The sequence below is a fragment of the Arachis ipaensis genome, chromosome B3 (genome assembly GCF_059453495.1).
Source record: "Arachis ipaensis isolate K30076 ecotype BB chromosome B3, ASM5945349v1, whole genome shotgun sequence".
In the NCBI taxonomy this organism is placed as follows: domain Eukaryota; kingdom Viridiplantae; phylum Streptophyta; class Magnoliopsida; order Fabales; family Fabaceae; genus Arachis; species Arachis ipaensis.
The window spans coordinates 60,613,016-60,685,104 of NC_142438.1; the positions used below are offsets into that span (position 1 = coordinate 60,613,016).

At 40.7% G+C, this 72,089-nt stretch overlaps 3 non-coding genes across 3 annotated transcripts; all 3 read right to left on the reverse strand.

The window, feature by feature from the left end:
- Positions 1 to 23,171: 23,171 nt before the first annotated feature.
- Positions 23,172 to 23,275, reverse strand: LOC148570810 (small nucleolar RNA R71). The gene has a single exon (XR_015880492.1). It is a non-coding gene; the product is annotated as a small nucleolar RNA R71 (small nucleolar RNA).
- A 9,034-nt stretch (positions 23,276 to 32,309) lies between these two features.
- LOC148570811 (small nucleolar RNA R71) lies at positions 32,310 to 32,413 on the reverse strand. Its single transcript, XR_015880493.1, has one exon. It is a non-coding gene; the product is annotated as a small nucleolar RNA R71 (small nucleolar RNA).
- A 9,036-nt stretch (positions 32,414 to 41,449) lies between these two features.
- Positions 41,450 to 41,553, reverse strand: LOC148570812 (small nucleolar RNA R71). The gene has a single exon (XR_015880494.1). It is a non-coding gene; the product is annotated as a small nucleolar RNA R71 (small nucleolar RNA).
- Between the last annotated feature and the right edge of the window lie 30,536 nt (positions 41,554 to 72,089).

Below are 72,089 nucleotides of genomic sequence, written 5' to 3' on the forward strand. Positions count from 1 at the left end.
TAAGCACTTAACATAGAGAAAACGAAAAACAGAGAAAGTAAGAACAAGGAACGAGTCCACCTTAGTGATGATGGCATTTCCTTCTTGAGGCACCAATGATGTTCTTGAGCTCTTTTATGTCTCTTCCTTGCCTTTGTGGCTTGATTCCTAGTGATTTTTGGTATTTCTATCCTCAGTTGCTTCCAATAATTATGTGGAGGGAAGTGCATCCCCTGAGGTATCTCTTGATTTGCAGCCACATGTTCTACCACTGAGCTATAGATCCTTCACATAATTGTTTTACCACACCAAACTTAGAATGTTGCTCGCCCTCGAGCAAAAGAAGAGGGAATAGATGAAAAAGAAGATGTGGAAAGAAAAAACTAGGATTATGAGGAGGGAAGGTGGGGATCCTGTGGGGTCCACAGATCTTGAAATGATCCTGTAAGGTCCACAGATCTTGAGGTGTCAAGGCATTTACATCCCTGCACCAATTTGGGCATGCAAAATGCCCTTGCACACAACTCTGGGCGTTCAGCGCCAGGTTGGTGCCCATTTTGGGCGTTCAACGCCCATTTACTAGCCATTTCTGGCGTTGAACGCCAGAACCATGCTTGTTCTGGGCGTTCAGCGCCAGGATGTTGCCCATTTTGGGCGTTCAGCGCCAGAACCATGCTCTGTTCTGGCGTTGAACGCCAGACAGGTGCTTCCTCCAGGGTGTGATTTTTCTTCTACTGTTTTTTGATTCCGTTTTCAGTTTTTAATATTTATTTTGTGACTCCACATGATCATGAACCTAATAAAACATGAAAAACCATGAAAGTAAATAAAAATTGGGTTGCCTCCCAATAAGCGCTTCTTTAATGTCCTTAGCTAGACCTTGCTGAGCTTTTAATCTAGCTTCAGCCTTGAGCATTCTTGCTCAATGTTGCCTTCTAGATAGTGCTTGATTCTCTGTCCATTGACAATGAACTTCTTATCAGAATCAATATCTTGAAGCTCCACATAACCATATGGTGATACACTTGTAATCACGTATGGTCCCCTCCACCGGGATTTCAGTTTCCCGGGGAATAGCCTGAGTCTAGAGTTAAACAACAGAACCTTCTGTCCTGGTTCAAAGATTCTAGATGACAGCTTTCTGTCATGCCACATTTTTTATTTTTCTTTATATAGCTTGGCATTTTCGAAAGCTGTGAATCTGAACTCCTCTAGCTCATTTAGCTGGAGCAATCTTTTTTCTCCTGCTAATTTGGCATCAAAGTTTAGGAATCTGGTTGCCCAGTAGGCCTTATGTTCCAATTCCACGGGCAGGTGACATGCCTTACCATACACCAGTTGGTATGGAGAGGTCCCTATAGGGGTCTTGAATGCTGTTCTGTAAGCCCACAGAGCATCATCCAAGCTCCTTGCCCAATCCTTTCTACGGGTATTTACTGTCCGTTCCAGGATTCTCTTTAATTCTCTGTTAGAGACTTCAGCCTGCCCATTGGTTTGTGGATGATATGGAGTGGCCACCTTGTGGCGAATTCCATACCGAACCATGGCAGAGTAAAGCTGTTTATTGCAGAAGTGAGTGCCCCCATCACTGATTAGTACTCTAGGGACACCAAACTTGCTAAAAATATGTTTCTGGAGGAACTTCAGCACTGTTTTAGTATCATTGGTGGGTGTGGCAATAGCCTCAACCCATTTTGATACATAGTCAACTGCCACCAGAATATAAGTGTTTGAGTATGATGGTGGGAAAGGTCCCATGAAGTCAATTCCCCATACGTCAAACAACTCAATTTCCAAGATTCCTTGTTGAGGCATGGCGTAACCATGAGGCAGATTACCAGCTCTTTGGCAACTGTCACAATTACGTACAAACTCTCGGGAATCTTTATAGAGTGTGGGCCAATAGAAGCCACATTGGAGGACCTTGGTGGCTGTTCGCTCACCTCCGAAATGGCCTCCATATTGAGATCCGTGGCAATGCCACAGGATCCTTTGTGCTTCTTCTCTAGGCACACACCTACGGATAATTCCGTCTGCACATCTCTTAAAGAGATAAGGTTCATCCCACAAGTAGTACTTTGCATCAGTAATTAATTTCTTCTTTTGTGTCCTGTTGTACTCCTTGGGTATGAACCTTGCAGCTTTATAGTTTGCAATATCGGCAAACCATGGTGCTTCCTGAATGGCGAATAAATGCTCATCAGGAAACGTTTCAGAGATCTCAAGAGAAGGGAGGGGCGTCCCTTCCACTGGCTCTATCCGGGACAGATGATCAGCCACTTGGTTCTCTGTCCCTTTTCTGTCTCTTATTTCTATATCAAACTCTTGCAGAAGCAATACCCATCTGATGAGCCTGGGTTTTGAATCCTGCTTTGTGAGTAGATATTTAAGAGCAGCATGGTCAGTATACACAATCACTTTTGATCCTACTAAGTATGATCTGAACTTGTCAATGGCGTAAACCACTGCAAGTAGTTCTTTTTCTGTGGTTGTGTAATTTTTCTGGGCATCATTTAGAACGCGACTGGCATAATAAATGACATGCAGAAGCTTGTCATGCCTCTATCCCAATACTGCACCAATGGCATGATCACTGGCATCACACATTAGCTCAAATGGTAATGTCGAGTCTGGTGCAGAAATGACTGGTGCTGTGACCAGCTTAGCTTTCAGCGTTTCAAACGCTTGCAGGCACTTTGTGTCAAACACAAATGGCGTGTCAGCAGCTAGCAGATTGCTTAGAGGTTTTGCGATTTTTGAAAAATCCTTTATAAACCTCCTATAGAATCCTGCATGCCCCAAAAAGCTTCTGATTGCCTTAACATTGGCAGGTGGTGGTAATTTTTCAATTACCTCTATTTTTGCTTGATCCACCTCTATTCCCTTGTTTGAGATTTTATGCCCAAGAACAATTCCTTCAGTCACCATGAAGTGACACTTTTCCCAGTTTAAAACTAGGTTGGTCTCTTGGCATCTTTTCAGAACAAGTTTCAGGTGATCAAGACAGGAGCTGAATGAGTCTCCATATACTGAGAAGTCATCCATGAAGACTTCCAGAAATTTTTCCACCATGTCAGAGAAAATAGAGAGCATGCATCTCTGGAAGGTTGCAGGCGCATTACATAGCCCAAATGGCATCCTTCTATAAGCAAACACTCCAGATGGACATGTGAATGCTGTTTTCTCTTGATCCTGGGGATCCACTGCAATCTGGTTGTAGCCTGAGTAGCCATCCAGAAAGCAGTAATAATCATGACCTGCTAGTCTTTCTAGCATTTGGTCTATGAATGGTAAAGGAAAATGATCCTTTCTGGTGGCTGTATTGAGCCTTCTGTAGTCAATACACATGCGCCACCCTGTAACTGTTCTTGTAGGAACCAGTTCATTTTTTTCATTATGAATCACTGTCATGCCTCCCTTTTTTGGGACGACTTGAACAGGGCTCACCCAGGGGCTATCAGAAATAGGATAAATAATCCCAGCCTCTAGTAACTTGGTGACCTCTTTCTGCACCACTTCCTTCATGGCTGGATTTAGCCGCCTCTGTGGTTGAACCACTGGTTTGGCATTGTCCTCCAATAGGATTTTGTGCATGCATCTAGCTGGGCTTATGCCCTTAAGGTCACCTATGGACCACCCAAGAGCTGTCTTGTGTGTCCTTAGCACTTGAATAAGTACTTTCTCTTCCTGTGAATTTAAAGCAGAGCTTATGATCACTGGAAAAGTGTCACCTTCTCCCAGAAATGCATATTTCAAGGATGGTGGTAGTGGCTTGAGCTCGGGTTTAGGAGGTTTTTCCTCTTTCAGAAGAAAGTTCAGAGGCTCTTTCATGTCCTCTGAATCCTCCAAATCAGGCTGAACATCTTTAAAGATGTCTTCCAACTCTGATTCGAGACTCTCAGCCATGTTGATTTCTTCTACCAAAGAGTCAATGAGATCAACTTTCATGCAGTCTGTTGATGTGTCTGGATGCTGCATGGCTTTGACAGCGTTCAACTTAAACTCATCATCATTGACTCTCAGGGTTATTTCCCCCTGTTGGACGTCAATGAGGGATCGTCCAATTGCTAGGAAGGGTCTTCCTAGAACGAGAGTAGCACTCTTGTGCTCCTCCATTTCCAGCACAACAAAGTCAGTGGGAAAGGCGAATGGCCCAACTCTGACAATCATGTCCTCAATCACGCCTGATGGGTATTTAGTGGAACCATCAGCAAGTTGGAGACATATCCGGGTTGGTTTAACTTCTTCAGTTAAGCCAAGCTTCCTGATAGTGGATGCAGGTATCAGGTTGATGCTTGCCCCAAGATTGCAGAAAGCTGTCTTGGTGCAATCACCTTCTAATATGCATGGTATCAGAAAACTCCCAGGGTCTTTAAGCTTTTCAGGAAAGCTTTTCAGAATGACTGCACTGCATTCTTCAGTGAGGAGAACTCTTTCTGTTTCTCTCCACTCCTTTTTATGACTCAAGATCTCTTTCATGAACTTGGCATAAGAAGGTATTTGCTCAAGTGCCTCTGCAAATGGAATCTTTATTTCAAGAGTCCTTAGATAATCTGCGAAGCGAGCAAATTGCTTATCCTACTCCTCTTTCCGGAGTTTTTGAGGATAAGGTATCTTGGCTTTATATTCCTCAACCTTAGTGGTTAAAGAAGCCTTTTTAGAGGGGTTGTTATCAGCACTTGTGTGTATCTGATCCCTCACTGGCAATTGAGTGCCAGAGTCAGAGGCTGGAGTGACGTTAGACGCCAGCTTACTGTCTGTTCCTGGCGCCTGAACGCCAAAAATGTGCCCATTTTGGGCGTTCAACGCTGGATTCTGCCCCATTTGGGCGTTCAACGCCAGATTCTTGCCCATTTCTGGCGTTGAACGCCAATCCTGCCTTGTTTCTGGCGCTGAACGCCAGTTTTGGGCATGGTCTCGGCGTTCAGCACCAGCCTTCCACCCCTTTTCTGGCATTTTAGTGCCAGAATTATTTTTCCCTGGGCTCTAACTGTCCTCAGGTGAATCTTTGGTGGGTTGCTCATTTCTTGAATTTTTGATGCCTTGAGGTGGGGTATTTAATGTTTTCCCACTTCTTAATTGAACTGCTTGGCATTCTTCTGCTATTTGCCTTGATAGCTGCTGCTTTGTTTGCTTAAACTGTTCGTCCATATGTATATTAGCTATCCTTGTCTCTTGTAGCCTGTCCTTGAATTCAGCTAGCTGCTTTGTTAGAAAATCCAATTGCTGATTGAATTCAGCAGCTTGTTTTACAATACTGAATTCAGCAGTTACTGTTTTAACCTCTTCATTCATGGAAGGGTTGCTGCTTAGGTACAGATGCTGATTCCTGGCAACTGTATCAATGAGCTCTTGAGCCTCTTCAATTGTCTTTCTCATATGGATAGATCCACCAGCTGAGTAATCTAGAGACATCTGAGCTCCTTCTGCAAGCCCATAGTAGAAGATGTCTAACTGAACCCACTCTGAAAACATTTCAGAGGGGTATTTTCGTAGCATCTCTCTGTATCTCTCCCAGGCATCATAAAGAGATTCATTATCTCCTTGTTTAAAGCCTTGGATGTCCAGCCTTAGCTGTGTCATCCTTTTTGGAGGAAAATACTGATTCAGGAATTTTTCTGTCAGCTGTTTCCATGTTCTTATGCTGGCCTTAGGTTGGTTATTTACCCACCTCTTAGCTTGATCTTTTACAGAAAATGGAAACAGTAATAGTCTGTAGACATCCTGATCTATTTCCTTATCATGCACTGTGTCAGCAATTTGTAAAAATTGTGCCAGAAACTCTGTAGGTTCTTCCTGTGGGAGACCGAAATACTGACAACTTTGCTGCACCATGATAATGAGCTGAGGATTCAACTCAAAGCTACTAACTCCAATGGAGGGTATGCAGATGCTACTCCCATATGAAGCAGTAGAGGGGTTAGAATATGACCCCAGAGTCCTCCTGGACTGTTCATTTCCACTTATGTCCATGATGGATAAAGGGATATAACTTGGATTGATTTACCTTTTTATTTATTTTATTTTATTTATTTAATTTTTTTTTGAAAATAAAATAAAAATAAAAATAAATAAAAGTGGGTGAAGATTTTCGAAAAATTGAGGAGAGAGGAAATAGTTAGGAAGTTTTGAAAAAGATATGATTTTTGTTTTTTTAAAATGATTTTCGAAAAAAAATGCTTTAAAAATAGAGGGAAAAGATATTTTTGGATGTTTAAGGGAAAAGGGAGAAACAAAAAGATAGCACAGGATTTAAAATTTTTAGATCTAATACTCCTTATTTTTCGTAAATTTTTGGAGGGAAAACACCAAGGAACACCAAACTTAAAAATTTTTAAGATCAAGACACAAGAAAAACTCAAGAACACTAGGGAAGAACACCAAACTTAAAATTTTTTAGAAAACGAAAAGAAATTTTAGAAATTTTTTTTTTTTTTGAAAAATCAACAAGAAAACACCAAACTTAAAGTTTGGCACAGGATTTAATAAAAAAAATATTTTTGAAAAAGATTTTAAAAATATGATAGCCAATTACCATGAACATAAACACCACGTTCTAACTAATTGAGCTATAAATTTAAAGTGTTTTAACAAGGGATAAATAATAAAAGACTCTAACTAAAAAGAAAAATTTTTCCTAATCTAAGCAACAAAATAAACCGTTAGTTGTCCAAACACGAACAATCCCCGGCAACGGCGCCAAAAACTTGGTGCACGAATTGTGAATCACACTTTTCACAACGCGTACCACTAACCAGCAAGTGCACTGGGTCGTCCAAGTAATACCTCACGTGAGTAAGGGTCGAATCCCACGGAGATTGTTGGTTTGAAGCAATCTATGGTTATCTTGTAAATCTTAGTCAGGAAGTCAATTATGTTTATCAGTTGAATTGCGAATAACCAAGAGAGCATAAATTAAAGGTTACTTGTTGTGTAGTAATGGAGAATATGTTGGAGTTTTGGAGGTGCTTTATCTTCTGAATATCTGCTTTCCTCTGTCTTCTTGTTCACGCACGCACATCCTCCTATGGCAAGCTGTGTGTTGGTGGATCACCGTTGTCAATGGTTACCTTCCATCCTTCCAGTGAAAACTACGCTCACGCGCTCTGTCACAGCACGGCTAATCACCGGTTGGTTCTCGATCCGGTTGGAATAGGATTTACTATCCTTTTGCGTCTGTCACTAACGCCCAGCCTTCAGGAGTTTGAAGCTCGTCACAGTCATTCAATCGTTGAATCCTACTCGGAATACCACAGACAAGGTTTAGACTTTCCGGATTCTCATGAATGCCGCCATCAGTTCTAGCTTATACCACGGAGATTCTGATTAAGGAATCTAAGAGATACTCATTCAATCGGATATAGAACGGAGGTGGTTGTCAGGCACACGTTCGTGATTTGAGGAAGGTGATGGGTGTCACAGATCATCACCTCCATCACAGTTAAGCGCGAATGAACATCTTAGATAGGAACAAGCGTGTTTGAATGGAAAACAGAAATACTTGCATTAATTCATCGAGACACAGCAGAGCTCCTCACCCCCAACAATGGGGTTTAGAGACTCATGCCGTCAGAGAATACAAAGTTTAGATCTGAAATGTCATGAGATACAAAATAAGTCTCTAAAAGTTGTTTAAATACTAAACTAGTAGCCTAGGGTTACAAAATATGAGTAGACTATGATGGATGATGCAGAGATCTACTTCTGGGGCCCACATGGTGTGTGCTGGGCTGAGACTTAAGCAATTCACGTGTAGAGGCCATTTGTGGAGTTGAACGCCAGTTTTTATGCCAGTTTGGGCGTTCAACTCCAGCTTTTGATCCTTTTCTGGCGCTGGACGCCAGAATTGGGCAGAGAACTGGCGTTGAACGCCAGTTTACGTCATCTATCCTTGTGCAAAGTATGGACTATTATATATTGCTGGAAAGCCCTGGATGTCTACTTTCCAATGCAATTGGAAGCATGCCATTTCGAGTTCTGTAGCTCCAGAAAATCCACTTTGAGTGCAGGGAGGTCAGAATCCAACAGCATCAGCAGTCCTTTTTCAGCCTGAATCAGATTTTTGCTCAGCTCCTTAATTTCAGCCAGAAAAATACCTGAAATTACAGAAAAACACACAACTCATAGTAAAGTCCAGAAATATGAATTTTTCCTAAAAACTAATAAAAATAGACTAAAAACTAACTAAAACATACTCAAAACTATATGAAATTATCCCCAAAAAGCGTATAAAATATCCGCTCATCACTTTTCTCATTAACTTTGCAAGTTAGCTCCCATTCCACGTTAGAGGTCACATTAGTTAGATTAACGTGGCTGCTAACGTGGTTCTTCCTTGCTTCTTTTGTCCTGAAATCAAGCAATAAAGTGCATCAAAGTTCTAATCCAAGTCATGGGAAATGCAACATCCAATTTGTCATTAAATTCATGCAAAATCCTCATGAAATCATGTAAAGTGCACAATGTATGCTTGAATCAAGATGTAAGTGAATATCTACCCAAAAAGAGGTTATTTTCTAAGAAAATGCATGAAACTACCCTAAAAACAGTAAAGAAAAGGTCAGTGAAACTGGCCAAAATGCCCTGGCATCAATTACGTAGGAACCAGTCCTATATATGGCTTATTCTCTGTAGGTGAACTTCGGCCTACAGAAATAGCACTCCCGTAAGTGAACTTCAGCTTACAGGAATAGTCTAAACACAACACAACAACTTTCTGTAGGTGAACTTCGGCCTACAGAAATGGCACCCTTGTAAGTGAACTTTGGCTTACAAAAATGGTGCCCCCCTAAGTGAACTTTAGCTTACAGGAATCACAACTCACTGTAGGTGAACTTCGGCCTACAAGAGCAACACCCTGAGATACACAATTGATATTCACTATAGGTGAACTTTGGCCTACAGGAATAACAACTCACTGTAGGTGAACATGGGTCTACAGGACCTCTATGGCCAACAGAAAAGGAGCAGATGAATATACAATAGAATATCATGCCACAAGGCTTAACACTTTATTATATTACCCCTTTCTCTTTGTCTCTTTACTTTGCTCTGACTACTCTTTTCTTTTTGTCTCTTTACTCTACTATGGTTTTTCTGTTCCACATATGTATTTATAGCTTATGTAAATTTCAGTATGAATAGTTAGCCTGTCCTAAGTATAGGTTCATTAAGTCTATACTGAAACAGTTTAAATTTTCATATTATACCTAACCCTAGGAGCAACTCAAGAACTAACTATGTTCCTCCTAGTTCGTTCACTAATCTCTATTTGTTTCTATCATTAAAACTTTACAGACTTTTTCTTCACTTTTCTTCTCTTCTTTAACTTTTTATCTTTCATTTATCGTTGCCTCACTAATATGTTATTACCACTCCTTGAGTTTAAAGTTGTCTTTCTAAAGCTTTTATGAAAAACTATCTTTTTTGCGTTATTATATTATTTTTATTAAAATATTATTTTTAATTAAATATTATTATTTAATATTTTATTATTATTTATTATTTTATCATTAAATTTTTTAAATTTACCCCTTTTTAACTTTAACCTTTAAAATTTACTTTTTACCACCCGCAACTTTTAATATTTTTACTTTAACCACCCTAACTTTTGGAAATTACAAAATAACCCCCAAACACCAAAATATTTACTTCCTTGCCCTTTAATGGATCAAAAAGGTGTTCTACATTGTTCTTCACCACACTCAAAGTGTTCTTCGTGTTCTACGTAAATTCTTCAGATTCTTTCTCTATTTTTACCTGTTTTTCAATTTTTTCAGTAACCGACTGTTTCGAGGGTTACCTGAAACTGTAGGTCGATCTCGGACGAGATCTGCAGTGGTGGCTGGAGCTGATGTGTCCGACTTGTTGAACCTGGTGGTGCTGCTGATCTTTGATCACTAGAGGGTGGTGGTACCTGTAAGAGACTCCGATGCTTAAGTTAGCATGGGCTTTAAGCAGGTTTTTTGTAGAATCAGAGTATGAGTTATACCTGGGTGCTCCAGTGTATTTATAATGGTGTAGGCTGACCTTTCCAGATAAGGTAAGTTAGTTATCTTATCTTATCTTCTGAGTGAAGTCATCTTATCTTTAAGGGGAACCACCCTTATCTTTCTAGGCTTTAGTTGCCTTTAGATTGGGGTATGTTCCTTTATTTCGGCCTGCTTGGGCTCCTTGTAGCGTTCTGGCCAAACTCTTTGAGAGGAGGTCGGGTAATCCTGACCTGGAGAGGTCGGTCGACTTGTCTTCGATCAGCCCGGGTCATACAGCTCGACCCAGGGCATGAACAGTGCCCCTTCTTGAGTGCGGTCTTCCTTTTGGAGTCATGTCCTTTTTTTAGACTTCGATCCTTTTTGTTGAGAAGCCGAGCTCGAGCATCTTGATCTCGTTGTAGAGTTTCCATTTAGTGGCTTGAATGCAGAGCATATTTTTCACCCCTTTTAATTGCAACGTGGATTTTGCCTTTCCTTGGGAACGTGCGAGAGTAAAACCCATTAACTCCCTGGCCGTTTCTTTTGGTTCCCTCTTTTGTATCTCATTTTTTAATTTTCAAAGCTTCTTTCAATTTTATCTTCTCTTGCTCACTGTAGCTTTTTCCTTTTTCCATTTCTTCATTTTCGCGCTTCCCTTTTCTTTTACTTGAGAGGTGATTGGCCAGTGTCGCTTGCTTCAATCTCTGATCGTCTCCTTCTTTTCTACAGGTTAGTTTTCTTCTTATTTCTCTTTTACCTTCCACGCCGTTCTTCTTGTGTTTACATTGTTCTACTTTTGAAAAGTTTTGATCTTTGCTTGAATTCATTTTGGAAAGTTTGCATCTTTTTCTGCTTTTGTTGTGTCTGATTATCATTGTAATGTGTGCTCTGAGGGTTTCTTCGATTTGTATGAATCGCCATTTTCGTCCAACTGTAAGTTTGTAGTTTGCAGTAGTGAACTGTTTCTTTCAAAAAAGTTGGATCTTTCTTGATGATTATTGCGTGGTCTGTTTGATTTTTTATGGTATGCTGTTTTGTGTGGCATGGATGACTTCCTTTAGATGTGATGAAAATTCCTTTACTGATAAACTGTGAAAAGATCGTGACTTTGATGACTTTTTTTGTGAATTATCGCTGTCAAAGGAGGGTTGTTTTCTTGTTTGAGAGGTGTCGGGATATAGACTGTTGATTTCCCTCCTTTCTTGGGCTTTTACTTTGTTATTGCCTCCAAAGGATGCCCCTGGACCTTAGTGTAAGTCCTGGGGTTTCCTTTTACTGCTATTTCAGAGTCTTTTATCATTCGCATGCAATTGTTTGAGTTATCTCTGTATTTGTCCAAGATGTTTTTTATTTTGTCCGAGCTATTTGATTAGTAACCCATTTTTCCTTTTTCTCACTGTAGGACTAGTTAGCCTATGTCTTCTCACAAAAACATTGTCGAGATGTCTTCCAAAGTCCCTGAGGGCATGTCTGACTGGATGGACTCCCTTGTTTTGATGTGTGTTTCTGTGGTGAATTCTGAATATTGCATGCAACTTAGGAGGCATCACCGACTTTGTAGTAATAGAGATCAGGAGAATAATTATGAAGTGGTAGCACCTGATCCAGATGAGAGAGTTTGTTTTCCTTCTCTGACTCAGGGGGAACGTCCATTCTTTTACGCTTATGATTACTTTTTCAGCCAAATGAACATCAGCATCCCTTTTACTTCCTTTGAGGCCGACTTCTTGTGGTCCTGTAATGTAGCCCCATCCCAACTCCATTCGAACTTGTGGGGTTTCATAAAGATCTTTCAATTGTTATGCAAGGAACTAGATGTCCGACCTTCTCAAACTCTCTTTCTTTATCTTTTTGTGTTGACAAAACCTGGGATGGCTAAGAAGAAGGCTTCCTGGGTTTCTTTTCGAGCTGCCCAGGGGAAGAAAGTTTTTTCCATGTATGATGAGTCTCTTAGGGATTTCAAGAATTATTACTTCAATGTCTGAGCTGTTGAAGGAGCTCGGCCTTTTTTCTTGGAACAGAATAATGAACCTGCCTTCCCCTTATGCTGGCAAAAGAATGTGGTAGTGTCTAGGTATTCTTAGGAGATGTTAGATGAGGTCGAGCAGGCCTTTGTACATGTACTGGAGGAAAATTGGGGGGAGCCTCCCCATCTTGATACGAGGAGGTTCTTGGGGAATCCCTCCCTCCTTCGAGCTGAATTAGGTAGCTGCTGATTTCTTCTTAGCCCTGTCTTTATTTTGTTTGTTTTGTCAATACATCCCTTTCTCATTTGTAACTCTGGCCTTTGCTTTGTTTTCTTTTTTTTTTCAGAGATGGTGAAGACTACTGATGGTATGAAGGCTTTTAAGAGGGTGAGGAAGGCTAACGCGGCTCAAAATATTTTGGCCAAAGGTACTGGGGAGGAATCTTCAAAGGGTGCCCAGGGGAGGTCAACCTCGATACTTCTGGATCGAGGAAGATTATCCCTACTCCCCAAGTTTGCTTGGCTTCTTCTGATCCTTCCCAGCCGACCTCTGGTGCAGCCTCTCCTTCTGCTACTGGTCCTCCCTCCAAGAAGCAGAAGACTGCTGAACCTTATAATCTGGATGTCCCTGGCTTTGATGCTGTGGGGTTTGTTGATAACCAGATTACCCCTTATGGCCGACCTTCTATGGACGATGTGTTCATTCTGAACCACCTGGATTTTATCACCAGAAGTAGTGTTCGGATGGCACACATGGGTGTGGCTTTGTTTTGCTCAATTCAAGACTCTCCCGTCCATGCGACGAAGGCATTTATGCTGGAAGTCAAGTCGGAGTATGACAAGATTAAGGGGTTGAAGGACGAGCTAGATGCTAGAGTTATTAAGCTGGAGCTGGATTTAGAGAAGGAAAAGTCTCGGGCTACCAGGGCTGAGGTGGCTGCAAATTTGGCCGAGGAGATGGCCAAGAGGTCGAAGGAGAGTTACCCTACAACTTACGGTGAGTTGTTGGAGGTCAGGGAGAGACTTAAGTTGGCTTATACTGATTATGCTGAGCTTCAGGGCCATCTTGTGGGCAGTGTGACTGACGCATATGAGAAGCTAAAAGCTCAGGCCCGGGTTCTTGCTCTCGAGCTCGACCTGAGTCTTTATAGTTTGGATAATATTGTTGAGAATGGTAAGATTGTGCCAGCCCCAGATGAGGATGAGGAGGATGGTCCTCGCCGTGAGCCGTCAGCCAAAGCTACTGCTATGCCGGCTTCTTCAACTGCTGCTGAGGTCGGCTATCCTGAGTCCGACCCTGACGTCCAAATTATGAATCAGGAGGACGGAACTGTAGATGCGATTCCTATAAAGACTGTTCCTCCCACAACCACTCAGAGTGCTGCTCCAGAGGAGAACTGGGAATCTGTTCCGAGGGTTACCTGAAACTGGAGGTCGATCTCGGATGAGATCTTTGGTACTGGTCGGAGATGACGTGTCCGGCTGGCTGGTGGCGGCCGGAGCTGTTGTGTCCGACTTGTTGGATTTGCTGCACTGCTGATCCTTGGCCACCGGAGGGTGGGGGGTACCTGCAAGAAACTCCGATGCTTAAGTTAAGCATGGGTATTAGGCAGGTTTTTATGTAGAATGAGAGTATGAGTTATACCTGGGTGCTCCAGTGTATTTATAATGGTGAGATGTGAAGTTTTGGATAAGATAAGTTAGTTATCTTATCCTATATTTATCTTTTGGGTTGAGGTCAGCGTATCTTCAACGGAACCGCCCTTCTCTGTAGGCCTGAACGACCTTTGGATTTGGGTCGTATTCCTTGAATTGGGCCCTTTTGGGGCTTTCCTGTCGATTTGGCCGAGTTCTTCGTAAAGAAGTCGGTCCGCTTGACCTAAGGAGGTCGGTCGCTTTATTACTGAACATCCCGGTTCGGACAGCTCGACCCAAGGTATGAACAGTGCCCCTGCTTGAGCTCGGTCTTCTTTTTGAGGTCGAGTTCTTAACTTCGGTCTTTCTTTAGTGAAGCCGATCTCAAGCATTTTGTCAATTCCTTTGTAGAAGCTTTTGAATGTAGAACATTTTTCTCTAAAAGCACGCACTTTTATATCGGCGCTTTGGGAACGTGCGAGGGTTTAATGCCTTTTAATTTTAGCATTAATTTCCCCGTTTTCTTTTGGCTCGTTATTTTGATTTTGAAAACCCAGAAACGGTTTCTCTTCTTTCGCCCTTTTCGTAACTTCTTCGCATTTTTCCCTTCATTCTCTCGCTTTCAACTTTTCTTTGTGTTGCGGCATTTGTTTGATTTTTCTGAAGCCTCTTCCTGGAGTTCGTAGTTTCGCGTTTCAGCCCAGCGACGTTTTCTTTTGTTCGTGTCTTTTCTTTTGCTTCGAGGTAGTGATTCCAGATTTCGCCGTCCCTCTTCACTTTCCCTGAAGTCTGCTGCCTTTTTAGGTTGGTACTAACTTTCTTGCTTCTTTCACGGCTTCATCTTTAGTTTTTTGGTGAAGCTTTTGCTTTTGCAAGTTTTGAAAGTTTGAACCTTTTCGTGATTTTGCATTTGTTTGTCGCTGTAAATGCGTTTTTCTTGGCTTTCTTTTGTGTGTTCCTTTGGCATTTCCGTCGAGGCTTTATACGGTTTTTGTTTGTTACTTCTGATTTTTTACTATCTGATAGAAACTCTGCATCTGTTCCTTGCTTTGCTTGATTGCTTTTTGTCTGATTTCTCAAAAGTTCGTACCTTTGATGATTTCCATTTGGCGTGTTTTGATGTTTTGGGAATGCTTTTTGCTTGGTTGACTGTGATGACTTATGCTTCTGGAAGTGCTTGCTTGTTTGAAGTCTTTTTCTTGTTTGAAAGATGCTGGGGTGAGAGCTGTAGATTTTCCTGGAAACCTTGCTTTGTTACTGCCTCTAAAGGATGCCCCAAGATTTTGGTTTGAGTCTTGGGGTTTTCCTTTTTTGTGTGTTCACCTGCATCGTATTGAGTTGTTTTCTCTCTTGTCCGAGATGTTTTTAGTAATCCCATCTTCTTTTCTTACTTGTAGGATTAGTTGGCCTCATGTCTTCTCGCAATAACATTGTAGAGATGTCTTCCAGAGTTCCCGAGGGGATGTCCGATTGGCTGGACTCCCTTGTTTTGTTGTGTGTTTCTATTGTGGATGCTGAATTTTGCACAGAGCTGAGGAAGCGCCATAAGATTTGTGATAACAGTGCCCGCGAGAGTGATTATGAGCTTGTTGCTCCTGATTCCGATGAGAGAGTTTGTTTTCCGACTTCCGTCGAGGGGGAGCATCCCTCTTTCTATGCTTATGAATACTTCTTCAGCCAATTAAACATTACTTTCCATTTTACTGCTTTTGAAACTGACTTGTTGTGGTCCTGCAATATTGCTCCGTCCCAGCTTCATCCGAACTCCTGGGGTTTTATCAAAATATTTCAACTTCTGTGTCAGGAGTTAGACATAACACCTTCTGAAACTCTTTTCCTTTATCTTTTTGTCTCGGCCAAACCTGGAGGTTCCTCCAGAAAGAAAGCTTCCTGGGTTTCTTTCAGGTCGGCCCAGGGGCATAAAGTTTTTGCCATGTATGATGAGTCGTTTAAAGATTTTAAGAACTATTTCTTCCGAGTCCATGCCGTTGAGGGGGTTCGCCCCTTTTTTCTTGATGAAAATGATGAGCCTGCTTTTCCTCTGGAGGGGCAAAAGAATGTAAGAGTGCCACGTTACACATGAGAAATGCTTAGTGAGGTTGAGCGGGCCTTTGTAGTTGTTCTTGAAGATTTGTGGGGGAAGCCACCCCATCTGGACACGAAGAGATTTTTGAGTGATCCATCTTTGGTTCGGGCTGCTTTGGGTACTGTCTGATTTGTTTTTATACTTGCTCCCGAGTTTTGTTTCTCCTGTGTTGTAACTTGTCTTTGATTTTTGTGTTTTTCAGAGATGTCGAAGAATAATGATTCTATGAGAGCCTATAAGAAGGCGAAGAAGGCGACCGCTGCTTTAAACATCTCGGCCAAGGCGGCCGGAGAGGGATCTTCTCAGCCTCCAGTTAAACCTCCTATATCGAGTTCTCCCGGGCCGAGGAAAGCAATTCCTACTCCCCGGGTCCGTCTGGTCGATCCTCCACAATCTTCTATTGCAGCATCCGGTTCCCCTGCTAGTAAAAAGCAAAGAACAACTGAGCCTTTCAAGCTTGATGCTCCTGACTTTGATGCGATTGAGTTTGTAGATCAACAAATCGGCCCTTATGGTGTTCTTCCTATGGACGACGTGTCGCTTCTTCATCATTTTGATTATATCACCCGGAGTGGTATCAAGTTGGCACACATGGGGGCAGCCCTATATCGAACTGCTCAAAGTCTTCCTCTCCATGCTATTAAAGCTTTTATGGAGGAGGCCAAACAGGAGTTTGATCGGACGAAGGACTTGAAGGAGGAGCTTGAAATAAGGGTGGCCAAGTTGGAGAAAGACTTGGAGAATGAAAAAGCTAGTTCTACTTCTCTGGCTGGTTCTCTGAGACTGGCCGAGGACACGGCTATGCGGCATAAGGACAGTTATTCGACGTCTTACCGGGAGGTGTTGCGTCTGAGAGAAGAGTTGGAGAATGCCCGGGCTAATTATTCCGAACTCCAAGGTCATCTTGTTGGCAGTGTAACTGCTACCTATGAGAACCTGAGGGAACAAGTTCGGGTTATTGCTCCCGAGGCCGACCTGACCCTCTTTAGCTTGGAGAACGTTGTCAGGGATGGCAAGGTTGTCCCTGATGACGAGGATGAGGATGATGTCGATCCTCCCCCTGTAGCCTCTACCAAGGTGTCGACTTCTACTGTCCCTACCGAGGTTGGTCCTCCCGCTTCTGACCCTGACTGCCAGATCTTGTAGATGCCGTTCCTCTTCAGACTCGGCCTCTATCTCCTCGGCCTGATGCTGCTAAAAAATCTTCTGACCCTTAGTTTTAACTTTATTCTGGATATGTAGTTGGCCCGGCTTGTGGGCTTTTTTAAACTCTTTATGTTTAATTGCTGACACTTTCCCGTTGCTTGCCTAGCAACTTTTGTTTTTTATGAAAAACAAATGGTAGCATGCTTTAGCTTTTTTGAGATAGGTTTTGGTGGCCTCCGAGGCTTTTATAACCTTGTGGATGATATCGCGCTTTTTGTGCTTGACTTGGTATCTCTTTTGGATTGCATTGTACTTTGTATCTTGAATCCTTTGTGGTTGTGACTAGGTAGGTCTAACTTGATTTTTGGTTCGTTCTCGCTCCGGCTTGTATTTCTGACGATTTGTAACCGATTTCTTCAAGTTAGTCCTCCGAGTTGTTTTCGCAATCCTTTTCTAAGTTATTTTTGTAATCCCTTTCCTGGATCTTTGTCGGATATCTTCCCGGGATTACTTTCATAACTTTTTTAGTAGTAGGAGTCTGACTTGGTTATATCGGTCTCCTTTAAGTTATATTCGTAATCCTCTTTCTTGGATCTTTGTCAGGTCTCTTTCAGGGATTGCTTTGATAACTTTCCAGTTGTAGGAGTCCGACTTGGTTATATCGTTCTCCTTTAAGTTATTTTTGTAATCCTCTTTCTTGGATCTTTGTCCGATCTCTTTCAGAGATTACTTTTATAACTTTTTAGTTGTAGGAGTCTGACTTGGTTATATCGGTCTCCTTTAGGTTATTTGTAGTCCTCTTTCTTGGATCTTTGTCAGATCTCTTTCAGGGACTACTTTGATAACTTTTAAGTAGTAGGAGTCCGACTTAGTTATATCGGTCTCCTTTAAGTTATTTGTAGTCCTCTTTCTTGGATCTTTGTCAGATCTCTTTCAGGGACTACTTTGATAACTTTTAAGTAGTAGGAGTCCGATTTGGTTATATCGGTCTCCTTTAAGTTATTTGTAGTCGTCTTTCTTGGATCTTTGTCAGATCTCTTTCAGGGACTACTTTGATAACTTCTCATTTTGGGCTGACTTTGTCATGTCGAGCCCTTCTAAGTTAAAGTAATCCTCTTTAATAGGGTTGGCCAGACCTCTTTCCAGGGTTTACTTTTAACTTGGGTTGACTTGGTCCGACTTCTCAACGTCGGCCAGTCTTTAAGTTATTATTTTAGCAATCCGTAAGACCTCGTCAGGTTCTTTTTCATATTACTTTCGATAACTTCTAACATTATTCTGTGTTCATCTTTGCCAATTTGTAGAAAGTGGTTGTCATCTCTAGATCGTCCTTTAGATGAATTGCGTTTTCACCTTTATCAGACGGTTGTCTTTATCGTGATCGTGCAGTGAAATTATTTTTCACTTTCTGCCGATCTGTTGCTTTATAATCGGACAATGAATGCTTCAGATTAATGCGTCTTAAAATCTTTGTAGAGTATCTAAAATATATTTTATTTAAAGGAAAAGTGCAAATATATACATATAGGATTGTCTGAGTCTCAACTTGATGCCTCATTAAAAAACCTTTTTAGGAAAAAGAGTGCATCCAATGATGAGATCTTTTATCTTTTCTAACTGTAGTACCTTCTGAGGTTGCAGGCGTGCCATGACCTGGGAAGCTCTCGTCCATCGAGTTCAGATAGTCTGTAGTAACCCTTTCCAAGTACTTCTACAACTCGGTAGGGTCCTTTCCAGTTTGCTGCCAGCTTTCCCTCTCCTGGTCGAGTTGTTCTGATATCATTTCGGATTAGGATGAGATCATTTTCTATGAAACTTCTCGGCACTACCTTTTGATTATATCTGGAAGCCATTCGGCGTTTTAGAGCTTCTTCCCTGATCCGAGCTCTTTCTTGGATTTCGGGTAACAAGTCGAGCTCTTCTCTCTGAAAGTTGGAAGTTTGCTTCCTCATTGTAGTGAACTATTCTGGGCGACCCTTCCTCAATCTCTATTGGAATCATCGCCTCTGTTCCGTATGCTAATCGGAAGGGGGATTCCTTCGTGGTGGAATGTGGCATTGTTCGATATGCCCACAGGACCTGTGGGAGCTCTTCTGCCCAGGCTCCCTTTGCATCTTGTAATCTCCGTTTTAATCCGGCCAATATGACTTTGTTAGCAGCTTCGGCCTGCCCATTGGCTTGTGGATATTCGACGGAGGTGTACTGGTGCTTTATATTCAAGTCGGCTACTAGTTTTCTGAAGCCTGCATCTGTGAATTGGGTGCCTGATGAGCGGATAATTTATACGCTTTTTGACACTGTTTTTAGTATGTTTTTAGTAGGATCTAGTTACTTTTAGGGATGTTTTCATTAGTTTTTATGTTAAATTCACATTTCTGGACTTTACTATGAGTTTGTGTGTTTTTCTGTGATTTCAGGTATTTTCTGGCTGAAATTGAGGGACTTGAGCTGAAATCAGATTCAGAGGTTGAAGAAGGACTGCTGATGCTGTTGGATTCTGACCTCCCTGCACTCAAAGTGGATTTTCTGGAGCTACAGAACTCGAAATGGCGCGATTCCAATTGCGTTGAAAAGTAGACATCCAGCGCTTTCCAGCAATATATAATAGTCCATACTTTGGCCAAGAATAGACGACGTAAACTGGCGTTCAACGCCAGCCTTCTACCCAAATCTGGCGTCCAGCGCCGGAAAAGGATCCAAAACCAGAGCTGAACGCCCAAACTGGCACAGAAACTGGCGTTCAACTCCACAAATGGCCTCTGCACGTGCAACACTCAGGCTCAGCCCAAACACACACCAAGTGGGCCCAGGAAGTGGATTTATGCATCAATTACTCACTTATGTAAACCCTAGTGACTAGTTTATTATAAATAGGACCTCTTACTATTGTATTAGGCGTCTTTTTGACCATCATTGAACGCATTGTTCTTAGACCATAGGGGCTGGCCACACGGCCATGCCTGGACCTTCACTTATGTATTTTCATACGGTAGAGTTTCTACACTCCATAGATTAAGGTGTGGAGCTCTACTGTTCCTCAAAGATTAATGCAAAGTACTACTGTTTTCTATTCAATTCTTCTTATTTCGCTTCTAAGATATCCATTCGCACCCAAGAACGTGATGAAGGTGATGATTATGTGTGACGCTCATCATCCTTCTCCCTTATGAACGCGTGCCTGACAAACACTTCTGTTCTACATGAATTAAGCTAGAATGAGTATCTCTTAGATCTCCTAACCAGAATCTTCGTGGCGTAAGCTAAAATGATGGCGGCATTCAAGAGAATCCGGAAGGTCTAAACCTTGTCTGTGGTATTCTGAGTAGGATTCAATGATTGAATGACTGTGACGAGCTTCAAACTCGCGAGTGCTGGGCGTTAGTGACAGACGCAAAAGGAGGGTGAATCCTATTCCAGCATGATCGGGAACCGACAGATGAATAGCCGTGCCGTGACAGGGTGCGTGAGCATATTATTCACTGAGAGGAGGGGATGTAGCCACTGACAACGGTGATGCCCTTGCATAAAGCCAGCCATGGAAAGGAGTAAGACTGATTGGATGAAGATAGCAGGAAAGCAGAGGTTCAGAGGAACGAAAAGCATCTCCATTCGCTTATCTGAAATTCCTACCAATGATTTACATAAGTATCTCTATCCCTATTTTATTATATAATATTCGAAAACACCATTATCACTTTATATCTGCCTGACTGAGATTTACAAGGTGACCATAGCTTGCTTCATACCAACAATCTCCGTGGGATTCGAGCCTTACTCACGTAAGGTATTACTTGGACGACCCAGTGCACTTGCTGGTTAGTTGTATCGAAGTTGTGACAATTATGTATTGAGATCAGAGCACCAAGTTGCTCACGTTGCCGGGGATTGTTTGAGCCTGGACATCACAATTTCGTGCACCAAGTTTTTGGCGCCGTTGCCGGGGATTGTTCGAGTTTGGACAACTGACGGTTCATCTTGTTGCTCAGATTAGGTAATTTTCTTTTTGTTTTCTTTTCAAAAATTTTTCAAAAATCTTTCAAAACTTTCTCATCTGTTTTCGAAAAAAAAAATGTTTTCAAAAATTTATTCAAAATTTTTAAGAATGAATTCTAGTGTTTCATGAAGCATGTGAAGCCTGGCTGGCTGTAAAGCCATGTCTAAATTCATTTGGACTGAGGCTTGCAATTTGTTATCAAGAGCAACCTAGTTGTTGCTCATCCACCTGCTGCTGATCCATGATCACCTGCTGAAGCTTGGCTGGCCATTGGCCATGTCTAGTGTTTTGGACTGGAGCTTTCTTTGAAAGCTTGGCTGGCTAGTGAGCCATGTCTAATTCCTGGACTGAAGCTTTAGACTAACATGGCAAGATTCCTGGAATTCATATTAAAAATTTTTGGAATCCTTATTTTTTTCTCTTAATATGCGAAAAATATAAAATAAAAATCCAAAAAAAAAAAATTTAGAAAATCATAAAAATCAAAAATATTTTCTGTTTCTTGTTTGAGTCTTGAGTCATATCATAAGTTTGGTGTCACTTGCATATGCATCTAGCATTTTTCGAAAATATCATGCATTCATAGTGTTCTTCATGATCTTCAAGTTGTTCTTGGTAAGTCTTCTTGTATGATCTTGATGATTTTTTGTTTTGTGTCTTTTCATGTTTATCATATGCATTCTTGAATTCTTAGTGCCTAAGCATTAAAGAATTCTAAGTTTGATGTCTTGCATGTCTTCTTTGCATAAAAATTTTTTTTCAAAAATATGTTCTTGATGTTCATCATGACATTCAAAGTGTTCTTGGTGTTCATCTTGACATTCATAGCATTCTTGCATGCATCACATGTTTTGATCTAAAAATTTCATGCATTGCATTTTTTTTGTGTTTTTCTCTCTCATTATAAAAATTCAAAAAAAAATAAAAAAAAATATCTTTCCCTTTTTCTCTCATCAAATTCGAAAATTTGAGTTGACTTTTTCAAAAATATTTAAAATCAAATTGTTTCTCATGAGTCAAATCAAATTTTCAATTTGAAAATCTTATCTTTTTCAAAATCTTTTTCAAAAATCAAATCTTTTTCAAAATTCTTAGTTATTTTCGAAAATTCCAAAAATATTTTTCAAAAATCTTTTTCTTATTTTTATACCAAATTTTCGAAAATAACATAATCAATTAATGTTTTGATTCAAAAATTTGAAGTTTGTTACTTGCTTGTTAAGAAAGATTCAAACTTTAAGTTCTAGAATCATATCTTGTGATTTCTTATGAATCAAGTCATTGATTGTGATTTTAAAAATCAAATCTTTTTCAAAACTAATTCCTATCATATCTTTTCAAAATATCTTCTTATCTTATCTTGTTCAAAAATATCTTTTCAAAATATCTTTTCTAACTTCCTAACTTCTTATCTTTTCAAAATTTGTTTCAACTAACTAACTAACTTTTTGTTTGTTTCTTAACTTTTTCAAAACTACCTAACTAACTCTCTCTCTCTCTAATTTTCGAAAATATCTCCCCTCTTTTTCAAAATTTCTTTTTAATTTATTAATTATTTTAATTTTTAAAATCTTAATTTTCGAAAATTTCTAACATTTTTCAAAAACCATTTTTCAAAAATCACTAACTCTTTTTCAAAATAATTTTCGAAAATTATCCCTCCCCCATCCTATTCTATTTATTCATTCATATCCTAACATCTCATCTCACATCTCTTCCATCCGTACAGTTGTGTTTCTTCCTTTACAATCACATTCTTTGTCTCCCCCTCTTTTCTTCCACTCACAAAGGGATCCCTATATTATGGTATAAAGGATCTCTATTATTATTATTATTTTTCTGTGCCTTCTTCTTTGTCATATGAGCAGGAGCAAGGATAAGAACATTCTTGTGGAAGCAGATCCAGAACCTGAAAGGACTCTGAAGAGAAAATTAAGAGAAGCCAAAATACAATAATCCAGAGATAACCTTTCAGAAATTTTCGAATAGGAAGAGGAGATGGCAGCCGAAAATAATAATAATGTAAGGAAGATGCTTGGGGACTTCACTGCACCTAATTCCAATTTACATGGAAGAAGCATCTCCATTCCTGCCATTGGAGCAAACAACTTTGAGCTGAAACCTCAATTAGTTTCTCTGATGCAGCAGAACTGCAAGTTTCATGGACTTCCATCTGAAGATCCTTTTCAGTTTTTAACTGAATTCTTGCAGATATGTGATATTGTTAAGACTAATGGAGTAGATCCTGAAGTCTACAGGCTCATGCTTTTCCCTTTTGCTGTAAGAGACAGAGCTAGATTATGGTTGGATTCTCAACCTAAAGACAGCCTGAACTCTTGGGATAAGCTGGTCACGGCTTTCTTAGCCAAGTACTTTCCTCCTCAAAAGCTGAGCAAGCTCAGAGCTGATGTTCAAACCTTCAGACAGAAAGAAGGTGAATCCCTCTATGAAGCTTGGGAAAGATACAAACAGTTGACCAAAAAGTGTCCTTCTGACATGCTTTCAGAATGGACCATCCTGGATATATTCTATGATGGTTTATCTGAGCTATCAAAGATGTCACTGGACACTTCTGCAGGTGGATCCATTCACCTAAAGAAAACGCCTGCAGAAGCTCAAGAACTCATTGACATGGTTGCTAATAACCAGTTCATGTACACTTCTGAAAGGAATCCTGTGAGTAATGGGACGCCTATGAAGAAGGGAGTTCTTGAGGTCGATACTCTGAATGCCATATTGGCTCAGAACAAAATATTGACTCAGCAAGTCAATATGATTTCTCAGAGTCTGCATAGAATGCAAGCTGCATCCAACAGTACTCAAGAGGCATCTTCTGAAGAAGAAGCTTATGATCCTGAGAACCCTGCAATAGCAGAGGTAAATTACTTAGGTGAACCTTATGGAAACACCTATAACTCAACATGGAGAAATCATCCAAATTTCTCATGGAAGGATCAAAAGCCCCAACAAGGCTTTAATAATGGTGGAAGAAACAGGTTTAACAATAATAAACCTTTTCCATCATCCACTCAGCAACAGGCAGAGAACACTGAACAAAATGCTTCTAATTTAGCAAATCTAGTCTCTGATCTGTCCAAGGCCACTGTAAGTTTCATGAATGAAACAAGGTCTTCCATTAGAAATTTGGAAGCACAAGTGGGCCAGCTGAGTAAAAGGATCACTGAAATCCCTCCTAGTAATCTCCCAAGCAATACAGAAGAGAACCCAAAAGGAGAGTGCAAGGCCATTGACATAAGCGCCATGGCCGAACCTGTGAGGAGAGGAGAGGACGTGAATCCCAAGGAGGAAGACCTCCTGGGACGTCCAGTGATCAATAAGGAGCTTCCCTCTGAGGAATCAAAGGACTCTGAGGCCCATCTAGAGACCATAGAGATTCCATTGAACCTCCTTATGCCCTTCATGAGCTCTGATGAGTATTCCTCTTCTGAAGAGAATGAGGATGTCACTGAAGAGCAAATTGCCAAGTTTCTTGGTGCAATCATGAAGCTGAATGCCAAATTATTTGGCATTGATGCTTGGGAAGTTGAACCTCCCTTGTTCATCAATGAACTAAGTGATCTGGATCAACTGACATTGCCTCAGAAGAGACAGGATCCTGGAAAGTTCATAATACCCTACACCATAGGCACCATGGTCTTTAAGGCTCTGTGTGACCTTGGTTCAGGAATAAACCTCATGCCCCTCTCTGTAATAGAGAAACTGGGAATCTATGGGGTGCAAGCTGCTAAAATCTCACTGGAGATGGCAGACAGCTCAAGAAAACAGGCTTATGGACAAGTAGAAGATGTATTAGTAAAGGTTGAGGGCCTTTACATACCTGCTGATTTCATAGTCCTGGATACTGGAAAGGAAGAGGATGAATCCATCATCCTAGGAAGACCTTTCCTGGCCACAGCAAGAGCTGTGATTGATGTTGACAGAGGTGAAATATTCCTTCAATGGAATGAGAACTCCCTTGTATTCAAAACTCAAGGATCCCCCTCTGCAACCATGGAGAGGAAGCAGGAAAAGCTTCTCTCCCAGCAGAGTCAACCAGAGCCCCCACAGTCAAACTCTAAGTTTGGTGTTGGGAGGCCACAACCAAACTCTAAGTTTGGTGTTGAACTCCCATATCCAAACTCTAAGTTTGGTGTTGGAGAGTCTCAACAAAGCTCTGCACATCTGTGAGGCTCCATGAGAGCCCACTGTCAAGCTATTGACATTAAAGAAGCACTTGTTGGGAGGCAACCCAATGTTTATCTAATTCTTATTTTTATTATTTTTCATGTTTTCTTAGGTTCATGATCATGTGGAATCACAAAATAAACATAAAAATTGAAAACGGAATCAAAAACAGCAGAAGAAAAATCACACCCTGGAGGAGCATCTGTTTGGCGTTCAGCGCCAGAACAGAGCATGGTTCTGGCACTGAACGCCCAAAATGGGCAGCTTCTGGGCGCTGAACGCCAGAACAGGCATGGTTCTGGCGTTCAACGCCAGAAATGGCACACAGATGGGCGTTGAACGCCTAAAATGGCCACCAACCTGGCGCTGAACGCCCAGAGTTGGATACAAAGGCATTTTTACATGCCTAATGGGTGCAGGGATGTAAATCCTTGAACACCTCAGGATCTGTGGACCCCACAAGATCCACTCAGGATCTGTGGACCCCACAGGATCCCCACCTACCTCCACTCACTTCTTCTCACCACTCTCTTTCACATAACCCCATAAACACTCTTCCCCAAAAAGCCTTCACCAATCACCTCAATCTCTCTTCCCCACTAAACCTTCACCACTCACATCCATCCACTCTTCCCTATAAACCTACCTCATAAACTCCACCTACCTTCAAAATTCAAAACCAATTTCTCACCCAAACCCACCCATATGGCCGAACAATAACCCCCCTCCCTTCCCTATATAAAGACCTCCATTCTTCATCAAATTCACACAACACACCCCTCTACACTCCTCTTGGCCGAAACCACATCTCCCTCTCCCTCTCCATATTTCTTCTTCTTCTTCTTCTATTCTTTTGTTTATTGCTCGAGGGCGAGCAATATTCTAAGTTTGGTGTGGTAAAAGCATAGCTTTTTTTGTTTTTCCATTACCATTGATGGCATCTAAGACCGGAGAATCCTCTAGAAGAGGGAAAGGGAAGATAAAAGCTTCCACATCCGAGTCATGGGAGATGGAAAGGTTCATCTCCAAAGCCCATCAAGACCACTTCTATGATGTTGTGGCCAAGAAGAAGGTGATCCCTGAGGTCCCTTTTAAACTCAAAAGAAATGAGTATCCGGAGATCCGACATGAAATTCAAAGAAGAGGTTGGGAAGTTATAACAAATCCCATCCAACAAGTCGGCATCCTAATGGTTCAAGAGTTCTATGCCAATGCATGGATCACCAAGAACCATGATCAAAGTAAGAACCTGGATCCAAAGAACTATGTTACAATGGTTCGGGGGAAATACTTGGATTTTAGTCCGGAGAATGTGAGGTTGGCGTTCAACTTGCCATACATGGAAGAGAACGCACGCCCCTACACAAGGAGAGTTAACTTTGATCAAAGGTTGGACCAAGTCCTTATGGACATATGTGTAGAAGGAGCTCAATGGAAAATTGACTCCAAAGGCAAGCCGGTTCAACTAAGAAGATTGGACCTCAAGCCTATAGCTAAAAGATGGTTGGAGTTTATTCAATGCTCAATCATTCCCACTAGCAACCGGTCTGAAGTTACTATAGACCGGGCCATCATGATCCATAGCATCATGATTGGAGAAGAGGTGGAAGTTCATGAGATTATACCTCAAGAACTCTACAAGGTGGCTGACAAGTCCTCCACCATGGCAAGGTTAGCCTTTCCTCACCTCATCTACCACCTATGCAATTCGGCTGGGATTGACATAGAGGGAGATATCCTCATCAAAGAGGACAAGCCCATCACTAAGAAAAAGATGGAGCAAGCAAGAGAGCCCAGTCATGGAGCTCAAGAGGCGCAAGAAGCTCATTTCCATGAGATCCCTGAGATGCCTCAAATGCACTTTCCTCCACAAAATTATTGGGAGCAAATCAACACCTCCCTGGGAGAATTAAGTTCCAATATGGGACAACTAAGGGTGGAACACCAAGAGCACTCCATCATGCTTCATGAAATAAGAGAAGATCAAAAAGCAATGAGGGAGGAGCAACAAAGACAAGGAAGAGGCATAGAAGAGCTCAAGGACATCATTGGTTCCTCAAGAAGGAAACGCCACCATCACTAAGGTGGATTCATTCCTTGTTCTTGCTTTCTCTGTTTTTCGTTTTCTGTATTATGTGCTTATCTATGTTTGTGCCTTCATTACATGATCATTAGTAGTTAGTAACTTTGTCTTAAAGATATGAATGTCCTATGAATCCATCACCTCTCTTAAATGAAAAATGTTTTAATTCAAAAGAACAAGAAGTACATGAGTTTTGAATTTATCCTTGAACTTAGTTTAATTATATTGATGTGGTGACAATGCTTCTTGTTTTCTGAATGAATGCTTGAACAGTGCATATGTCTTTTGAAGTTGTTGTTTAAGAATGTTAAATATGTTGGCTCTTGAAAGAATGATGACTAGGAGACATGTTATTTGATAATCTGAAAAATCATAAAAATGATTCTTGAAGCAAGAAAAAGCAGCAAAGAACAAAGCTTGCAGAAAAAAAAAAGGAGAAGAAAAAAATAGGCGAAAAAAAAAATAGAAAGAAAAAGAAAAAGCAAGCAGAAAAAGCCAATAACCCTTAAAACCAAAAGGCAAGGGCAAATAAAAAGGATCCCAAGGCTTTGAGCATCAGTGGATAGGAGGGCCTAAAGGAATAAAATCCTGGTCTAAGCGGCTAAACCAAGCTGTCCCTAACCATGTGCTTGTGGCGTGTAGGTGTCAAGTGAAAACTTGAGACTGAGCGGTTAAAGTCAAGGTCCAAAGCAAAAAAAAAAAAAAAAAAACAAAGAGTGTGCTTAAGAACCCTGGACACCTCTATTTGGGGACTTTAGCAAGGCTAAGTCACAATCTGAAAAGGTTCACCCAATTATGTGTCTGTGGCATTTATGTATCCGGTGGTAATACTGGAAAACAAAGTGCTTAGGGCCACGGCCAAGACTCATAAAGAAGTTGTGTTCAAGAATCATCATACTGAACTAGGAGAGTCAATAGCACTATTCGAAATCTGAAGTTCCTATAGATGCCAATCATTCTGAACCTCAATGGATAAAGTGAGATGCCAAAACTATTCAAGAGGCAAAAAGCTATAAGTCCCGCTCATATGATTGAAGCTATGTTTCATTGATAGTTTGGAATTTATAGTATATTCTCTTCTTTTTATCCTATTTGATTTTCAGTTGCTTGGGAACAAGCAACAATTTAAGTTTGGTGTTGTGATGAGCGGATAATTTATACGCTTTTTGACACTATTTTTAGTATGTTTTTAGTAGGATCTAGTTACTTTTAGGGATGTTTTCATTAGTTTTTATGTTAAATTCACATTTCTGGACTTTACTATGAGTTTGTGTGTTTTTCTGTGATTTCAGGTATTTTCTGGCTGAAATTGAGGGACTTGAGCTGAAATCAGATTCAGAGGTTGAAGAAGGACTGCTGATGCTGTTGGATTCTGACCTCCCTGCACTCAAAGTGGATTTTCTGGAGCTACAGAACTCGAAATGGCGCGATTCTAATTGCGTTGGAAAGTAGACATCCAGCGCTTTCCAGCAATATATAATAGTCCATACTTTGGCCAAGAATAGACGACGTAAACTGGCGTTCAACGCCAGCCTTCTACCCAAATCTGGCGTCCAGCGCCGGAAAAGGATCCAAAACCAGAGCTGAACGCCCAAACTGGCACAGAAACTGGCGTTCAACTCCACAAATGGCCTCTGCACGTGCAACACTCAGGCTCAGCCCAAACACACACCAAGTGGGCCCAGGAAGTGGATTTATGCATCAATTACTCACTCATGTAAACCCTAGTGACTAGTTTATTATAAATAGGACCTCTTACTATTGTATTAGGCGTCTTTTTGACCATCTTTGAACGCATTGTTCTTAGACCATAGGGGCTGGCCACACGGCCATGCCTGGACCTTCACTTATGTATTTTCATACGGTAGAGTTTCTACACTCCATAGATTAAGGTGTGGAGCTCTGCTGTTCCTCAAAGATTAATGCAAAGTACTACTGTTTTCTATTCAATTCTTCTTATTTCGCTTCTAAGATATCCATTCGCACCCAAGAACGTGATGAAGGTGATGATTATGTGTGACGCTCATCATCCTTCTCCCTTATGAACGCGTGCCTGACAAACACTTCTGTTCTACATGAATTAAGCTAGAATGAGTATCTCTTAGATCTCCTAACCAGAATCTTCGTGGCGTAAGCTAAAATGATGGCGGCATTCAAGAGAATCCGGAAGGTCTAAACCTTGTCTGTGGTATTCTGAGTAGGATTCAATGATTGAATGACTGTGACGAGCTTCAAACTCGCGAGTGCTGGGCGTTAGTGACAGACGCAAAAGGAGGGTGAATCCTATTCCAGCATGATCGGGAACCGACAGATGAATAGCCGTGCCGTGACAGGGTGCGTGAGCATATTATTCACTGAGAGGAGGGGATGTAGCCACTGACAACGGTGATGCCCTTGCATAAAGCCAGCCATGGAAAGGAGTAAGACTGATTGGATGAAGATAGCAGGAAAGCAGAGGTTCAGAGGAACGAAAAGCATCTCCATTCGCTTATCTGAAATTCCTACCAATGATTTACATAAGTATCTCTATCCCTATTTTATTATATAATATTCGAAAACACCATTATCACTTTATATCTGCCTGACTGAGATTTACAAGGTGACCATAGCTTGCTTCATACCAACAATCTCCGTGGGATTCGAGCCTTACTCACGTAAGGTATTACTTGGACGACCCAGTGCACTTGCTGGTTAGTTGTATCGAAGTTGTGACAATTATGTATTGAGATCAGAGCACCAAGTTGCTCACGTTGCCGGGGATTGTTTGAGCCTGGACATCACAATTTCGTGCACCAAGTTTTTGGCGCCGTTGCCGGGGATTGTTCGAGTTTGGACAACTGACAGTTCATCTTGTTGCTCAGATTAGGTAATTTTCTTTTTGTTTTCTTTTCAAAAATTTTTCAAAAATCTTTCAAAACTTTCTCATCTGTTTTCGAAAAAAAAAATGTTTTCAAAAATTTATTCAAAATTTTTAAGAATGAATTCTAGTGTTTCATGAAGCATGTGAAGCCTGGCTGGCTGTAAAGCCATGTCTAAATTCATTTGGACTGAGGCTTGCAATTTGTTATCAAGAGCAACCTAGTTGTTGCTCATCCACCTGCTGCTGATCCATGATCACCTGCTGAAGCTTGGCTGGCCATTGGCCATGTCTAGTGTTTTGGACTGGAGCTTTCTTTGAAAGCTTGGCTGGCTAGTGAGCCATGTCTAATTCCTGGACTGAAGCTTTAGACTAACATGGCAAGATTCCTGGAATTCATATTAAAAATTTTTGGAATCCTTATTTTTTTCTCTTAATATGCGAAAAATATAAAATAAAAATCCAAAAAAAAAAAATTTAGAAAATCATAAAAATCAAAAATATTTTCTGTTTCTTGTTTGAGTCTTGAGTCATATCATAAGTTTGGTGTCACTTGCATATGCATCTAGCATTTTTCGAAAATATCATGCATTCATAGTGTTCTTCATGATCTTCAAGTTGTTCTTGGTAAGTCTTCTTGTATGATCTTGATGATTTTTTGTTTTGTGTCTTTTCATGTTTATCATATGCATTCTTGAATTCTTAGTGCCTAAGCATTAAAGAATTCTAAGTTTGATGTCTTGCATGTCTTCTTTGCATAAAAATTTTTTTTCAAAAATATGTTCTTGATGTTCATCATGACATTCAAAGTGTTCTTGGTGTTCATCTTGACATTCATAGCATTCTTGCATGCATCACATGTTTTGATCTAAAAATTTCATGCATTGCATTTTTTTTTGTGTTTTTCTCTCTCATTATAAAAATTCAAAAAAAAATAAAAAAAAATATCTTTCCCTTTTTCTCTCATCAAATTCGAAAATTTGAGTTGACTTTTTCAAAAATATTTAAAATCAAATTGTTTCTCATGAGTCAAATCAAATTTTCAATTTGAAAATCTTATCTTTTTCAAAATCTTTTTCAAAAATCAAATCTTTTTCAAAATTCTTAGTTATTTTCGAAAATTCCAAAAATATTTTTCAAAAATCTTTTTCTTATTTTTATACCAAATTTTCGAAAATAACATAATCAATTAATGTTTTGATTCAAAAATTTGAAGTTTGTTACTTGCTTGTTAAGAAAGATTCAAACTTTAAGTTCTAGAATCATATCTTGTGATTTCTTATGAATCAAGTCATTGATTGTGATTTTAAAAATCAAATCTTTTTCAAAACTAATTCCTATCATATCTTTTCAAAATATCTTCTTATCTTATCTTGTTCAAAAATATCTTTTCAAAATATCTTTTCTAACTTCCTAACTTCTTATCTTTTCAAAATTTGTTTCAACTAACTAACTAACTTTTTGTTTGTTTCTTAACTTTTTCAAAACTACCTAACTAACTCTCTCTCTCTCTAATTTTCGAAAATATCTCCCCTCTTTTTCAAAATTTCTTTTTAATTTATTAATTATTTTAATTTTTAAAATCTTAATTTTCGAAAATTTCTAACATTTTTCAAAAACCATTTTTCAAAAATCACTAACTCTTTTTCAAAATAATTTTCGAAAATTATCCCTCCCCCATCCTATTCTATTTATTCATTCATATCCTAACATCTCATCTCACATCTCTTCCATCCGTACAGTTGTGTTTCTTCCTTTACAATCACATTCTTTGTCTCCCCCTCTTTTCTTCCACTCACAAAGGGATCCCTATATTATGGTATAAAGGATCTCTATTATTATTATTATTTTTCTGTGCCTTCTTCTTTGTCATATGAGCAGGAGCAAGGATAAGAACATTCTTGTGGAAGCAGATCCAGAACCTGAAAGGACTCTGAAGAGAAAATTAAGAGAAGCCAAAATACAATAATCCAGAGATAACCTTTCAGAAATTTTCGAACAGGAAGAGGAGATGGCAGCCGAAAATAATAATAATGTAAGGAAGATGCTTGGGGACTTCACTGCACCTAATTCCAATTTACATGGAAGAAGCATCTCCATTCCTGCCATTGGAGCAAACAACTTTGAGCTGAAACCTCAATTAGTTTCTCTGATGCAGCAGAACTGCAAGTTTCATGGACTTCCATCTGAAGATCCTTTTCAGTTTTTAACTGAATTCTTGCAGATATGTGATATTGTTAAGACTAATGGAGTAGATCCTGAAGTCTACAGGCTCATGCTTTTCCCTTTTGCTGTAAGAGACAGAGCTAGATTATGGTTGGATTCTCAACCTAAAGACAGCCTGAACTCTTGGGATAAGCTGGTCACGGCTTTCTTAGCCAAGTACTTTCCTCCTCAAAAGCTGAGCAAGCTCAGAGCTGATGTTCAAACCTTCAGACAGAAAGAAGGTGAATCCCTCTATGAAGCTTGGGAAAGATACAAACAGTTGACCAAAAAGTGTCCTTCTGACATGCTTTCAGAATGGACCATCCTGGATATATTCTATGATGGTTTATCTGAGCTATCAAAGATGTCACTGGACACTTCTGCAGGTGGATCCATTCACCTAAAGAAAACGCCTGCAGAAGCTCAAGAACTCATTGACATGGTTGCTAATAACCAGTTCATGTACACTTCTGAAAGGAATCCTGTGAGTAATGGGACGCCTATGAAGAAGGGAGTTCTTGAGGTCGATACTCTGAATGCCATATTGGCTCAGAACAAAATATTGACTCAGCAAGTCAATATGATTTCTCAGAGTCTGCATAGAATGCAAGCTGCATCCAACAGTACTCAAGAGGCATCTTCTGAAGAAGAAGCTTATGATCCTGAGAACCCTGCAATAGCAGAGGTAAATTACTTAGGTGAACCTTATGGAAACACCTATAACTCAACATGGAGAAATCATCCAAATTTCTCATGGAAGGATCAAAAGCCCCAACAAGGCTTTAATAATGGTGGAAGAAACAGGTTTAACAATAATAAACCTTTTCCATCATCCACTCAGCAACAGGCAGAGAACACTGAACAAAATGCTTCTAATTTAGCAAATCTAGTCTCTGATCTGTCCAAGGCCACTGTAAGTTTCATGAATGAAACAAGGTCTTCCATTAGAAATTTGGAAGCACAAGTGGGCCAGCTGAGTAAAAGGATCACTGAAATCCCTCCTAGTACTCTCCCAAGCAATACAGAAGAGAACCCAAAAGGAGAGTGCAAGGCCATTGACATAAGCGCCATGGCCGAACCTGTGAGGAGAGGAGAGGACGTGAATCCCAAGGAGGAAGACCTCCTGGGACGTCCAGTGATCAATAAGGAGCTTCCCTCTGAGGAATCAAAGGACTCTGAGGCCCATCTAGAGACCATAGAGATTCCATTGAACCTCCTTATGCCCTTCATGAGCTCTGATGAGTATTCCTCTTCTGAAGAGAATGAGGATGTCACTGAAGAGCAAATTGCCAAGTTTCTTGGTGCAATCATGAAGCTGAATGCCAAATTATTTGGCATTGATGCTTGGGAAGTTGAACCTCCCTTGTTCATCAATGAACTAAGTGATCTGGATCAACTGACATTGCCTCAGAAGAGACAGGATCCTGGAAAGTTCATAATACCCTACACCATAGGCACCATAGTCTTTAAGGCTCTGTGTGACCTTGGTTCAGGAATAAACCTCATGCCCCTCTCTGTAATAGAGAAACTGGGAATCTATGGGGTGCAAGCTGCTAAAATCTCACTGGAGATGGCAGACAGCTCAAGAAAACAGGCTTATGGACAAGTAGAAGATGTATTAGTAAAGGTTGAGGGCCTTTACATACCTGCTGATTTCATAGTCCTGGATACTGGAAAGGAAGAGGATGAATCCATCATCCTAGGAAGACCTTTCCTGGCCACAGCAAGAGCTGTGATTGATGTTGACAGAGGTGAAATATTCCTTCAATGGAATGAGAACTCCCTTGTATTCAAAACTCAAGGATCCCCCTCTGCAACCATGGAGAGGAAGCAGGAAAAGCTTCTCTCCCAGCAGAGTCAACCAAAGCCCCCACAGTCAAACTCTAAGTTTGGTGTTGGGAGGCCACAACCAAACTCTAAGTTTGGTGTTGAACTCCCATATCCAAACTCTAAGTTTGGTGTTGGAGAGTCTCAACAAAGCTCTGCACATCTGTGAGGCTCCATGAGAGCCCACTGTCAAGCTATTGACATTAAAGAAGCACTTGTTGGGAGGCAACCCAATGTTTATCTAATTCTTATTTTTATTATTTTTCATGTTTTCTTAGGTTCATGATCATGTGGAATCACAAAATAAACATAAAAATTGAAAACGGAATCAAAAACAGCAGAAGAAAAATCACACCCTGGAGGAGCATCTGTTTGGCGTTCAGCGCCAGAACAGAGCATGGTTCTGGCACTGAACGCCCAAAATGGGCAGCTTCTGGGCGCTGAACGCCAGAACAGGCATGGTTCTGGCGTTCAACGCCAGAAATGGCACACAGATGGGCGTTGAACGCCTAAAATGGCCACCAACCTGGCGCTGAACGCCCAGAGTTGGATACAAAGGCATTTTTACATGCCTAATGGGTGCAGGGATGTAAATCCTTGAACACCTCAGGATCTGTGGACCCCACAAGATCCACTCAGGATCTGTGGACCCCACAGGATCCCCACCTACCTCCACTCACTTCTTCTCACCACTCTCTTTCACATAACCCCATAAACACTCTTCCCCAAAAAGCCTTCACCAATCACCTCAATCTCTCTTCCCCACTAAACCTTCACCACTCACATCCATCCACTCTTCCCTATAAACCTACCTCATAAACTCCACCTACCTTCAAAATTCAAAACCAATTTCTCACCCAAACCCACCCATATGGCCGAACAATAACCCCCCTCCCTTCCCTATATAAAGACCTCCATTCTTTATCAAATTCACACAACACACCCCTCTACACTCCTCTTGGCCGAAACCACATCTCCCTCTCCCTCTCCATATTTCTTCTTCTTCTTCTTCTATTCTTTTGTTTATTGCTCGAGGGCGAGCAATATTCTAAGTTTGGTGTGGTAAAAGCATAGCTTTTTTTGTTTTTCCATTACCATTGATGGCATCTAAGACCGGAGAATCCTCTAGAAGAGGGAAAGGGAAGATAAAAGCTTCCACATCCGAGTCATGGGAGATGGAAAGGTTCATCTCCAAAGCCCATCAAGACCACTTCTATGATGTTGTGGCCAAGAAGAAGGTGATCCCTGAGGTCCCTTTTAAACTCAAAAGAAATGAGTATCCGGAGATCCGACATGAAATTCAAAGAAGAGGTTGGGAAGTTATAACAAATCCCATCCAACAAGTCGGCATCCTAATGGTTCAAGAGTTCTATGCCAATGCATGGATCACCAAGAACCATGATCAAAGTAAGAACCTGGATCCAAAGAACTATGTTACAATGGTTCGGGGGAAATACTTGGATTTTAGTCCGGAGAATGTGAGGTTGGCGTTCAACTTGCCATACATGGAAGAGAACGCATGCCCCTACACAAGGAGAGTCAACTTTGATCAAAGGTTGGACCAAGTCCTTATGGACATATGTGTAGAAGGAGCTCAATGGAAGATTGACTCCAAAGGCAAGCCGGTTCAACTAAGAAGATTGGACCTCAAGCCTATAGCTAAAAGATGGTTGGAGTTTATTCAATGCTCAATCATTCCCACTAGCAACCGGTCTGAAGTTACTATAGACCGGGCCATCATGATCCATAGCATCATGATTGGAGAAGAGGTGGAAGTTCATGAGATTATACCTCAAGAACTCTACAAGGTGGCTGACAAGTCCTCCACCATGGCAAGGTTAGCCTTTCCTCACCTCATCTACCACCTATGCAATTCGGCTGGGATTGACATAGAGGGAGATATCCTCATCAAAGAGGACAAGCCCATCACTAAGAAAAAGATGGAGCAAGCAAGAGAGCCCAGTCATGGAGCTCAAGAGGCGCAAGAAGCTCATTTCCATGAGATCCCTGAGATGCCTCAAATGCACTTTCCTCCACAAAATTATTGGGAGCAAATCAACACCTCCCTGGGAGAATTAAGTTCCAATATGGGACAACTAAGGGTGGAACACCAAGAGCACTCCATCATGCTTCATGAAATAAGAGAAGATCAAAAAGCAATGAGGGAGGAGCAACAAAGACAAGGAAGAGGCATAGAAGAGCTCAAGGACATCATTGGTTCCTCAAGAAGGAAACGCCACCATCACTAAGGTGGATTCATTCCTTGTTCTTGCTTTTTCTGTTTTTCGTTTTCTGTATTATGTGCTTATCTATGTTTGTGCCTTCATTACATGATCATTAGTAGTTAGTAACTTTGTTTTAAAGATATGAATGTCCTATGAATCCATCACCTCTCTTAAATGAAAAATGTTTTAATTCAAAAGAACAAGAAGTACATGAGTTTTGAATTTATCCTTGAACTTAGTTTAATTATATTGATGTGGTGACAATGCTTCTTGTTTTCTGAATGAATGCTTGAACAGTGCATATGTCTTTTGAAGTTGTTGTTTAAGAATGTTAAATATGTTGGCTCTTGAAAGAATGATGACTAGGAGACATGTTATTTGATAATCTGAAAAATCATAAAAATGATTCTTGAAGCAAGAAAAAGCAGCAAAGAACAAAGCTTGCAGAAAAAAAAAAAAAAGGAGAAGAAAAAAATAGGCGAAAAAAAAAATAGAAAGAAAAAGAAAAAGCAAGCAGAAAAAGCCAATAACCCTTAAAACCAAAAGGCAAGGGCAAATAAAAAGGATCCCAAGGCTTTGAGCATCAGTGGATAGGAGGGCCTAAAGGAATAAAATCCTGGTCTAAGCGGCTAAACCAAGCTGTCCCTAACCATGTGCTTGTGGCGTGTAGGTGTCAAGTGAAAACTTGAGACTGAGCGGTTAAAGTCAAGGTCCAAAGCAAAAAGAAAAAAAAAAAAAAACAAAGAGTGTGCTTAAGAACCCTGGACACCTCTATTTGGGGACTTTAGCAAGGCTAAGTCACAATCTGAAAAGGTTCACCCAATTATGTGTCTGTGGCATTTATGTATCCGGTGGTAATACTGGAAAACAAATTGCTTAGGGCCACGGCCAAGACTCATAAAGAAGTTGTGTTCAAGAATCATCATACTGAACTAGGAGAGTCAATAGCACTATTCGAAATCTGAAGTTCCTATAGATGCCAATCATTCTGAACCTCAATGGATAAAGTGAGATGCCAAAACTATTCAAGAGGCAAAAAGCTATAAGTCCCGCTCATATGATTGAAGCTATGTTTCATTGATAGTTTGGAATTTATAGTATATTCTCTTCTTTTTATCCTATTTGATTTTCAGTTGCTTGGGAACAAGCAACAATTTAAGTTTGGTGTTGTGATGAGCGGATAATTTATACGCTTTTTGACACTGTTTTTAGTATGTTTTTAGTAGGATCTAGTTACTTTTAGGGATGTTTTCATTAGTTTTTATGTTAAATTCACATTTCTGGACTTTACTATGAGTTTGTGTGTTTTTCTGTGATTTCAGGTATTTTCTGGCTGAAATTGAGGGACTTGAGCTGAAATCAGATTCAGAGGTTGAAGAAGGACTGCTGATGCTGTTGGATTCTGACCTCCCTGCACTCAAAGTGGATTTTCTGGAGCTACAGAACTCGAAATGGCGCGATTCCAATTGCGTTGAAAAGTAGACATCCAGCGCTTTCCAGCAATATATAATAGTCCATACTTTGGCCAAGAATAGACGACGTAAACTGGCGTTCAACGCCAGCCTTCTACCCAAATCTGGCGTCCAGCGCCGGAAAAGGATCCAAAACCAGAGCTGAACGCCCAAACTGGCACAGAAACTGGCGTTCAACTCCACAAATGGCCTCTGCACGTGCAACACTCAGGCTCAGCCCAAACACACACCAAGTGGGCCCAGGAAGTGGATTTATGCATCAATTACTCACTTATGTAAACCCTAGTGACTAGTTTATTATAAATAGGACCTCTTACTATTGTATTAGGCGTCTTTTTGACCATCATTGAACGCATTGTTCTTAGACCATAGGGGCTGGCCACACGGCCATGCCTGGACCTTCACTTATGTATTTTCATACGGTAGAGTTTCTACACTCCATAGATTAAGGTGTGGAGCTCTACTGTTCCTCAAAGATTAATGCAAAGTACTACTGTTTTCTATTCAATTCTTCTTATTTCGCTTCTAAGATATCCATTCGCACCCAAGAACGTGATGAAGGTGATGATTATGTGTGACGCTCATCATCCTTCTCCCTTATGAACGCGTGCCTGACAAACACTTCTGTTCTACATGAATTAAGCTAGAATGAGTATCTCTTAGATCTCCTAACCAGAATCTTCGTGGCGTAAGCTAAAATGATGGCGGCATTCAAGAGAATCCGGAAGGTCTAAACCTTGTCTGTGGTATTCTGAGTAGGATTCAATGATTGAATGACTGTGACGAGCTTCAAACTCGCGAGTGCTGGGCGTTAGTGACAGACGCAAAAGGAGGGTGAATCCTATTCCAGCATGATCGGGAACCGACAGATGAATAGCCGTGCCGTGACAGGGTGCGTGAGCATATTATTCACTGAGAGGAGGGGATGTAGCCACTGACAACGGTGATGCCCTTGCATAAAGCCAGCCATGGAAAGGAGTAAGACTGATTGGATGAAGATAGCAGGAAAGCAGAGGTTCAGAGGAACGAAAAGCATCTCCATTCGCTTATCTGAAATTCCTACCAATGATTTACATAAGTATCTCTATCCCTATTTTATTATATAATATTCGAAAACACCATTATCACTTTATATCTGCCTGACTGAGATTTACAAGGTGACCATAGCTTGCTTCATACCAACAATCTCCGTGGGATTCGAGCCTTACTCACGTAAGGTATTACTTGGACGACCCAGTGCACTTGCTGGTTAGTTGTATCGAAGTTGTGACAATTATGTATTGAGATCAGAGCACCAAGTTGCTCACGTTGCCGGGGATTGTTTGAGCCTGGACATCACAATTTCGTGCACCAAGTTTTTGGCGCCGTTGCCGGGGATTGTTCGAGTTTGGACAACTGACGGTTCATCTTGTTGCTCAGATTAGGTAATTTTCTTTTTGTTTTCTTTTCAAAAATTTTTCAAAAATCTTTCAAAACTTTCTCATCTGTTTTCGAAAAAAAAAATGTTTTCAAAAATTTATTCAAAATTTTTAAGAATGAATTCTAGTGTTTCATGAAGCATGTGAAGCCTGGCTGGCTGTAAAGCCATGTCTAAATTCATTTGGACTGAGGCTTGCAATTTGTTATCAAGAGCAACCTAGTTGTTGCTCATCCACCTGCTGCTGATCCATGATCACCTGCTGAAGCTTGGCTGGCCATTGGCCATGTCTAGTGTTTTGGACTGGAGCTTTCTTTGAAAGCTTGGCTGGCTAGTGAGCCATGTCTAATTCCTGGACTGAAGCTTTAGACTAACATGGCAAGATTCCTGGAATTCATATTAAAAATTTTTGGAATCCTTATTTTTTTCTCTTAATATGCGAAAAATATAAAATAAAAATCTAAAAAAAAAATTTAGAAAATCATAAAAATCAAAAATATTTTCTGTTTCTTGTTTGAGTCTTGAGTCATATCATAAGTTTGGTGTCACTTGCATATGCATCTAGCATTTTTCGAAAATATCATGCATTCATAGTGTTCTTCATGATCTTCAAGTTGTTCTTGGTAAGTCTTCTTGTATGATCTTGATGATTTTTTGTTTTGTGTCTTTTCATGTTTATCATATGCATTCTTGAATTCTTAGTGCCTAAGCATTAAAGAATTCTAAGTTTGATGTCTTGCATGTCTTCTTTGCATAAAAATTTTTTTTCAAAAATATGTTCTTGATGTTCATCATGACATTCAAAGTGTTCTTGGTGTTCATCTTGACATTCATAGCATTCTTGCATGCATCACATGTTTTGATCTAAAAATTTCATGCATTGCATTTTTTTTGTGTTTTTCTCTCTCATTATAAAAATTCAAAAAAAATAAAAAAAAATATCTTTCCCTTTTTCTCTCATCAAATTCGAAAATTTGAGTTGACTTTTTCAAAAATATTTAAAATCAAATTGTTTCTCATGAGTCAAATCAAATTTTCAATTTGAAAATCTTATCTTTTTCAAAATCTTTTTCAAAAATCAAATCTTTTTCAAAATTCTTAGTTATTTTCGAAAATTCCAAAAATATTTTTCAAAAATCTTTTTCTTATTTTTATACCAAATTTTCGAAAATAACATAATCAATTAATGTTTTGATTCAAAAATTTGAAGTTTGTTACTTGCTTGTTAAGAAAGATTCAAACTTTAAGTTCTAGAATCATATCTTGTGATTTCTTATGAATCAAGTCATTGATTGTGATTTTAAAAATCAAATCTTTTTCAAAACTAATTCCTATCATATCTTTTCAAAATATCTTCTTATCTTATCTTGTTCAAAAATATCTTTTCAAAATATCTTTTCTAACTTCCTAACTTCTTATCTTTTCAAAATTTGTTTCAACTAACTAACTAACTTTTTGTTTGTTTCTTAACTTTTTCAAAACTACCTAACTAACTCTCTCTCTCTCTAATTTTCGAAAATATCTCCCCTCTTTTTCAAAATTTCTTTTTAATTTATTAATTATTTTAATTTTTAAAATCTTAATTTTCGAAAATTTCTAACATTTTTCAAAAACCATTTTTCAAAAATCACTAACTCTTTTTCAAAATAATTTTCGAAAATTATCCCTCCCCCATCCTATTCTATTTATTCATTCATATCCTAACATCTCATCTCACATCTCTTCCATCCGTACAGTTGTGTTTCTTCCTTTACAATCACATTCTTTGTCTCCCCCTCTTTTCTTCCACTCACAAAGGGATCCCTATATTATGGTATAAAGGATCTCTATTATTATTATTATTTTTCTGTGCCTTCTTCTTTGTCATATGAGCAGGAGCAAGGATAAGAACATTCTTGTGGAAGCAGATCCAGAACCTGAAAGGACTCTAAAGAGAAAATTAAGAGAAGCCAAAATACAATAATCCAGAGATAACCTTTCAGAAATTTTTGAACAGGAAGAGGAGATGGAAGCCGAAAATAATAATAATGTAAGGAAGATGCTTGGGGACTTCACTGCACCTAATTCCAATTTACATGGAAGAAGCATCTCCATTCCTGCCATTGGAGCAAACAACTTTGAGCTGAAACCTCAATTAGTTTCTCTGATGCAGCAGAACTGCAAGTTTCATGGACTTCCATCTGAAGATCCTTTTCAGTTTTTAACTGAATTCTTGCAGATATGTGATATTGTTAAGACTAATGGAGTAGATCCTGAAGTCTACAGGCTCATGTTTTTCCCTTTTGTTGTAAGAGACAGAGCTAGATTATGGTTGGATTCTCAACCTAAAGACAGCCTGAACTCTTGGGATAAGCTGGTCACGGCTTTCTTAGCCAAGTACTTTCCTCCTCAAAAGCTGAGCAAGCTCAGAGCTGATGTTCAAACCTTCAGACAGAAAGAAGGTGAATCCCTCTATGAAGCTTGGGAAAGATACAAACAGTTGACCAAAAAGTGTCCTTCTGACATGCTTTCAGAATGGACCATCCTGGATATATTCTATGATGGTTTATCTGAGCTATCAAAGATGTCACTGGACACTTCTGCAGGTGGATCCATTCACCTAAAGAAAACGCCTGCAGAAGCTCAAGAACTCATTGACATGGTTGCTAATAACCAGTTCATGTACACTTCTGAAAGGAATCCTGTGAGTAATGGGACGCCTATGAAGAAGGGAGTTCTTGAGGTTGATACTCTGAATGCCATATTGGCTCAGAACAAAATATTGACTCAGCAAGTCAATATGATTTCTCGGAGTCTGCATAGAATGCAAGCTGCATCCAACAGTACTCAAGAGGCATCTTCTGAAGAAGAAGCTTATGATCCTGAGAACCCTGCAATAGCAGAGGTAAATTACTTAGGTGAACCTTATGGAAACACCTATAACGCAACATGGAGAAATCATCCAAATTTCTCATGGAAGGATCAAAAGCCCCAACAAGGCTTTAATAATGGTGGAAGAAACAGGTTTAACAATAATAAACCTTTTCCATCATCCACTCAGCAACAGGCAGAGAACACTGAACAAAATGCTTCTAATTTAGCAAATCTAGTCTCTGATCTGTCCAAGGCCACTGTAAGTTTCATGAATGAAACAAGGTCTTCCATTAGAAATTTGGAAGCACAAGTGGGCCAGCTGAGTAAAAGGATCACTGAAATCCCTCCTAGTACTCTCCCAAGCAATACAGAAGAGAACCCAAAAGGAGAGTGCAAGGCCATTGACATAAGCGCCATGGCCGAACCTGTGAGGAGAGGAGAGGACGTGAATCCAAAGGAGGAAGACCTCCTGGGACGTCCAGTGATCAATAAGGAGCTTCCCTCTGAGGAATCAAAGGACTCTGAGGCCCATCTAGAGACCATAGAGATTCCATTGAACCTCCTTATGCCCTTCATGAGCTCTGATGAGTATTCCTCTTCTGAAGAGAATGAGGATGTCACTGAAGAGCAAATTGCCAAGTTTCTTGGTGCAATCATGAAGCTGAATGCCAAATTATTTGGCATTGATGCTTGGGAAGTTGAACCTCCCTTGTTCATCAATGAACTAAGTGATCTGGATCAACTGACATTGCCTCAGAAGAGACAGGATCCTGGAAAGTTCATAATACCCTACACCATAGGCACCATGGTCTTTAAGGCTCTGTGTGACCTTGGTTCAGGAATAAACCTCATGCCCCTCTCTGTAATAGAGAAACTGGGAATCTATGGGGTGCAAGCTGCTAAAATCTCACTGGAGATGGCAGACAGCTCAAGAAAACAGGCTTATGGACAAGTAGAAGATGTATTAGTAAAGGTTGAGGGCCTTTACATACCTGCTGATTTCATAGTCCTGGATACTGGAAAGGAAGAGGATGAATCCATCATCCTAGGAAGACCTTTCCTGGCCACAGCAAGAGCTGTGATTGATGTTGACAGAGGTGAAATATTCCTTCAATGGAATGAGAACTCCCTTGTATTCAAAACTCAAGGATCCCCCTCTGCAACCATGGAGAGGAAGCAGGAAAAGCTTCTCTCCCAGCAGAGTCAACCAGAGCCCCCACAGTCAAACTCTAAGTTTGGTGTTGGGAGGCCACAACCAAACTCTAAGTTTGGTGTTGAACTCCCATATCCAAACTCTAAGTTTGGTGTTGGAGAGTCTCAACAAAGCTCTGCACATCTGTGAGGCTCCATGAGAGCCCACTGTCAAGCTATTGACATTAAAGAAGCACTTGTTGGGAGGCAACCCAATGTTTATCTAATTCTTATTTTTATTATTTTTCATGTTTTCTTAGGTTCATGATCATGTGGAATCACAAAATAAACATAAAAATTGAAAACGGAATCAAAAACAGCAGAAGAAAAATCACACCCTGGAGGAGCATCTGTTTGGCGTTCAGCGCCAGAACAGAGCATGGTTCTGGCACTGAACGCCCAAAATGGGCAGCTTCTGGGCGCTGAACGCCAGAACAGGCATGGTTCTGGCGTTCAACGCCAGAAATGGCACACAGATGGGCGTTGAACGCCTAAAATGGCCACCAACCTGGCGCTGAACGCCCAGAGTTGGATACAAAGGCATTTTTACATGCCTAATGGGTGCAGGGATGTAAATCCTTGAACACCTCAGGATCTGTGGACCCCACAAGATCCACTCAGGATCTGTGGACCCCACAGGATCCCCACCTACCTCCACTCACTTCTTCTCACCACTCTCTTTCACATAACCCCATAAACACTCTTCCCCAAAAAGCCTTCACCAATCACCTCAATCTCTCTTCCCCACTAAACCTTCACCACTCACATCCATCCACTCTTCCCTATAAACCTACCTCATAAACTCCACCTACCTTCAAAATTCAAAACCAATTTCTCACCCAAACCCACCCATATGGCCGAACAATAACCCCCCTCCCTTCCCTATATAAAGACCTCCATTCTTCATCAAATTCACACAACACACCCCTCTACACTCCTCTTGGCCGAAACCACATCTCCCTCTCCCTCTCCATATTTCTTCTTCTTCTTCTTCTATTCTTTTGTTTATTGCTCGAGGGCGAGCAATATTCTAAGTTTGGTGTGGTAAAAGCATAGCTTTTTTTGTTTTTCCATTACCATTGATGGCATCTAAGACCGGAGAATCCTCTAGAAGAGGGAAAGGGAAGATAAAAGCTTCCGCATCCGAGTCATGGGAGATGGAAAGGTTCATCTCCAAAGCCCATCAAGACCACTTTTGTGATGTTGTGGCCAAGAAGAAGGTGATCCCTGAGGTCCCTTTTAAACTCAAAAGAAATGAGTATCCGGAGATCCGACATGAAATTCAAAGAAGAGGTTGGGAAGTTATAACAAATCCCATCCAACAAGTCGGCATCCTAATGGTTCAAGAGTTCTATGCCAATGCATGGATCACCAAGAACCATGATCAAAGTAAGAACCTGGATCCAAAGAACTATGTTACAATGGTTCGGGGGAAATACTTAGATTTTAGTCCGGAGAATGTGAGGTTGGCGTTCAACTTGCCATACATGGAAGAGAACGCACGCCCCTACACAAGGAGAGTCAACTTTGATCAAAGGTTGGACCAAGTCCTTATGGACATATGTGTAGAAGGAGCTTAATGGAAGATTGACTCCAAAGGCAAGCCGGTTCAACTAAGAAGATTGGACCTCAAGCCTATAGCTAAAAGATGGTTGGAGTTTATTCAATGCTCAATCATTCCCACTAGCAACCGGTCTGAAGTTACTATAGACCGGGCCATCATGATCCATAGCATCATGATTGGAGAAGAGGTGGAAGTTCATGAGATTATACCTCAAGAACTCTACAAGGTGGCTGACAAGTCCTCCACCATGGCAAGGTTAGCCTTTCCTCACCTCATCTACCACCTATGCAATTCGGCTGGGATTGACATAGAGGGAGATATCCTCATCAAAGAGGACAAGCCCATCACTAAGAAAAAGATGGAGCAAGCAAGAGAGCCCAGTCATGGAGCTCAAGAGGCGCAAGAAGCTCATTTCCATGAGATCCCTGAGATGCCTCAAATGCACTTTCCTCCACAAAATTATTGGGAGAAAATCAACACCTCCTTGGGAGAATTAAGTTCCAATATGGGACAACTAAGGGTGGAACACCAAGAGCACTCCATCATGCTTCATGAAATAAGAGAAGATCAAAAAGCAATGAGGGAGGAGCAACAAAGACAAGGAAGAGGCATAGAAGAGCTCAAGGACATCATTGGTTCCTCAAGAAGGAAACGCCACCATCACTAAGGTGGATTCATTCCTTGTTCTTGCTTTCTCTGTTTTTCGTTTTCTGTATTATGTGCTTATCTATGTTTGTGCCTTCATTACATGATCATTAGTAGTTAGTAACTTTGTCTTAAAGATATGAATGTCCTATGAATCCATCACCTCTCTTAAATGAAAAATGTTTTAATTCAAAAGAACAAGAAGTACATGAGTTTTGAATTTATCCTTGAACTTAGTTTAATTATATTAATGTGGTGACAATGCTTCTTGTTTTCTGAATGAATGCTTGAACAGTGCATATGTCTTTTGAAGTTGTTGTTTAAGAATGTTAAATATGTTGGCTCTTGAAAGAATGATGACTAGGAGACACGTTATTTGATAATCTGAAAAATCATAAAAATGATTCTTGAAGCAAGAAAAAGCAGCAAAGAACAAAGCTTGCAGAAAAAAAAAAAGGAGAAGAAAAAAATAGGCAAAAAAAAAATAGAAAGAAAAAGAAAAAGCAAGCAGAAAAAGCCAATAACCCTTAAAACCAAAAGGCAAGGGCAAATAAAAAGGATCCCAAGGCTTTGAGCATCAGTGGATAGGAGGGCCTAAAGGAATAAAATCCTGGTCTAAGCGGCTAAACCAAGCTGTCCCTAACCATGTGCTTGTGGCGTGTAGGTGTCAAGTGAAAACTTGAGACTGAGCGGTTAAAGTCAAGGTCCAAAGCAAAAAAAAAAAAAAAAAAAAACAAAGAGTGTGCTTAAGAACCCTGGACACCTCTATTTGGGGACTTTAGCAAGGCTAAGTCACAATCTGAAAAGGTTCACCCAATTATGTGTCTGTGGCATTTATGTATCCGGTGGTAATACTGGAAAACAAAGTGCTTAGGGCCACGGCCAAGACTCATAAAGAAGTTGTGTTCAAGAATCATCATACTGAACTAGGAGAGTCAATAGCACTATTCGAAATCTGAAGTTCCTATAGATGCCAATCATTCTGAACCTCAATGGATAAAGTGAGATGCCAAAACTATTCAAGAGGCAAAAAGCTATAAGTCCCGCTCATATGATTGAAGCTATGTTTCATTGATAGTTTGGAATTTATAGTATATTCTCTTCTTTTTATCCTATTTGATTTTCAGTTGCTTGGGAACAAGCAACAATTTAAGTTTGGTGTTGTGATGAGCGGATAATTTATACGCTTTTTGACACTATTTTTAGTATGTTTTTAGTAGGATCTAGTTACTTTTAGGGATGTTTTCATTAGTTTTTATGTTAAATTCACATTTCTGGACTTTACTATGAGTTTGTGTGTTTTTCTGTGATTTCAGGTATTTTCTGGCTGAAATTGAGGGACTTGAGCTGAAATCAGATTCAGAGGTTGAAGAAGGACTGCTGATGCTGTTGGATTCTGACCTCCCTGCACTCAAAGTGGATTTTCTGGAGCTACAGAACTCGAAATGGCGCGATTCTAATTGCGTTGGAAAGTAGACATCCAGCGCTTTCCAGCAATATATAATAGTCCATACTTTGGCCAAGAATAGACGACGTAAACTGGCGTTCAACGTCAGCCTTCTACCCAAATCTGGCGTCCAGCGCCGGAAAAGGATCCAAAACCAGAGCTGAACGCCCAAACTGGCACAGAAACTGGCGTTCAACTCCACAAATGGCCTCTGCACGTGCAACACTCAGGCTCAGCCCAAACACACACCAAGTGGGCCCAGGAAGTGAATTTATGCATCAATTACTCACTTATGTAAACCCTAGTGACTAGTTTATTATAAATAGGACCTCTTACTATTGTATTAGGCGTCTTTTTGACCATCTTTGAATGCATTGTTCTTAGACCATAGGGGCTGGCCACACGGCCATGCCTGGACCTTCACTTATGTATTTTCATACGGTAGAGTTTCTACACTCCATAGATTAAGGTGTGGAGCTCTACTGTTCCTCAAAGATTAATGCAAAGTACTACTGTTTTCTATTCAATTCTTCTTATTTCGCTTCTAAGATATCCATTCGCACCCAAGAACATGATGAAGGTGATGATTATGTGTGACGCTCATCATCCTTCTCCCTTATGAACGCGTGCCTGACAAACACTTCTGTTCTACATGAATTAAGCTAGAATGAGTATCTCTTAGATCTCCTAACCAGAATCTTCGTGGCGTAAGCTAAAATGATGGCGGCATTCAAGAGAATCCGGAAGGTCTAAACCTTGTCTATGGTATTCTGAGTAGGATTCAATGACTGAATGACTGTGACGAGCTTCAAACTCGCGTGTGCTGGGCGTTAGTGACAGACGCAAAAGGAGGGTGAATCCTATTCCAGCATGATCGGGAACCGACAGATGAATAGCCGTGCCGTGACAGGGTGCGTGAGCATATTATTCACTGAGAGGAGGGGATGTAGCCACTGACAACGGTGATGCCCTTGCATAAAGCCAGCCATGGAAAGGAGTAAGACTGATTGGATGAAGATAGCAGGAAAGCAGAGGTTCAGAGGAACGAAAAGCATCTCCATTCGCTTATCTGAAATTCCTACCAATGATTTACATAAGTATCTCTATCCCTATTTTATTATATAATATTCGAAAACACCATTATCACTTTATATCTGCCTGACTGAGATTTGCAAGGTGACCATAGCTTGCTTCATACCAACAATCTCCGTGGGATTCGACCCTTACTCACGTAAGGTATTACTTGGACGACCCAGTGCACTTGCTGGTTAGTTGTATCGAAGTTGTGACAATTATGTATTGAGATCAGAGGACCAAGTTGCTCACGTTGCCAGGGATTGTTTGAGCCTGGACATCACAATTTCGTGCACCAGTGCCATTGTCTGTGGTTATTGAATATGGAACCCCGAACCTTCTGACAATGTTTCGATATAAGAATTTCCGGCTTCTTTGAGCGGTGGCATTGGCTAGGGGCTCTGCCTCGATCCACTTTGTAAAATAATCTACTCCCACTATGAGGAATTTAACTTGTCCTGATCCCTGTGGGAAGGGGCCGAGAAGATCGAGTCCCCATTTTGCAAACGGCCAAGGCGAAGTCACGCTGATGAGCTCCTCTGGCGGGGCGATGTGAAAGTTGGCATGTTTTTGACATGGTGGACATGTCTTTACAAATTCTATGGCTTCTTTCTGTAGAGTTGGCCAATAAAATCCCACCCGGAGTACTTTTTTGGCGAGAGCTCGTGCTCCGAGATGATTGCCACAAATGCCGCCGTGTATTTCTTCTAGCACTTCCCTTGTGTTGGAGGTCGGCACGCATTTTAGTAAAGGTATTGAGATTCCTCTTTTGTACAGGATGTTTTTTATGATGGTGTAGTACTGTGCCTCCCTTTTTAACTTCTTTGCCTCCTTTTCTTCTGCGGGGAGTGTTCCTTCTTTGAGGTAGTTGATTATGGGGGTCATCCATCCTTGGTCCTGACTTGTTATGGCCAGGACTTTTTCCTCTTCCGAGATTGACGGGTTTTGCAACATTTCCTGGATGAGGCTTCTATTGTTGCCCCCTAGTTTGGTGCTGGCTAGTTTTGAGAGTGCATCAGCTCGGGCATTTTGTTCGCGGGGTATGTGGCAGATCTTATATTCCCCGATTTGTCCGAGTAGTTCCTTGGTTTTATCCAAATACTTTTTCATGGTGGGGTCTTTGGCTTGGTAGCTCCCTGTTATTTGTGATGTGACCACTTGTGAATCGCTGTAAATGTTAAGTTTTTTTAGCTCCGACCTCTTTAGCCAGCTTCAAACTAGCTAATAATGCTTCATATTCCGCTTGGTTATTGGAGGCCGGGAAACCGAACTTGAGGGAGAGCTCAACTTGGGTTCCTTGGTTGCTTTCTATTATCACGCCTGCGCCGCTTCGAGTTTTATTTGAGGAACCGTCCACGTAGAGATTCCATTCTGTGGGAGTTTCCAGGGTATCTGTGAATTCTGTGATGAAGTCGGCCAGATACTGTGATTTGATGGCCGTCCGAGCTTCATATTGGAGGTCGAATTCTGACAACTCGACTGCCCATTGTAGAATTTTGCCTGCTAAATCTGTTTTCTGCAATATTCCTTTTATGGGCTGGTTGGTTCTAACCTTAATGGTGTGAGCCTGGAAGTACGGGCGGAGTCGTCGAGATGTTAGGATGAGAGTATAGGCAAATTTTTCTATTTTCTGGTAGTTCAGCTCGGATCCCTGTAGTGCTTTGCTAATGAAGTAGACGGGTTGCTGTCCATTTTCGTCTTCTCTGACTAGTGCTGAGGCTATCGCCCGGCTTCCTACTATAATATGAGTGGTTCTCCTTCTCGTGGTCGAGATAGGATAGGTGGCCATCCTAAGAACTCCTTGAAGTCTCGGAAAGCTTGCTCACATTCTGTCGTCCATTCGAACTGTTTTCCCTTTCTTAAAGTAGCATAGAAGGGGAGAGATCTTATCGCAGCTCCTGCTAAGAATCGGGATAGGACGGCCAATCTCCCGTTGAGTTGTTGTACTTCTTTGACACAGGTTGGGCTCTTCATGTTGAGTATAGCTTGACATTTGTCTGGATTTGCTTCAATTCCCCTTTGTGTGAGCATGAAACCCAAGAATTTGCCTGCTTCAACTGCGAAAGTGCATTTTGCGGGGTTGAGTCACATGTTATGCTTCCTTATAGTGTCAAACACTTGAGCCAAGTCGGACAGTAATATATCTTCGCTTTGTGTTTTTATCAACATGTCATCCACATAGACTTTCATGATTTTTCCGATGTGATCTGAGAAGACTTTATTCATTAGCCTTTGATAAGTAGCTCCCGCGTTCTTGAGACCGAAAGGCATCACGATGTAGCAGTAATTCGCCTTTGGTGTTAAGAACGAGGTCTTTTCTTGATCTGGTGGATACATGGGGATTTGGTTGTATCCCGAATAGGCGTCCATAAACGAGAGGTATCTATATCCGGAGGAAGCATCTACCAGAGCGTCAATACTTGGGAGTGGGTATGAATCTTTTGGGCAGGCTTTGTTGAGATCGGTGTAATCGGTACACATGCGCCACTTCCCGTTTGATTTTTTCACCAAGACGACGTTGGCTAGCTATAGTGGGTACTTGACTTCTCTTATGAATCCTGCCTCCAGTAACGTTTGTACTTGTTCTTCCACAGCTTGGGATCGTTCTGGTCCGAGTTTTCTTCGCTTCTGCTGCACCGGCCGAGATCCTGGATAGACCGCCAACTTGTGGCACATTAGCTTAGGGTCTATGCCTAGCATGTCTGCGGCTTTCCATGTGAAGAGGTCGACATTATCTCGTAAGAATTGTATCAGTAATTCTTTTGAGTCTCCTCTTAGGACCGTGCCGATATTAGTCGTTTTGTCTGAGGTGTCTCCAATCTGAACCTTCTCTACCTCACCTTCTGGGTGCGGACGGAGTTCTTCTCGATGCTGAGCTCCGCCAAGCTCAATGGTATGAAACTCTTCTCCTCTGCCTTTGAGGTTTAAGCTCTCGTTATAACAGCGACGTGCCATCTTTTGATCTGCTTTTATTGTGGCTATCCCCTCTGTAGTTGGGAATTTCATGCATAGGTGCGGAGTTGAGACTATTGCGCCGAGTTGATTGAGTATTGTCCGACCTATGAGAGCATTGTAGGCCGAACTTACGTCGACCACAATGTAGTCTATTTTGAGGGTCCTAGATTGGTTCCCTTTTCCAAAAGTAGTGTGTAGCGATACGTATCCCAGCGGTTGTATCGGAGTGTCTCCTAGTCCAAACAGATTGTTCGGGTATGCTCTAAGTTCCTTTTCGTCTAAGCCGAGCTTGTCGAAGGCTATTTTGAATAAGATGTCGGCAGAACTCCCTTGGTCTACTAGTGTGCGGTGTAGATTGGCATTTGCCAATATAATAGTGATGACCATGGGATCGTCGTGTCCCGAGATGATGCCGGATGCGTCCTCTTTAGTAAATGTTATCGACGGGATGTCGGGTGCTTCCTCCTTTCCCTCAACATGATATACTTCTTTGAGATATCTCTTTCGGGACGATTTGGAGATCCCACCTCCTGCGAATCCGCCGTGTATCATGTGGACGTGTCTTTCTGGTGTCCGAGGTGACCGTTCAGTTCGTCCATCATCTTCGTCTCTCCGTCTTTTTCTTTGGTCATCATCCCGGGTGGCCAGAAATCGATCTAATTTTTCTTCTCTTACCATTTTTTCTATGATATTTTTCAAGTCGAAGCACTCGTTGGTAGAGTGCCCTCAAATTCGATGGTATTCACAATATTTTTTTCGGTTTCCTCCTCCCCTTTTGCCTTTGAATGGCTGCCCTGGGGGGATTTTTTCTGTATGGCAGACTTCTTTGTACACGTCGACCAGGGATGCTTTGAGAGGAGTGTAATTGTGGTATTTTTTTATTTTCTCACCCTGTCAATCTTCTTTCCTCTTGGGGTCCTTGTCTTTGTCTCGGTAGGAGGCCCCAGATTTTGAGGTTTCTCCCAACCGAGCGTTTTCTTCCATGTTGATGTATTTTTCTGCTCGCTCCTGTACTTCGTCTAAGGAGGTAGGATACTTTTTTGATATAGATTGGCTGAAAGGTCCCTCTCGTAAGCCATTGATAAGCCCCATGATGGCGGCCTCTGTTGGTAAACTTTGTATGTCCATGCATGTTTTGTTGAATCTTTCCATGTAGTTGTGGAGGCTCTCCCGATCTCCTTGCTTGATCACTAGTAAGCTGGGTGCGTGCTTGGCCTTATCTTTCTGGATGGAGAATCTGGCCAGGAACTTTTTGGCCAGGTCGTCGAAGTTTGAGATGGACTTCGGAGGTAACTTGTCGAACCATCTGATCGCCGTTTTCGTGAGAGTTGTTGGAAAAGCTTTGCAGCGAACGGCATCTGAGGCATCGGTAAGGTACATTCTGCTTCTAAAATTACTGAGATGATGGTTGGGATCTGTAGTGCCATCATACAAAACTATATCCGGGAGCTTGAAATCTTTTGGGATTTTGGTTTTCATGATTCCCCTGGTGAATGGATCCTGTTCTTTGCATGAATTTTCCCCAGGAGTGGTCTGTGGAGCTTTTGATTTGAGGTCGGCCTCTAATTGCTGTAGTTTTTCTTCTAGTTCTCGACGTCGCCGTACCTCTCTTTGTAGATCCTTTCTGATCTCCCGTTGTTGCTGGGTTTCTTTCTCAAGTTGCTTTAAGCGATCTTGAAGTGCTTCCATGGCTCCCGGATTTAGTGAGTTTTTGTCCCCGTTGGATTCCGGAGTATCCTTTAGCGTAGTGTTCGCATTCTTGTGCGGTGTTCTGTTCTCCAGATCCGAGTCGTGGTCGTTGTCATGGCCGTCCGCCATGGTTTTGGGATGACTTTCAGGTTCTCCGGCAACGGCGCCAATGTTCCGAGGGTTACCTGAAACTGGAGGTCGATCTCGGATGAGATCTTTGGTACTGGTCGGAGATGACGTGTCCGGCTGGCTGGTGGCGGCCGGAGCTGTTGTGTCCGACTTGTTGGATTTGCTGCACTGCTGATCCTTGGCCACCGGAGGGTGGGGGGTACCTGCAAGAAACTCCGATGCTTAAGTTAGCACGGGTATTAGGCAGGTTTTTATGTAGAATCAGAGTATGAGTTATACCTGGGTGCTCCAGTGTATTTATAATGGTGAGATGTGACCTTTTGGATAAGATAAGTTAGTTATCTTATCTTATCTTTATCTTTTGGGTTGAGGTCAGCGCATCTTCAACGGAACCGCCCTTCTTTGTAGGCCTGAACGACCTTTGGATTTGGGTCGTATTCCTTGAATTGGTCCCTTTTTGGGCTTTTCTATCGATTTGGCCGAGTTCTTCGTAAAGAAGTCGGTCCGCTTGACCTAAGGAGGTCGGTCGCTTTATTACTGAACATTCCGGTTCGGACAGCTCGACCCAGGGTATGAACAGAATCATTGTGACTTTTCTTGATATATTTTGTACAGCCCGATCTGTGGGCTTTTTTTTTAAACTCTGCTTTATTGTAATTGAGCCCTAGTGTGGCCTTGACATTGTAGTTGCTTTTCTTAGCAACTTTGTTTAGGAAAAACAAATGTTTTTGAACTCCTGAGGTCGACCTTCGGGTGGCCTTCTGATTTTTCAGTGTATTTACTTTTTGGTATGTTTGTTTGCAACCTTTGATGCTTCTAGGAATCTTTAGAGTGTTGGATTTTACTGTCCGACCTCTTTTGATTGCCTTTTGAGTTTGTTTGTTTCTTGCTTTTTGAGGCTAGCTGATGACTTACTATTGTTCTCATGAAACCCCTTTAGAATAATTCTTGATAGCTTTTGCGAGGTCGTGGCTTTCTAGGACGAGCTGTGTCCTTTCTAACACACGCCTTTTGTTGGTCCGACTTCTCTTGTTGATTCTTTCTCGAGTTATTTTTAGTAATCCATTTTTAATTAGGGCTGGCCAAGCCTCTTTCTATGGATTACTTTTTATAACTTTGTCGCTTTGATTGATTGGTCCGACTTCTTCATATCAGTCCATTCTAAGTTATTTTTAGCAATCCATTTTTTCTCAGACCTCGTCAGGCCTCTTTCTATGGATTACTTTTTATAACTTCTTGCATTAACCTGTTTTTATCGCTCTTTCATCTTGCCGATTTTGTAGAAATCGAACGGTGAGTTTGGTTCTCACTTTGTCGACCTTGTCGAAGTCAGGCAGTGAATTTGGTTTTCACCTTGCCGTCCTTTGTATAAGTTCAGACGATGAATTCCATTTTCATCATGGTCAGGCGGTGAATTTGGTTTTCACCTTGCCGACCTGTAGCTTTGTAATCGGGTGATGAATTTTAGTGTTCAGATTACTGCGTCTTGGTAAAGAAACTTCGTAGAGAATCTGAAAAGTTTTATTCCAATAGAAAGTAGACATATAGGCAAACAAAATATATACTTGTGGGTTCTTACCCTTTTAAGTTAGGCAATTTTGCAGATCTTGGCTTGGTACCTCATTAAAAAACCTTTTCAGGAAAAAGAGTGCACCTTGACCTAAGATCTTTTTATCACCTTCTAACTATAATACCTTCTTAGGTTGCAGGCGTGCCATGACCTTGGTAGCTCTCGCCCCTCGAGTTCGGATACCTTGTAGTAGCCTTTTCCCAATACCTCTATGACTCGGTAGGGTCCTTTCTAATTAGCTGCTAGCTTCCCCTCTCCTGGTCGATTTGTTCCGATATCATTTCGGATTAGGATGAGGTCGTTGTTAGCAAAGCTTCGCTGTACTACCTTTCGATTGTATCTTGAGGCCATTCGATGTTTTAATGCCTCATCCCTGATCCGAGATCATTCTCAGATTTCTAGAAGTACGTCGAGCTCTTCCCTTCGGAGTTGGAAGTTGGCCTCTTGATTGTAGTAGATCACTGACGTTGTGATTTTTGCCAGTAAAGAATGTCATAAAAACAGTCGCGTTGTAGATATAGTCTCTAAACCGACAAAAATCTCTTCGTACAAACGTTTTAGTTGTCACAAGTAACAAACCCCTTAAAAATTGTTAACCGAGTATTCAAACCTCGGGTCGTCTTCTCAAGGAATTGCAGGGAGGTATGTTCTTATTATTGGTTATGAGTTTGTAAATTGGGGTTCTGGAGTTTGGGCAATGCGCATAGGTATATTTTCAAGCAATAAAAATAAATAAATAACTGTAAAATAAACTCTTGGCAAGGTATTAGAATTGGAATTCCTATTCTAGTTATCCTTATCAAGTGTGAAGAGAATTGGGTTTTAATCCCACTTGGTCAGCCTTTATTAAACAAAGGAAGGTTAAGTGGACTGATTAGCTTGATTCTCAAGTCCTAGTCAACTCCTGTGGAGAGACTAGTGTTAGAGCAATCCTAGCTAAAGCAAAATCTGCCAATTTCAATCACTTGCTGAGTTCGATAACTCAAGTACTACCAATCACTTGACCAAAGCCAAAAGGGAGAAAAATATCTAAATTAAATTAAAAGCATCAATATAAGCAAAGCAATCTTAAATCTGAAAATATCTCGAATTGCATTAACAAAAGAAATTAAATCTGGCATAGATGTTCATAAATTAAATTGAGAAAATAAATAAAAATAAAGAACCTGGGATTGAGAGTCACTCCTAAAACTAAGAGAAATCCTAAATCCTAATCCTAAGAGAGAGGAGAGAACCTCTCTCTCTAAAAACTATATCTACTCCTAAAATTGTAAATATGAGAGCCTCCTTATGAATGGATGCATTCTCCCACTTTATAACCTCTAATCTGTGTTTTCTGAGTCGCGAACTGGGTCGAAAACAGCCCGGAAATCGCTGGAGAAGAATTCAAACACGCTGGTTTCTGTCACTGTGAAGCGGCCGCATGGATCACGTGGTCGCGTCACCTAGCATCAGGGGAACTATAACATATTATATATCAAATCGAAGCCCCGAATGTTAGCTTTCCAATGCAACTGCATCCACATCGTTTGGACCTCTGTAGCTAAAGTTATAGCTGTTTGAGTGCGAAGAGGTCAGGCTGGACAACTTAGCAATTTCTCCAACTTCTTGTATTCCTTCCACTTTTGCATGCTTCCTTTCCATCCTCTAAACCATTTGTGCCCTGTAATCTCTGAAATCACTTAACACATATATCAAGGCATCTAATGGTGATAAGAGAGGATTAATAATAAGCAAATATAAGATCAAAGAAGCATGTTTTCAATCAAAGCACATAATTAGGAAGGCAAATGTAAAACCATGCAAATAGTATGAATAAGTGGGTAAAGAGTAGATAAAAACCACTCAATTGAGCACAAGATAAACCATAAAATAGTGGTTTATCAACCTCCCCACACTTAAACATTAGCATGTCCTCATGCTAAGCTCAAGAGAAACTATAAAGATGAAGAGGAATGGTAGAATGTACGAAATGCAACCTATCTATATGAATGCAACTATATGCAAAATGTTTCTACCTACTTGGTTAAAAGTAAACAAATCTTTTAAGAACAAATATGAATTGGATTTCACTAATTCAAATATAAAAATGAAGCACAAATAGACTTGTAAGAAGAAAATAGCTTATGAAAGCAGGGAATACGGAATTGAGCATCGAACCCTTACTGGTAGTGTATACACGCTAATCACTCAGGTGTTTAAGGTTCGATCTCTCAATTCTCTACTAACCTTGCTTTCTAAGGCTTACTCTTCATCTAACAATCAACACAAATTTAATGCACAGATACACATATCAAGAGGTCTTTTAAGGGTTGTAATGGGGTTAGGGTCAAGGTAGGATTGTATTTGACCAAGTGGACTAAAATCTGAATCCTTAATTAACTTAAACTTTCCACCTAACTTTAGACAATCCATGTAATCACAATACAAATTCTAACTATCCATCAACCATGTTTTCCACATTATTCATGCATTCTAATTCTAAGTACCGTACATATGTATTACTTTCACCACTTACTTTGGGGCATTTTGTCCCCTTTCTCTTATTTGCACTTTTTCTTTTCTTTTTCTCTCTTTTATATATATATATATATATATATATATTTTCTTTTTCTTTTGTTTTTCTCAATGCATATGATTAATTTATTGAATGCATGAACATGTCCTAAACATTTCTTTCACATTTTTAGAAAATTCTAACATACCCAATTCTCAAACCAAATATTTTCAAACCCAATTTCCGCTTAGAGTTAATGATGTGCTAAAGTAAAGAACAAAGGGGTAAAATAGGCTCAAATTGGTTTGCAAAGGATAATGAAAGGTAAGGCCATATGGGTATGTAAGCTCAGTGAAACAAAGGCCTCAATCATGTAAGTGTATGCATACATCAAATTATGGAAATATAGAATTAAGCAAGACAAAGATTACAATTTTAGAGAGAAAAATACACACTAAAACAAAATTTTGGTTGATAAAATGCAACCAATTCAAATAGGCTCAACAATCTCACGGGTTTTGTGTGTTCAAGCTCTAAACCATGTTCCAGTATAATATCTCTTCAAACAAGTGTAACATTAAATTTTATTCAAATTAGTGAAATTCTCTAAAAGGTTTCTTGAAAAAGAAAATATTATTTTAACCAAGTGGTAAAATATGCACAAAAATCAAATAATCATGCAATCAAACATGCAAATGCAACAACTAACTACAAAGAAAAATTTAAACATTGGTGTTGAGACAAGAAAGTACTAACCCATGGAGATCGGTATCGACCTCCCCACACTTAAAGATTGCACCGTCCTCGGTGCATACTGAGATTTGCAAGTGGACGGGGGTTGTGGTTCCTCAGCTGGGGCTCTTTTTGTTCCTTTCCTTGCCGGTAATTTGGGAGTAGCTTTCTCTTTACCCTTCTTGGTGGCCATCCTGAAAAGGGAAAAAGAAGGTAACTTTTTAAAGCTAAAGGTTAGAGCAAGGAAGAGAGCGGGAAAGGTGGTAATCAATGCACAATAAAGAAGAATGACGTTAACACACGCCCATGAGTACATGTGAAAAGTCATTAATGGAAAATAGCTAGTGCATATGATAGCAATTGAATGCAAGGTGTTTATTGGCATGCAGGCAAAGGCATGAGTAGCATAGATCAAGCATTCAATGTCCAAGTTAGATTACCAAGTCTTTCAAACTAGCAACATGTTTGTAATGACAATTATATTGAATGAATATGATATGAAAAAGGGTTTTGTGAAAAGCAGGCATTCAGAGTAGTAGTATAAAAGATACTGAAAAGCAGTGCACAATGCCATACGGGCGTTTTCACAAACACATAGTATGCATGATAAATAATCTAATGAAAATAATAAATTGAACATGCAAGCAACCCTTTAAAAAATAAATATATATAATTGTCAAATAATTCCTCTAATAATCCACAAGTAAAATATAGAAATAATGACCCAAATAAATTTCTAACACCAATGAAAATAATGCAATGAATGAAAGTATGCAAATAAATTAAAATAAAATAAAAAGAAAAATAAGAAGAATGAGAAGGGAAAGAAGATAAGAAAGGAAGAAGAAAGAAATAAGAAAAGATAAGAAAAATAAGGATTAGAGAAGAAAAGATAAGAAAATTGGCTGATGTGAATATTCTGTGCGCCGCTTGTGATGCGGTCGCGTGGTGCGTGATAAGGTCAGGTGACGCGAACGCGTGGGTCACGCGATCGCGTGGCCTGTTTTGTGCGATTGGCACGAGTGCAGCCTCGCGGTCGCGCAACTCTCTGTTCGAAACTCTTTTGCTAAAAATCTGGGTGACGCGATCGCGTGGGTGATGCGGTCGCGTGACTGGCCATCTTTTGAAGACGACGCGGACGCCTGGGGCACGCGTTCGCATGGGAGGGTTTGGGCTTCCAGCACGAGTCCAGCCTCACTCCAGCCCAACTTGCTGCCATACACCCTTTTTACGCCGATTTCAGGTCACGCGGCCGCGTGAGGAACGCGGTCGTGTGGGAGGCCAGTATTCCCATATGACGCGGTCGCGTGAGTGACGCGGTCGCGTGGGGCGATTTGTGCCATTGGCACGCCTCCAGCGCTGCTCCTGCGTAACTTTCTGTTCAGTTTATTATTCTCTCATCTCCTTGCGACGCGGACGCGTCGCTGATGCGGTCGCGTCACGTGCTCTCTTTCCTTTTTTTTTATCTGAAAACAAATGCAGAATGCAGTGTTAATGTGATGCAAAACTCCAGGTTCAATGAAATAAAATAAAATTCAAAATTAAACAAAACTAAATAAAATTAAAATTGAGAAAGGAATGATTATACCATGGTGGGTTGTCTCCCACCTAGTACTTTTAGTTAGAGTCCTTAAGTTGGACATTTAGTGAGCTCCCTGTTATGGTGGCTTATGCTTGAACTCATCCAGGAATCTCCACCAATGTTTGTGATTCCAATGGCCTCCGGGATCCTAAACTAGGCGAAGAAAGCCTTTAAGCAAGTTAAAGCAAGTGACAAGGCCCCAAGAGTGTTGATTTCTGGGATGAATTCCGGGGTCCCAGACCTTGCCTTTGCACCCGTCTTTTGGTTGAGCAATATTGTTCCCTCCGGGTGGCAAGCAGTCTGAATTCTCACGTAAGCGACCAAACAACTTCCTAGACCCATTCAGTTGATCTTTACACCAACCTTTGCATTTAAACTTTGAGCACACAACCATGTTGAACCTTGCTTGACAATTCTTACCACTGGCCATCTTCCTCTTACTCTTAATGCCACAAAGAGCTCTAAGTTGACCATCCGTCTCCAGTAGCCCATATTCGAGTGGGATTAGAAAGCTGTGGGATATGAATTTTACCCACTTGAATGTTGTGAAGGATGATGGCAACTTAGGGGGAGGGGTTTCCAACAACTTTGGCAAGGTAATTTCAAGCTCCACTCCCTTGTGCTCTTCTTTGACATCTTCTACCTCTTGATCAACCTCTACAAAATCTTCAACCATGATCTGCCTTGGAGGTTGTACGCTTTTCTCAACATCAACATCAAACACCGGGGAAGGAGGCTCTGTGACTGGACTTTCCAATGGAGGTACAGCATCTCTTAAGTCCGCAACCACTTCTTCCTTTTTAATAATTGCTGCTTTGTCCAGTTGTTTAAGTATAAAATTGTACTCATCCTCGATGTTTTTCTTTCTATGACAACTCCTTTCAATTATTCTTTCATCTTCAAGGGTCTCTCTTACCCTTACCCGTAGGGCCTCCTCTAGCTCTTTATGAAGTATGGATTCGCGAAGATGATTCCTTCTTTCCTGTTCCATATCAATAGCATAATTGGGATCATCTTGCTCTTGGATTGATGGATGTGGGTGCTCTTCCATGGATGGTGGTGATGGGATGGAGAGATTATTCTGTGGTTGACAAAGAAGTGCACTAGAGCTTGAGGGTTGATTGTTAAAGGTATTTGGTGGTCTGATTTGGGTGAATAGCGCTTGTATAGTAGAGTTTAGATCGGCAAGTGCTTTCTCCATGGAGGTTTGGGGTAGATAGGAGGGTTCATTTGGTTCATAAGGTGGTTGGTATGGTGGATGAGGGTTAGGGTCATAAGGAGGTGAATGGTGGAAAAGGGCTTGTGAGTATGGTGGTCCCAAGTTATGTTGGGGAGGTTCATAGGCATATGATGGTGGTTGTTGATAGTCCATTGGAGGTTGTTGTTGCCATGAGGGTTGATTAAATCCTTGTGGCTCCTCCCATCTTTGATTGTTCCAACCTTGATGCCTATTCTCATTGTAATTTCTTCTTCCTGCAACATAATTGTAACCAGACTCATAGCCAAAGGGGTGAGAGTTCATAGTAGCAAAAAAATGAAAATAAAAATAAATTTAAATTAAAAGGTTATTTAAATTTTGAAAATTAAATTTTGAAATTTGAAATTTTGAAATTTTGAATTTTAAATTTTTGAAATTTGAATTTTGAAATTTGAAAATTTTTAAATTTGAATTTTGAAAATTTTTAAGTTTGAATTTTGAAATTTGATTTTTTTAAATTTTGAATTTAATAAGGAAAGCAAAAAAACAATAAAATGATAACAAACTTAAAAATTTTTAGATCAAAATAAAGAAAACAACTAAGAACAACTTGAAGGTCAAGATGAACATGAAGAACAACTTGAAGATCAAGATGAACACCAAGAAAAAAAAATTTTTTGAAAAAATTTTTTAAAAACCAATAACCTTTTAATTTACGAAAAAGCAAAAAATAAAAATAAAAATAAAAACAAATAAGCAAGTAAAAAGCAAATATTTACAATAACCAATAATAAGGCACACGTTTGCAATTCCCCAGCAACGGCGCCATTTTGACGTTGTGATTTTTGCCAGTAAAGAATGTCATAAAAACAGTCGCGTTGTAGATATAGTCTCTAAACCGACAAAAATCCCTTCGTACAAACGTTTTGGTTGTCACAAGTAACAAACCCCTTAAAAATTGTTAACCGAGTATTCAAACCTCGGGTCGTCTTCTCAAGGAATTGCAGGGAGGTATGTTCTTATTATTGGTTATGAGTTTGTAAATTGGGGTTCTAGAGTTTGGGCAATGCGCATAGGTATATTTTCAAGCAATAAAAATAAATAAATAACTGTAAAATAAACTCTTGGCAAGGTATTAGAATTGGAATTCCTATTCTAGTTATCCTTATCAAGTGTGAAGAGAATTGGGTTTTAATCCCACTTGGTCAGCCTTTATTAAACAAAGGAAGGTTAAGTGGACTGATTAGCTTGATTCTCAAGTCCTAGTCAACTCCTGTGGAGAGACTAGTGTTAGAGCAATCCTAGCTAAAGCAAAATCTGCCAATTTCAATCACTTGCTGAGTTCGATAACTCAAGTACTACCAATCACTTGACCAAAGACAAAAGGGAGAAAAATATCTAAATTAAATTAAAAGCATCAATATAAGCAAAGCAATCTTAAATCTGAAAATACCTCGAATTGCATTAACAAAAGAAATTAAATCTGGCATAGATGTTCATAAATTAAATTGAGAAAATAAATAAAAATAAAGAACCTGGGATTGAGAGTCACTCCTAAAACTAAGAGAAATCCTAAATCATAATCCTAAGAGAGAGGAGAGAACCTCTCTCTCTAAAAACTACATCTACTCCTAAAATTGTAAATATGAGAGCCTCCTTATAAATGGATGCATTTTCCCACTTTATAACCTCTAATATGTGTTTTTTGGGCCGCGAACTGGGTCGAAAACAGCTCGGAAATTGCTGGAGAAGAATTCAAACACGCTGATTTCTGTCATTGCGATGCGGCCGCATGGATCACGCGGTCGCGTCGCCTAGCATCAAGGGAACTATAGCATATTATATATCAAATCGAAACCCCGGACGTTAGCTTTCCAATGCAACTGGAACTGCGTCGTTTGGACCTCTGTAGCTAAAGTTATAGCTGTTTGAGTGCGAAGAGGTCAGGCTGGACAGCTTAGCAATTTTCCAACTTCTTGTATTCCTTCCACTTTTGCATGCTTCCTTTCCATCCTCTAAACCATTCCTGCCCTGTAATCTCTGAAATCACTTAACACATATATCAAAGCATCTAATGGTGATAAGAGAGGATTAATAATAAGCAAATATAAGATCAAAGAAGCATGTTTTCAATCAAAGCACATAATTAGGAAGGCAAATGTAAAACCATGCAAATAGTATGAATAAGTGGGTAAAGAGTAGATAAAAACCACTCAATTGAGCACAAGATAAACCATAAAATAGTGGTTTATCAATCACTCTGGGGGATCCTTCTTCGATTTCTACCGGGATCATTACCTCCATTCCATAAGCCAATCGGAAAGGTGATTCTTTTGTGGTGGAGTGTGGAGTTGTCCGATATGCCCATAGGACTTGTGAGAGTTCTTCATCCCAGGATCCCTTTGCATCCTGTAATCTCCGTTTTAACCCAGCCAATATGACTTTGTTAGCTGCTTCTGCTTGTCCATTAGCTTGTGGCTGTTCTACGGATGTAGGTCGAGCTCTTCCTTTTGGAGTTGGGAGTTGGCCTCTTCATTGTAGTAGATCACTCTGGGGGATCCTTCCTCGTTGTGTTAGCTTGAAATCCAGGAATTTGCTGGCTTCTACTGCAAAGGTACACTTTGTAGGATTAAGTCGCATGCCATGCTTTCTGATGGTGTTGAACACTTTGGCAAAGTCGGACAGTAATGATTCCTCACTTCGTGTTTTTATCAACATGTTATCCACATATACCTCCATGAGTTTCCCGATATGGTCTGTGAAGACTTTATTCATTAATCTTTGGTAGGTAACTCCTGCGTTTTTGAGACCGAATGGCATGACGACATAATAGTAATTTGCTTTTGGGGTTAGGAATGAGGTCTTCTCTTGATCGGGTGGGTACATCGTGATTTGATTATATCCTGAATAAGTATCCATGAAGGAAAGGTACTTATATCCGGAGGAAGCATCCACTAGAGTGTCTATGCTTGGAATTGGATAGGGATCTTTTGGACATGCTTTATTGAGGTCGGTGTAATCAGTGCACATTCGCCATTTTCCATTTGACTTTTTTACCAATACAACGTTGGCCAGCCATAGTGGGTACTTGACTTCTCTTATGAATCCTGCCTCCAGTAGAGCTTGTACCTGTTCTTACACAGCTTGGGATCTCTTTGGTCCAAGCTTCCGATGCTTATGTTGTACTGGCCAAGATCCTGGGTATACTGCGAGTTTGTGGCACATTAGTTTGGAATCTATGCCCGGCATGTCTGCGGCCTTCCACGCAAAGAGGTCGACATTATCTCTTAGGAACTGTATCAGAGACTACTTTATGTCTCCTTTCAAAGTCGCCCCAATACGTGTTGTCTTATCTAGGACATCCTCGATCTGGACTTCCTTGATCTCGCCCTCCAGTTGTGGACGAAGTTTTTCCCAACCTCGGATTTCCCTGAGCTCGATAGTGTTAATTTCTTCTCCTTTGCCTCTAAAGTTCAGACTTTCATTGTAACAGCATCGCGCAGTTTTCTGGTCTCCTTTTATCGTGGCCATCCCTTCTGGGGTTGGAAACTTCATGCATAGATGTAGAGTTGACACTACTGCAGCAAGCTGATTTAGCATTGTCTGACCTATTAGGGCATTGTAGGCTGAGTTCACGTCGACTACGATGTAGTCTATGTTGAGTGTCCTTGACCGGGTTCCCTTTCCAAAGGTTGTGTGTAGTGAAATATATCCAAGAGGTTGGATTGGAGTGTCTCCTAATTCAAATAACTTGTTCGAATATGCTTTGAGCTCTTTTTCTTGTAGGCCGAGTTTGTCGAAGGCGGATTTAAACAAGATATCTGCCGAGCTCCCTTGGTCCACCAGTGTGCGGTGGAGGTTGGCATTGGCCAATATGATAGTAATGACCATGGGATCATCATGTCCCGAGATGACGCCTGCCGCGTCTTCTTGTGTAAAAGTAATGGTAGGAAGGTTGGGTGATCCTTCCTCTCCTCCAACATGGTATACTTCTTTAAGGTGCCTTTTGTGAGATGATTTGGAGATCCCTCCTCCTGCGAATCCTCCATTTATCATGTGAATGTGCCTCTCCGGGGTGCGGGGTGGTCATTTAGCTCGTCCGACCTCTTCATCCCTTCTTCTTTTTCTGGGTTCATCCATTTTGTTGGCTAAGTATCGATCTAGTCATCCCTCTCTTACCAATTTTTCTACGACATTTTTCAGGTCAAAGCACTCGTTTGCAGGATGTCCATAGATTCGATGGTACTCACAGTATTCTGTCTGATTTCCTCCTCCTTTTTTACTTTTGATTTGACGAGGTGGTGGAATCTTCTCGGTTTTGCATACTTCTCAAAAAACATCCACAAGAGACACCCGAAAAGGGGTATAATTGTGATATTTTTTAGGCTTCTCTTCGTGTTGATCTTCCTTTTTCTTGGACTCTTTATCCTTATCCCGAGATGAGTAAGAGAATCCGGATTTTAAGGTCTCTCATAATCGAGAATTTTCCTCCATGTTGATGTATTTCTGGTGCACGAAATTGTGATGTCCAGGCTCAAACAATCCCTGGCAACGTGAGCAACTTGGTACGCGCAATCGTGATTACACTTTGATTATGTAAAATTTACGGCTCTTTCTTTCCCTGGCAATGGCGCCAAGAACATGGTGCCAATACCATGGTTCACAACTTCGATACAACTAACCAGCAAGTGCACTGGGTCGTCCAAGTAATACCTTACGTGAGTAAGGGTCGAATCCCACGGAGATTGTTGGTATGAAGCAAGCTATGGTCACCTTGCAAATCTCAGTTAGGCAGATATAAATTGATAAGGGTGTTTTTGAATAATAAATAAAAGAAGGGATAGAAATACTTATGTAAATTCATCGGTGAGAATTTCAGATAAGCGAATGGAGATGCTTTCGTTCCTCTAAACCTCTGCTTTCCTGCTATCTTCATCCAATCAGTCTTACTCCTTTCCATGGCTAGCTTTATGCAAGGGCATCACCGTTGTCAGTGGCTACATCCCCTCCTCTCAGTGAAAAATATGCTCACATGCTCTGTCACAGCACGGCTAATCATCTGTCGGTTCTCGATCATGCTGGAATAGGATTCACCCTCCTTTTGCATCTGTCACTAACGCCCAGCACTCGCGAGTTTGAAGCTCGTCACAGTCATTCAATCATTGAATCCTACTCGGAATACCACAGACAAGGTTTAGACTTTCTGGATTCTCTTGAATGCCGCCATCATTCTAGCTTACGCCACGAAGATTCTGATTAAGAGATCTAAGAGATACTCATTCTAGCTTATTTCATGTAGAACGGAAGTGTTTGTCAGGCACGTGTTCATAGGGGAGAATGGTGATGAGCGTCACACATAATCATCACCTTCATCACGTTCTTGGGTGCGAATGGATATCTTAGAAGCGAAATAAGATGAATTGAATAGAAAACAGTAGTACTTTGCATTAATCTTTGAGGAACTGCAGAGCTCCACACCTTAATCTATGGAGTGTAGAAACTCTACCGTTAAAAATACATAAGTGAAAGGTCCAGGCATGGCCGAGATGGCCAGCCCCCTTAAACGTGATCAATAGTCTCCTAAGATGAACAATGGATTAAAACTGAGACCAAAGATGTCTAATACAATAGTAAAAGGTCCTATTTATAATAAACTAGCTACTAGGGTTTACATGAGTAAGTAATTGATGCATAAATCCACTTCCGGGGCCCACTTGGTGTGTGCTTGGGCTGAGCTTGAGTGTTGCACGTGTAGAGGCCATTTGTGGAGTTGAACGCCAATATTTGTGCCAGTTTGGGCGTTCAACTCTGGTTTTGGATCCTTTTCTGGCGCTGGACGCCAGATTTGGGTGGAAAGCTGGCGTTGAACGCCAGTTTACGTCATCTATTCTTGGCCAAAGTATGAACTATTATATATTGCTGGAAAGCCCTGGATGTCTACTTTCCAACGCAATTAAATGCGCGCCATTTCGAGTTCTGTAGCTCCAGAAAATCCACTTTGAGTGCAGGGAGGTCAGAATCCAACAGCATCAGCAGTCCTTCTTCAACCTCTGAAACTGATTTCTGCTCAAGTCCCTCATTTTCAGCCAGAAAATACCTGAAATCACAGAAAAATACACAAACTCATAGTAAAGTCCAGAAATGTGAATTTAACATAAAAACTAATGAAAACATCCCTAAAAGTAACTAGATTCTACTAAAAACATACTAAAAATAATGCCAAAAAGCGTATAAATTATCCCCTCATCACAACACCAAACTTAAATTGTTGCTTGTCCCCAAGCAACTAAAAATCAAATAGGATAAAAAGAAGAGAATATACTATAAATTCCAAACTATCAATGAAACATAGCTCCAATCAAATGAGCGGGACTTATAGCTTTTTTCCTCTTGAATAGTTTTGGCATCTCACTCTATCCATTGAGGTTCAGAATGATTGGCATCTATATGAACTCAGAGTTCAGATAGTGTTATTGATTCTCCTAGTTCAGTATGATGATTCTTGAACACAGCTTCTTTACGAGTCTTGGCCGTGGCCCTAAGCACTTTGTTTTCCAGTATTACCACCGGGTACATAAATGCCACAGACACATAATTAGGTGAACCTTTTCAGATTGTGACTCAGCTTTTGCTAAAGTCCCCAATTAGAGGTGTCCAGGGTTCTTAAGCACACTCTTTTTTTTTTTTTTGCTTTGGACCTTGACTTTAACCGCTCAGTCTCAAGTTTTCACTTGACACCTACACGCCACAAGCACATGGTTAGGGACAGCTTGGTTTAGCCGCTTAGACCAGGATTTTATTCCTTTAGGCCCTCCTATCCACTGATGCTCAAAGCCTTGGGATCCTTTTTATTTGCCCTTGCCTTTTGGTTTTAAGGGTTATTGGCTTTTTGCTCTTGCCTCTTGGTTTTAAGAGCTTTGGCTTTTTCTGCTTGTTTTTTCTTTCTATTTTTTTTTTCGCCCCCCCTTTTTTTTCTGCAAGCTTTGTTCTTTGCTGCTTTTTCTTGCTTCAAGAATCATTTTTATGATTTTTCAGATTATCAAATAACATGTCTTCTAGTCATCATTCTTTCAAGAGCCAACATATTTAACATTCTTAAACAACAACTTCAAAAGACATATGCACTGTTCAAGCATACATTCAGAAAATAAGAAGCATTGTCACCACATCAATATAATTAAGCTAAGTTCAAGGATAAATTCGAAACTCATGTACTTCTTGTTCTTTTGAATTAAAACAGTTTTTATTTAAGAGAGGTGATGGTATCATAGGACATTCATAACTTTAAGACATAGTTACTACTAGTAATGATCATGTAATGAAGACACAAACATAGATAAGCACATAACATAGAAAACGAAAAACAGAGAAAGCAAGAACAAGGAATGAATCCACCTTAGTGATGGTGGCGTTTCCTTCTTGAGGAACCAATGATGTCCTTGAGCTCTTCTATGTCTCTTCCTTGTCTTTATTGCTCCTCCCTCATTGCTTTTTGATCTTCTCTTATTTCATGAAGCATGATGGAGTGCTCTTGATGTTCCACCCTTAGTTGTCCCATATTGGAACTCAATTCTCCTAGGGAGGTGTTGATTTTCTCCCAATAATTTTGTGGAGGAAAGTGCATTTGAGGCATCTCAGGGATCTCATGGAAATGAGCTTCATACGCCTCTTGAGCTCCATGACTGGGCTCTCTTGCTTGCTCCATCTTCTTCTTAGTGATGGGCTTGTCCTCTTTAATGAGGATATCTCCCTCTCTGTCAATCCCAGCCGAATTGCATAGGTGGCAAATGAGGTGAGGAAACGCTAACCTTGCCATAGTGGAGGATTTGTCAGCCACCTTGTAGAGTTCTTGAGGTATAATCTCATGAACTTCCACCTCTTCTCCAATCATGATGCTATGGATCATGATGGCCTGGTCTATAGTAACTTCAGACCGGTTGCTAGTGGGAATGATTGAGCATTGAATGAACTCCAACCATCCTCTAGCTACAGGCTTGAGGTCCAATTTTCTTAGTTGAACCGGCTTGCCTTTGAAGTCAACCTTCTATTGAGCTCCTTCTACACATATGTCCATAAGGACTTGGTCCAACCTTTGATCAAAGTTGACTCTCCTTGTGTAGGGGCGTGCGTTCTCTTCCATGTTTGGTAAGTTGAATGCCAACCTCACATTTTCCGGACTAAAATCTAAGTATTTCCCCCGAACCATTGTAACATAGTTCTTTGGATCCGGGTTCTTACTTTGATCATGGTTCTTGGTGATCCATGCATTGGCATAGAACTCTTGAACAATTAGGATGCCGACTTGTTGGATGGGATTTGTTAGAACTTCCCAACCTCTTCTTTGAATTTCATGTCGGATCTCCGGATACTCATTTCTTTTGAGTTTGAAAGGGACCTCGGGGATCACCTTCTTCTTGGCCACAACATCATAGAAGTGGTCTTGATGGGCTTTGGAGATGAACCTTTCCATCTTCCATGACTCGGATGTGGAAGCTTTTGTCTTCCCTTTCCCCTTCTTAGAGGATTCTCCGGTCTTAGGTGCCATCAATGGTAATGGAAAAACAAAAAGCTTATGTTTTTACCACACCAAACTTAGAATATTGCTCGCCCTCGAGCAATAAAAGAAAGAATAGATGAAGAAGAAGAAGAAATGGAGGAGAGGGAGAGTGGGGAGTGTTTCGGCCAAGAAGGGTGTAGAGGGGTGTGTTGTGTGAATTTGATGAAGAATGGAGGGCTTTATATAGGGAAGGGAGGGGGGGAAAGGTTTCGGCCATATGGGTGGGTTTGGGTGGGAAATTAGTTTTGAATTTTTGAAGGTAGGTGGAGTTTATGAAGTAGGTTTATGGGGAAGAGTGAATGGATGTGAGTGGTGAAGAGGTGATGGGGAAGAGAGTTTGAGGTGATTGGTGAAGGGTTTTTGGGGAAGAGTGTTTATGGGGTTGTGTGAAAGAGAGTGGTGAGAAGAAGTGAGTGGGGGTAGGTGGGGATCCTGTGGGGTCCACAGATCCTGAGGTGTTCAAGGATTTACATCCCTGCACCCATTAGGCATGTAAAAATGCCTTTGCACACAACTCTGGGCGTTCAGCGCCAGGTTGTTGGCCATTTTGGGCGTTCAACGCCCATTTGTGTGCCATTTCTGGCGTTGAACGCCAGAACCATGCCTGTTCTGGCGTTCAGCGCCCAGAAGCTGCCCATTTTGGGCATTCAGCGCCAGCACCATGCTCTGTTCTGGCGCTGAACGCCAGACAGATGCTCCTCCAGGGTGTGATTTTTCTTCTGCTGTTTTTGATTCCGTTTTCAATTTTTATATTTATTTTGTGACTCTACATGATCATGAACCTACAAAGACATATAACTAAGGAAAATATAGTTAGATAAATAAAAATTGGGTTACCTCCCAACAAGCGCTTCTTTAATGTCAATAGCTTGACAGTGGGCTCTCATGGAGCCTCACAGATGTGCAGAGCTTTGTTGAGACTCTCCAACACCAAACTTAGAGTTTGGATATGGGAGTTCAACACCAAACTTAGAGTTTAGTTGTGGCCTCCCAACACCAAACTTAGAGTTTGACTGTGGGGGCTCTGGTTGACTCTGCTTTGAGAGAAGCTTTTTCTGCTTCCTCTTCATGGTTGCAGAGGGAGATCCTTGAGTTTTAAACACAAGGGAGTTCTCATTCCATTGAAGGACTATTTCACCTCTGTCAACATCAATCACAGCTCTTGCTGTGGCCAGGAAAGGTCTTCCTAGGATGATGGATTCATCCTCTTCCTTTCCAGTATCCAGGACTATGAAATCAGCAGGGATGTAAAGGCCTTCAACCTTTACTAACACGTCCTCTACTTGTCCATAAGCCTGTTTTCTTGAACTGTCTGCCATCTCTAATGAGATTTTAGCATCTTGCACCCCATAGATTCCCAGTTTCTCTATTACAGAGAGGGGCATGAGGTTTATTCCTGAACCAAGGTCACACAGAGCCTTAAAGATCATGGTGCCTATGGTACAAGGTATTATGAACTTTCCAGGATCCTGTCTCTTCTGAGGCAATGTCAGTTGATCCAGATCACTTAATTCATTGATGAACAAGGGAGGTTCAACTACCCAAGCATCAATGCCAAATAATTTGGCATTCAGCTTCATGATTGCACCAAGAAACTTGGCAGTTTGCTCTTCTGTAACATCCTCATTCTCTTCAGAAGAGGAATACTCATCAGAGCTCATGAAGGGCATAAGGAGGTTCAATGGAATCTCTATGGTCTCTAGATGAGCCTCAGAGTCCTTTGGTTCCTCAGAGGGAAGCTCTTTATTGATCACTGGACGTCCCAGGAGGTCTTCCTCCTTGGGATTCACGTCCTCTCCTCTCCTCACAGGTTCGGCCATGGTGCTTATGTCAATGGCCTTGCACTCTCCTTTTGGATTCTCTTCTGTATTGCTTGGGAGAGTACTAGGAGGGATTTCAGTGATCCTTTTACTCAGCTGGCCCACTTGTGCTTCCAGATTTCTATTGGAAGACCTTGTTTCATTCATGAAACTTAAAGTGGCCTTAGATAGATCAGAGACTAAGTTTGCTAAATTAGAAGTATTTTGTTCAGAGTTCTCTGTCTGTTGCTGACTGGATGATGGAAAAGGCTTGCTATTGCTAAACCTGTTTCTTCCACCATTATTAAAGCCTTGTTAAGGCTTTTGATCCTTCCATGAGAAATTTGGATGATTTCTCCATGATGAGTTATAGGTGTTTCCATAAGGTTCACCTAAGTAATTTACCTCTGCTATTGCAGGGTTTTCAGGATCATAAGCTTCTTCTCCAGAAGATGCCTCTTAAGTACTGTTGGATGCAGCTTGCATTCCATGCAGACTCTGAGATATCATATTGACTTGCTGAGTCAATATTTTATTCTGAGCCAATATGGCATTCAGAGTATCAACTTCAAGAACTCCCTTCTTCATAGGCGTCCCATTACTCACAGGATTCCTTTCAGAAGTGTACATGAACTGGTTATTAGCAACCATGTCAATGAGTTCTTGAGCTTCTGCAGGCGTTTTCTTTAGGTGAATGGATCCACCTGCAGAAGTGTCCAGTGACATCTTTGATAGCTCAGATAAACCATCATAGAATATATCCAGGATGGTCGATTCTGAAAGCATGTCAGAAGGACAACTTTTGGTCAACTGTTTGTATCTTTTCCAAGCTTCATAGAGGGATTCACCTTCTTTCTGTCTGAAGGTTTGAACATCAGCTCTAAGTTTGTTCAGCTTTTGAGGAGGAAAGTACTTGGCTAAGAAAGCCGTGACCAGCTTATCCCAAGAGTTCAGGCTATCTTTGGGTTGAGAATCCAACCATAATCTAGCTCTGTCTCTTACAGCAAAAGGGAAAAGCATGAGCCTGTAGACTTCAGGATTTACTCCATTAGTCTTAACAGTATTACATATCTGTAAGAATTCAGTTAAGAACTGAAAAGGATCTTCAGATGGAAGTCCATGAAACTTGCAGTTCTGCTGCATCAGAGAAACTAATTGAGGTTTCAGCTCAAAGTTGTTTGCTCCAATGGCAGGAATGGAGATGCTTCTTCCATGTAAATTAGAATTAGGTGCAGTAAAGTCACCAAGCATCTTCCTTACATTATTATTATTTTCGGCTGCCATCTCCTCTTCCTGTTTGATAATTTCTGACAGGTGCTTGCTGGTTTGTTGTAATTCAGCTTCTCTTAGTTTCCTCTTCAGAGTCCTTTCAGGATCTGGATCTGCTTCAACAAGAATATTCTTGTCCTTACTCCTGCTCATATGACAAAGAAGAGGGCACAGAAAAATAATAATAATAGAGATCCTCTTTTTTTTTTTTGAGTGAGGGAGAGATGTTAGTAGATGAATAAACAAATAGAAGGAGATGAGAGAGAAGGAATTTTCGAAAATAAATTTTG